The following is a 71040-nucleotide window of genomic DNA, read 5'->3' on the forward strand; positions in this document are numbered from 1 at the left end:
GGTGCCATGCAGAGAGAAGGGCTCGGGTGAGCTGTGGCTGCAGTGGTCCTTAGCACTGCAGTAGTCAGAAGACTAAAAAAATTTTGAACTTTCCAGCTGCATTTGGAAGATATTTTTGATTTATCAATGTAAGTGATACGCAGATGTTCCTCAAATCCAAAACATACGCAATAGCTTAATTATAATGTCACAATAAAATATGTAACGTCACAATAAAATAGTCTTCAAATATATCTGCTGCTTAGAGACAGACACACACACATATGCTTTAAATCTATGGATGTAAAGACAAAATAGCTGAAAGCAACAAGATAGAACCAGATATATTTCAGAAGCTTATTTGGAAAGAGACACTCAGAGGTCGTAGGAAGAGTGGTCATAGGAACCTATAGCATTTGCTGATATTGTTCATTGCTAGTTAAGTTGCCATGACAGGAATATAACTGTTTTTAAAGGAGAGGAAAAGGATTTTCAAATCAGGGTCCAAAAAAAATATTCCAAGACCAAAAAGACAACCTGATCTGTTTTTCTATTGCTAAAATACCTGCCTTATTCACGCTTCTAAATCTCAATGCAGCCAACCACCTTCTCACTCCTGCCGTTTGAGAACACCCTGCAGTAGGAGGTATGGGGGCTCAGCACTGCTCAGGGCACACAAACCAAGCCTCGGGAGGAGATACGCCCCGCAAGTCACAAACGAGATCCATGCCAATCCCCTCTGTATGATGACAGGCCCAAGCAAGCTCTTTAGCTCACTTGCCTATGTTTGACAGTTGCATGGAGAAGGGGACTCAGATCACAGACATTTGGGCTGGAACCAGCATACAGCGCTTTTTTCTTCACACATTTAAGGTCTGTTATCTTTTTTCCCTTATCTCTATAGGAACTCTCTTTCAGAATCTGATCTCCTGTCTTGATATTTAAAGGGAACCTTTCCTGAATTATCACAACTGTGTATTTGACAGAATATATCCACCTAGGTAACAAACTTATTTATACTGGGTAGTGCCTGACTGGCCACTAATCACGCTGTACTACATGCTATACAAAGGCTTAACTGAGACTCTTCCCATCCTAGAAAGCTTTCAACCCAAAGATCAAATCCTAAAGATAGCACAGGCTTAGTTACAGTCCTGAGATTCAGGAACTTGGAAATCTGCTTTACTCCCAGAGCTGTATTTAAGCACCTGTACATGCGAGTGCAATTATATACAGGTAGGTTGTACTCACCAGTTTTATCGCTGAAGGAGTGACTATAACCTGTGAGTACACACACTCTCTGTGATTTAGACCCTGGCCTGGTCAGTGCTTCCACACATCTGCTCACTCTCATACGGCCTGAATTCAACTGTTATTCAGAAAAACCAGCAGCATTCTAGCTAGAATTAGAATTTAGCGTTGGCCTAAAGGAAGGCTTTGATGCAAATAAACCACTGAGGCAGGCAGAAAGAGGACATTTCAGCTCAGGACACTGCTTTATCATGCAACCCTTTCTGTTTAGCACACAGGGCTGCTCCTTAGTCCTAAGGTTACCTGCAACATCTCAGCTCCTCGCATTGCCCCAGCAGACTTTATTAGCAGCAGGTGCCAAGAACCAAGTACTCTGCTAGAGTTCCCATACCAACAGTAATGATCCATCAGAGAACTCAACACCATTTCCCTTGAGAAAGTTCCAAGTATTATTACATAGCATCCTTCCTCAAGGTTGCTCATTAGCCCTTTTCTTCTCAAAGACCTGTTCACCCATGGTTATTAACTTGAGCTTTTTCCTTTGAGTATAAACAAGAAAGTGTTTTGCTTCTTATGATACCAACTTTAGGAAGCTGGAAGACTAGAAAGCTGTTATCTGGTGCAGAGCATGGACCAGTGCCATAGTTTGGGGTACAGAGCGCAAGGTGTGGAAGCACCAGAAAGCAGAATTCCCAGTATTTCATTTCCACCTGGTGGTACCAATAAGGGTTCCTTTGTGAGGGGTAGATGTGGTTTTGGCCTCTTAATCTGTCTAGAGGTAAGCATGGGCTGATACTCGCAGCACAGTTGGGAGAATAAGCTAGCCTAGCAGCACTATCTATTCTATACATTTAGTGAGTGTGCATTTTTTCATGTCTGCACATTCAAGCTTACATATAGAATTCAATCCTCACAGTTTAGACAGAGCTGCAATTTGATCACTGCATCTAGCAAAGGGGACTTCTGTGCAAGACTGAGCAGATTTCTCTCATCAGAATTCATCCTACAGACATTTGCTCCTGTTAGTTACAAGACTCTTTAGTAGTAAACTACAGGATAAAATTTGAACTCCTAGCTGCAGTTCTTCAGGTTGTGAAATATAACTTCAAATGAGGAAAAAAAAATAAGACTAGGCAAACACCTTTTCTTGTCTAACACAGTATCACTTACCAATGGCATTTGGATAAAATCGGTAATATTCATCAGTACACTAGCACCACTATAAACTTTTGGCGAGCTGTTATTAAGCGGGCTTGTCTCAATGAAGGCAAAAGCAACACACACTTGCAGATGGGGTGGGGAGTCTGTATTAGCTAGTGTTTCACTGCTTTCTATTTCTTTGCAGGACCCTTTCACTGGCATGACTACTACAGGTAGAAAGTGGAATTCTTAATCAGTAAAAACAGAATCAGACACATGAAAATGATAAATATTGCTTTATTAAATTACTTTTATACTCCTACAAAGAAATTTTCTGATTTCTGTTACAGAATTAAATGAAGGAAATTCATTGCTGTCTCTGCAGTTATCTAAATTTAGATACAAAAAGGTTGTAAAAAGACCAGCCTATTCAAGTTACATAAAAAAGGGCAGAGAATAGACAAGTTCCCTTAGGAATCTTGAGGCTCAGAAATATAAAGTCCTATAATACAATGAAATTAAGAATTCAGCAATGTGGTGAACAATTGTAAACTGTAACTGCATTAGTGGACCACATTATTCAGCAGTTTCCTTAAAGTTACGAACTGTGAACTGAACAAAAAGTGTAGCTGACACAGCAGACCTCATTTAGTTGTTCTCCCTTTCACTCCCTCAAGTAAAAGTTGCGAGATCAGCATTCAGCATTTAAATGATAGGAAGGAAACTTGCCTCCATAAATATCAGGAATTTCTCCATTCCATAACTATTTATATAAAGTAACTAGCTGGTACAAATCAGTTTCAAGTAAAACAGGTGGCTGAGGCAAAAATAATCAAAATCAGATCATACACAATTTTACTGTAAATACAGTAATTTGCAAGATAAACACATAACCATAGCACTGACAGTATATCAATGCTGCTGTATTATAGACATGATGTGTCAGTAGAAAATTAGGATGTCTATTATCAAAATCGAGGACATTCATTCCAGTCTCTGGTAATCTAATCTTAGTGCAAAACAGATGCTAAGACATATTTAGCAAAAAAGGTGATACATTTAAGGCCAAAAATTTGTTCAGTCATCACTATCGCTTCCAGATTCACTCAGCTGCAAGTCATTTCCTAGAAGAGAGAGAGTCATCATATTAGTCATTTTCAAGGAAATACTTTTCTTCTTTCAAGATATTCCCTTCCCCAATTAAAGGCTTACAAAAACTAATACTAAACAGGGGGGCTGGACTAGATGATCTTTAAGGGTCCCTTCTAAGCTGAACTATTCTATGATAAGAGAATAAATAGGTGTAGAACCAAACTCCCCAGTGACAGAACCTTAGAGAGATCACTTCTCTACAATTTTAAAATCTTGTCAAGGAAGCCATTAGCTTATTAGCCTCAAGTGCATTTATTTGATATCACCAGATCACAAAAGACAGCACCTAGCTATCTTTGCCACCCACATTTTCATGCTTCATAAATGGGAAAACTGCTGGTGAATGCAGTTTTGTGAAAAATGAATTGGTTTTCTTTGAAACACATGTGAATGCTACTCAGCTGTGCTTGAAAACAAAGTGGTGTCTCAATCAAGAAGAGAGCTCTTTGATGTACCATTTAAAGATGTATCAGTGACCTGCTATTTCAAACAGGTTTTGGAACAAGTGAACAAACAAAACATCAAAAGAAATTGTACACAGCACTTTAATTTGGTGGCTATATATATTTCAAAATGGGGAAGTAAGAAGAAAGACTACATTGTGCTTGCAATGGATGTCCATAAGCTTAGGGGGTGGGAGGGAAAGAATCTTTCTAGGATGACAGGTAACTAACAAAAAATACAGCAGCATGCTATACAGAATCTACATCATATCTAGCAACTTCCCACATATTTTTAAGAATTTGTTCCAACTAGTATGCTTTTATTCACACTTCCCTTGCCAAACAGCCATTAAAAAAAAGGGGGGGGGGAAGAGGGAATACATCTAAGGCTGTGCAGAAATTGCCAAAAAGCAAAGGAAGGGGAAAAAAAAAAAAAAATCACTGAAACTGAGTAGGCACACTCTTTTCACATGTCCTTTCCTCAGCTGCAGCACCCTTCACAGATCACTTGCAGATAGGTAAAAAAGTAACCTCAAGAGGATAAACCCAACAAGACACTCAGATTGGATTTTTTGTTATCAGGCACATCGCTTCTGCTAGAACATTGAAGTCTAACATGGCTGCATTTAGCCTTCCTTTGTTTTCCACTATGTCATCACTAAAGCTTAGAAAGTGGTACATGATTCTCTGCAACAAAACCGAAAATACTTTATATAAGACAATAGTGAAGATGACTGTTTCCAGCAATCTGTAAAGTACTACTGTAGACAAATTTTTTCCAATCCTCTACATAGAGACAACATTTACAGCCATATTATTTTAATATAAATTAAAAAAGCCATTTTGAAAGAACAAAATCAAGTAATTTGTCAATAATTATTCAGGACAACATATTATCCTGAGAAATAATATTTCAAGGCAGAGAATGGCATTAGGAAATTAAACTAATGCATTTATCACTCAAAGGAAAACTTACAGTGAATTCTTAGAAGTCCCAGCCCTGTTATGCACTACCTACTTTAGGAGAGGACTGGGAGTACGAACAAGAAGATAACCTTCCAAATAGTGATTCTGTAGCCTTCAAAAGTTATTTCAACATACTTAATAGAAATTACACAAACCCTGTAACACCAGCCAAAAATACCAGTGCTTGTGAAAACCAGCAGATGGGAAAAGCAAGAACTCCAAGTTCCAGAATCAGAAATAATGCATTAGGTTTTACTTCAGGGAAAGCTTTCTGTCCCTTTTTTACAACTCTACCTCCAAAAAACACCTTCGGAGTGAGGGTGAAACAACACAGACTAGAGTTGGTAGTTTTCAGATGGGTTTGGTGCAAGAAAGGAAAGTTCATTTAACTAGGACTCTGAAAAAACATCTAGACTCTACTGTACTTAGGAGGCAGCAATAAAGTGGGGAAACTGTTGATTTCAGTTTTCACAGTGCCAATTGCTTATTAGCAATATTAACTGGGGAAATAGATTGCACTGCAAGTTATGACATTTCCTAAACTTTTAAATCAGTGACTATAATACATTCAACTGAATTCTTGCAAGCTACAGGGGACAGGGAAACTCGCAGGAGTGACCTGTGTTTCTCACATCTTAGTGGTCACACCAAACTAATACAAGGGCAAATTATTTCATGACTAGCTGCTTGTACCAGCACCAAGTATCAAAAGAAGTGAAATTGTGCTGAATACTGTGTACATAACACAAGGGCCCAGAATAGCCAATCTATGCTGGATTTTCTTTGGAAAGTTACTTTATTTAACATAACTCTTGTTTAAACAAGAAGTAGACATAAAGCAACATATGATCAAATATTTATGAAGAACAGATTCATTAGTGCCACCATTTAAAAACTTTGTTTTAAGGCAAGTTGTGAGCCTATATAATCAGCTTCTGAAGGCAGAAAGGGGAAGAAGCAGTACTTTGGGAGTGAGGGGCAGTCTTGAGCCCCAGATTCCTGAAGAGGTAGTTCATGTGTATCTGACAGAAGTATTTGGTTACCATGCTCTAGACACCACCTCCTGTGATTTCCAAGTTCCACAAAACCTCAGCTGTATGATTTCTACATGCAAGATGAAACTCTGCCCTCTAAGCCTTCCCCCAGCCTTCTGCCTGCACACAGCAAGCCAAAAGAAAACTTCACTAATTACCCAGTATGGCCCTGATTTTACAGAGGTGCATAAAACTAGTCACGCATATAAGTGGTCAAACCTCAAAACAGGATTAGACAAGCAAACAGCTTGTGCTGACATTTGTTGATTCAATTATTTTATTTTTGTAGAACATTGAGATGGAAGAAATGACTGTACAGGACCCCGACTGAGAACTCTTGCTATTCAAGCTAGAACCATGTGCTATCCATTTAGTTTCTCCAGGTTTCATTCTCCTGCCAAATTCCCTCAGCGAGGGAGCTAGAGAAACACATTCTCCTTGAAAGTAACTTTTTTGATCTTTGTCTAGTTGAAGTGTATTTTAAGTGTTAACCGTACTGGAAGTTGGGGACAGAATCATTTTAAGCAGTAAATAGATCTGTAACCAGAACAGAAGTCACTGAGATTAAGCTAAAGACCTAGGCGAGCTCAGCTAGTCAAGCCTAAGGCTTGGTGTTACAGACAGGCGTTCTACCTGTCAATGTGGTTCTCAAGCACCACCAAGCCACCAACTTCCCCGTAATAGTTTTGATGTTGTCATGTTTTAAGCAGCGTTTTCTCACTATGACTGTTGGAACTGGTGGACTTGGCCACCTGTATTTGTAAGGGTATTTCTCTGTGGAAGCTTTGTCAGCTGGGATTCTGTCACTGGGGATAGAGCTTAATCACATTTGCCTAACAGTTGTATTTAACGCGTGAAGAATGGGAAATCCCATTTGTGAATAAGGGCTGAAATAAATGGCACACTCTAAAGTTACGCAAATTATAAACACGAAGACATTGTTCTTTACAGCAACAGTAAAATGAAAGCAGCATCTAGTCCTTTGCGCACAAAGTCACAGGACTTTTCAGTCTGATCTTATCTGTTAATGCAGTACATAATTAAATATCTGTGCTGGTTATTTAAGTATTCAAATACTAGCTACAAAAAAACCCTGTTCATGTTATCCACTGAGTACTGAAATAAAAGTAGATCTGCCAGAGTCTAAAATTTCAGTATAACAAGTTTACATATAAATGATAAACCTTAAAGATCTTAGGCTGCAAACCAGGGTTGATGGGAATTTCTTCAAACTGTGAGCCTGCACCTAATTACAAATGTAATAATTTTCAAAGAATCACCATAGCTGAATACTCACTTCTATATCTGAATACTCCTGCTATTTAGGTAGCAAACTTAAGATTCTCTACCTAGCGGGGTTTTTTTTCTCTGTCCAAACTCTCCTTTTTTGAATACACTGAGCATTCAATTCCAGGCTGTGCAGCAACCACTTCTTGAAGATGATCACAGCTACTCTTCAAGTTACATTTTTAGTTGCCTGAATGGGTGGAATAAGATAGTATCACCTGAATGCAAGTCGCCTCCTTCTTTATACACAAAGGACAGTTTTGCCGTGCTGTCCAGTCGAACAGTGCCATGAAAAATAGTAACTGAAGTAGCTAAGAATACACCATCTCTTCTGTAATTCGGAGTATTGCCAGTATCGTATCTTTCCCATAGTTCTACCCAAGAAATTATAAGCATATGTTTTGGGAGTGCTCTGTTAGTTCAAGTATTTTCAATACAAAATTACTGTTCTCCAGTCCCAATGTATATAACTGGGAGGAAGCCAGAAGAACTTAGGAAATATTTTCAACTGCATCAGCTTGAATTTAATATATCTGGGAACCTTCTAGCCCAGTGTCTAATTCAGACCACTGCTGAACAATCAAACCCTAGCATCACTTCCCACAGTTTTAATTATAACAGAGACATACTTAAAAACAATATGGTTTCCTTTCAGAATCTTGATGTCTGGAATTGTGCACTAAGAAAAGAACAGCCTTTGTACTTACGTAGTGTATTCATCATATGACCACTGCTCTCTTGGGATCTGTTATGACTGGCATCTTTGTCAGGGACAGCCTGTTGTGGTATGGCAGACACAGTAGGCTGTGCCTGCAAATACGGCATTGATAGAGGAAGAGAGGGCTTCGTTTCCTCGTCTTCAGAATCACTAGAACTGTTTTCGCTACTTGATGAGGAGGATGAAGAACTTTTAGAGTCAGATGAGCTGTCAGAGCTACTCAGCTGGTCCATGATACTGGCTTCTGCTTTTAGCTCTGCAAACAATACGATTTGTTTCTTAGTTAACATTCATCATAATTGAAATGTAAGGAGGAAGAAAAATAATAAAAAAGAAAAAGCAACGACAGAAGTCAGGTACATGCATTATAGCAACTAAAAAAACCCAAACAAAACCAAACCCACCAAAACTCTCCAGAACAAAGAAAAGGGCACAAGCAAGCATCCAGCTTGTCATGTGGTTTTCTTCTCTCGTAGCTTAGGCACTTTCTCCCTTTCAAGCCAAGCGTTAGAACAAGGGTGACTGTGAACCCAAAATGCTAGCCCCACATTCCACAGGGTAGCGCATCTCACGTAGACTTTAATTTCTGCAACTAGCAAGTCTTCTGTGTTTTCCTTAGCACCCCTGAAGATGCCTTTCACTGACTAAAAAACTGTAGTTACAAATCGCACAGATAAGTTAGCTGTAAGATGTCTGCAGCTGCACACAAAATGCCTCCCAGCAGTTCAGCATTGCAATCAATACATTTGTTTGGCCTACGTGACATTTTGCTCAAAACCAGGTTAAGCATGAAGAATATCCAAAGGAACCATCCACAGTTTACTATTAGGAAGATTTCACCAAATCCTTGTTCTCTTTATAGATTTGGGGGTGGGGAAAAAAGCTAGAATGACACAAGGTAGACAAGAAATACTGGAAATTAACAGATCAAACTGACTCAACCAACTTGCATTCTTGATGAAATAACTCACCTGACTACAATAATATTTAGGAGAGTATGACTGGATAGATCATGCTGCACAGTATGCATTTTTGATATATACTAGCCAAAGTCCAACACACAGAAGAAGTTAAGTTTTGCAAAAACAGGGGTCCTGCTGAAGCGAGAAGTCTGAAACAGACCACTGAATCGTGGTGGATGGAGATTTTGTAGTGACTTGAGGAGTTACCCAGAATGCAGAAGTTAATCATTATACAAGATTATAACTACCCAGACATTTGTTAAGATGGTCTTACAAGCACTTGGAATACTTCAGGAACAGCTTTGATATAGCAGACATAAAAAGCAGGTAGGAGAGTGGCTCATCTCACTTCAAATTTACCCAATACAGAAGAACGGGTTGAAGATGAAAGTCACCAAGATGCAAGATGGCTCAGAGCTTAATCAAGAGAAGAAGGGAGAACAAAAGAATAAGCTTCAACACAAACTTCCATGAAGCCTTCTGATTCTGAGTGGCCTTTGATAACTCTGAAGGAAAGGTACTTAGGCCAGTCAGCCTTATCAAAGGCCAGTGTAAAGGAAAATGATGTTCAGGAAAAAAAATCGCACCTGAAATAGTGTGGCTATGACTACAAGGACAAACTAACCCAGTGCCAGGGAAGAACAGAAAGTACAATAAAAGACCATACTGGCTGACTCAAACATAAGGAAAGGGGCTGGAGGGGGGAGGGAAATGGAAGCATCCTGCTGTTACTAAGAACATGTATAAGAGAAAGCTTAAGGACAGAAAAGAACACAGAAAAGTTCAGGCAAAAATTAGGATGCAGCTAGCAGAACGATGAAGAAGTAATTTAAAAATTAATTCTAAAGAAAGGCCAAAGAAACAACGGATCTGCCACACATCTGGAGCTGTAAGCTAACTGAAAGATACCACTGAAGTCCTATGCACTTAATTCCACTTCCTCCATGCTCTCATCAACATCTAATAAGAGAAAAACTTTAAGTGAAAGGCTAACAGTTAATACCAAAACCTGAGGAATATGATCTCTGCCTTGAATTTTGATGTAACTGAATCTGACAGAATTTAAATTAAGTATTTTCAAACAGTGAAGGAAGGGCTGTGCATATACTAGAGGACAAAGGTAGAGCGATCTTCCCCCCACCCAAGAAAACAAAGTTAGTAACAAGTTCAAGGTAGTGTACTTAAGCAGAAATAGTCGGTTACACAACCATGGGATGAAGAACGATTAAGTAGGCAACACTTCTGAAGAGTCTGTGAGTTACAGTGGATCACGACGCACAGTTCTACCACAACGTGCTGTTACGGAAATGACAAGCATTACAGTGGGACATGATACTATTTGGTCTTTGCGTATAAAGGTGAATAGTGCCTGTAAGACAGTCTTCTTGCTCAACTCAGCACTGCTAAAACCTTAGCTGAAACAGTAAATGTATTTAGGCACTATATTTCAGGAAGTTTTTGGACTCGTCGTAAGATAGCTAAAGGAGTGACAATGAGTCAGGGATCTAGAAAACTTAACTTCTAAGGAAAGATTGAACCAGCTGGCATTGTTTTGCATAAAGAATGGGAAAGACATAGCAGCTTCTGAGTACATGAAGGGCTGCTCAAAAGTAGCAATCTGGTCTATACTTGCATGATAAATATGAAAGTCGTAATGGGCTTACTGTCAGATTATTTATTACGAAGAACCTGAACAGTAAGGAGAGCAAAGCCCTGGAATGGATTGCCAGAGAGAACACAGGATCTGTCACTGGAAGGCTGTAAGAACAGGTTAAAAAATTATGTCAGAAATCTGACCTTAGGACAGAAGCATGGACTAGATGACTTTAAAAGGTCCCTACCATCCCTATTTGTCAATTATTCTGCATTCTTTAGTAGTACTCAAAATTGGACTGGTACTACACAAGAGTTTGATACATGTGGTGGTTTGGTGGTGTTGGGTTGATGATTGGACAGATGATCTTAGAGGTCCTTTCCAATCTTAATGATTCCTAGTTTTTACTTTCATTAAAATAATCCAGCCACCAAGCCAGAAAACATGAAATTGCTACTCTATCCTTAATTGGTTTAGTGGTGGACTTGGTAATGTTATGTTAATGGTTGGACTGGATGATCTTAAAGGTCTTTTCCAACCTAAACGATTCTATGATTCTATGTTGGCAGCCACTTTGGTGACTTGCAATGTTTGACACCACCGCTCCCCCCAAAACAGCAGACCACCAAGAAAAAGCATCGTTTTATTCCATGTGTTCAAGTACTCCTTCCTCTTTGCAAGCTTAGATGTATTCTAGTACTGTTCTGTAGTATAGATTTCTGGTCAGAGTTGAAAACCAAAACGGGGAAAAAACAAACAAAAAAAACAAAACACCCACCCTTCATAATGACACATCTGAAAAAAAAAAAAAAAATCTGTTTAAAGGAATTCAGAACATCTTGGGAGACAGATGTCAATTCCAGTCAATGAAACTGCCACCTGCCAGCATTTCTGTAGCAAGTAATTACCACCTGCCATCTTCCTTGTCCTCCAAAAGGAAATAAGGCCTCTTAAGTGAAATATGAGTGTTGCACCAAACCAGAGTCTCTCAAAAATGCAGTACATAGCCCTGTTCAAGGGTTGATTTATGCAGGTTTTTAAGCCGTCTTTTTCATTGGAACCTCATCTTTCACAGGTCTTATCTGGTAATTTAAAATGTGTTTTAAGTTGTAAAGCACTGTGACCTATAGGTTTGCTGAGTGCAGAGAAAGAATGAGGAGCAGTGTCAAAACAGAAGTGACTCAGTTGGTTCCAGTACAACCAACTAGATACTTGAGTGGAAGACAGAATCGAGGAGAGAGAGCAGCGAGACCCATGGCATTATTAAGCCTAATGGTTCATCTGATTTATTTTTTTTTTTTAACCTTAGCAAGTTTCAAATATTGCTTTGTTACCACTTGAACCAGAGCAGTCATTTCCATATAAGGGTAAAGTGCTTACATAATCAGCTCCTAGCATGAATCTCAAACTAAAAAAAACCCAAAAAACCCAACAAAACAAAACATACCACACCCCACACAAATAAAAAACACCTTGGCTCTTAAAAACTAGCTGCTAATGAAGAGCAAAGTTTCTGAAACTTATGTGACAGTGGAGCTTACCTCGTTCAATATCATCCATAGGAGAAGATGGAAACATCTTTTCTTTTGGTGGAGAATTTTTAACATTGTTTGGAACCTTAGTTGCATTTCGCATTTGCTGCTGTTGCTGCTCTATGCGAGATTGAACTTTACTGCTTCCTTCAGCTCTGTGTGTAAAAGCAAAAGATTTTTAATTACTCTAGAAGACAAGATGCAAGGAAGAAGGCAAGAATACAGGGGATACAGTACCTTAAGTTATAGAATTATTTGTCATGCCTTTCTAAAAAGCATCATTAGATTTCAAGGTATGTTATTATACTGGCATATAATTGTACATAGATATATTAAAATTGTTTTTTAATACAGTGCCAATAACTTTTTAACCCTTTGCTGGTTGATTTGTTTTTATACCTGGCTACCCAGGATCACTCAGTAATAATTCTGCTGGAAATTACTTATATGGACTCAGCAGCAGAAAAAAAAAAAAAAAAAAAAAAAGAGAAAAACATTAATGAAACATGTCTCAGAATTTATCTTTTTTAATTTTCTCATTTAGAAGTCAGAAGACAGTAGCAAGCTACTTCCCAAACAGATTTTTTTTTCCCCGTCTAAGCTCATCAGAAAATAGTTACCATCTCTTTCAACAATGTGACAGTTTTTAGTTAAAAAAACCGACCAAACATTCCTATTTCTTCTGCCAGTCAAGACTTGAAAGCTATGAAGTCAGTGTGCTGAGAAGCAGGCTTTTCACTCTACTGAACAAGGCCAGGTACTTTCTAAAAATAATGTGTTGCTAAAAATAGTAATGGGTAGTTAGGTATCTCAATTTAGAGTCATTAACAAATCGATTTTCACAATGACTAAAGCACAGTTGTTTCTCCTGTAAATCACCCACCTGGTTTTTTTCACAGTGATGTTGCTACTCAGTTTCTCTAGGCGACATTCTCCAGTGTCATGGTTGATGATTAAGATACATTCTTTTAGGTAAGGCTTCTTTGAGCCCTTGAACACAGTCACTGGTGGAGTTGAGCCCTATTAAATCAGAAATCCAGTAAGTGTTACTACTGTAGTCTTTTTTTTTTTTCTTCTTAGAAACAGCAATCCATCACAGTGATGACAAGTTCACTATAAGTGATCATTTCTAGCTTTTAAAAATGTTATCGGTTAATTCAAATTAGATTCACAGTAGTCATGACCAAAAGCAGCTGGTGGCTGACTGGAATGGGATTTCACCCAGCTTAGCTTAGTTTGAAACTGATTAAATGCTTATTTCCCAATGAGCACATGCTCACTGTAGGACTCCTTTTACCAAAAGGGGTTTCAGTTACTGTATCAGGAGAGCAGTAAAGCATGGCAGGTAGTAAATTTTCCCTTTCCAGTCTTTCCTGCTTTAGAACTGCACTAGAGCTGTAAATACCAAGAGGCAACTTGCACTGCCAACATCGACATGTAACTTTTCTGTGTACGCAACACTTCTGGGTCATCCTACAGCATACTTCCAAGGCAGTGAATACACTTAAAGTTACAGTGCAGCTGTTTAACCTTCAGGTCTTCTGTAATTTTATGTTCTTAGAGCAATTGTTTTTCTATGCTAAAAATGACACAAGCAGCTCTGAAAGAGCACTGAAACTTCATATCCTTCTAAACTCAGTATATACTTAGGACAGCAAAATAAATCATTCCCTTCGGTCCGCCACTCTTCAGCCACCCCACTCACCTCAATATTTGGCAGTGTTATTGTCACCTGTTCACCTTTGCCAACTTCAAGGTCTCCTTCACAGGACATATCAATAGATGCAGGCTTAAAGTCATCTAAATACAAAACCAAACTGGATTATTTACAGGCTTTTCAGGAATCTTATAAATGTAGACACCTTTTAATTGCAGTTGAAGGCTATTAAGTTAAAGCCTTTTTTGCTAGTCTGTCATCTACCATTCCCCTGAGCAGATCATCTGTGAGTCACTAGAATTCAGACTCAAGATGGTTGTCTCAAGATTCAGTGTAAGCATTAACACCTTCCAGTTAAAATTAGAAAAATGCTTTTAGGTTTTAGTGGTTCAAGAGGCTGAACGAGCTGTGTTATATTTCAAAAGATAAATCCTCACATAATTACTTTCAAAAAAAAAATCAACAAATAGTTCTCAAGAATGTCATTCCCAAACATGGGAGATGTAGACAAGTCACTGAAAATGCAGATAACAGCATCAATCCTCAAATCCATTTCTGATTTTACTATGACATGCATGTTAGAAGCTGACCAAAACTTGTGGTTTGGTATATTTATTTTTGTCAAAAGTGAAATTAGTTTGCAATTAAATATTTATTTCCTTTTTGTCTTTTTCAACATCTAAAGTATGGATTAAAATAAGTTTTAAACAAAAGAGGATATTGATTTCTGGTCCTTTTCAAAAATCCGAGACACTGAAAATGAGCACGTGTTCAGGCATCAGCACTACTGCTATGTAACATACCATCATATATAAAGTATTATTTCCACCACAAATGACTTGGGAAGGGCTACAGCTAAAAGGCCTGCCTGCACAGATCTAGAGAGACAGGATGGCATCAAGAGGCTCTGCAAGGCACGTGGTAACAGATGCGGGTTTGAACCCGTGGTTCCAGCAAACTCAGGCGCAGGGCCAGTCTCGCACCCCGGGGACGTCCGGTGCCCTGCCTCGCACGCCGGGGAGAGGCACCCTCTCGCACCTGGAGAGGGGCACGGAGGGACCAGGTGCGTAAAGGGGACCCACTGGACGGCACGCTCCCTGGCCACAGCGTGGCACGCACTCCTTGCCTCGCAACCTGTCACGTCACCCACTGCTGCTCACAGGCGGCAGCGCTCTGTTACAGCTGGGGAGCTTCCCAGTTCAACAACACAGCCTGTAACCCACTGGCTAGGCGGCACAGACCACAGCTGGAAACCCTGGCTCCAGCTTGCACACCAACCGGGCAAGAAAACCGAGCTTCAAGAGCTGGTGGGCAGGACTATGCACACAGCAGAAGGCTTTGAGCTAAGATGCGAGTAACAGCCCCTGCTAACCTTGTTTACGGCAAAAACCCCACACGTCATCTTACAGGGATAAGCGTAAAAGAAGTCCAAAGTTTCTCATCGAATCAGAGAATGTTTGCTTTAATATATGGCCACTGGGTGGTTAATACTTTAGAAAATTAAGACACCGATTCTACTGTCCGTAAATGGACTTCTGATCTTAACTTTTAACCAGCAGAAGTCTTCCCCTTTACTTGTTTGTTAACAAAGACTTCAGGTGTCAGAGAAGGATATTTTTGCATGTGCGTTTGACAGAACTGATGAACATGCCAGGTTCTATGTCTCATTTGTTGGAAAGGGAGAGAGATTTCAAAACAGATTTCAGAATAAATCATCAAATTACAGGAGTCAGCAAGAAATCGTAAGAGGAGGAGGTACCATACGTGGGTTTTAGTTAGCTTTAAAATTAGGGTAAACTTCAAGTTATAGCATTTGTTTAAATCCATTTATAGCTTTTGCCCGCTCCCTCCTCTCCTCCCACAGTTGCAGACAAAACTACTAAGTGCTATTCCATTTGCTCACGGAAAGCACATTACCCATCTCACTGCACTGCGTGAAAGCATACGACGCATTCTCCAGACAACATACGCGAGACTGAATCTTGGGGATCGGTCTATAAATAATGAGACATCGAAACCAGAAGCAGCAGTCCTAAATTACCAGAACTCTAATCCTGAGAGCATTTGTTTCCTAGCTACCCTCAGAATCTTTGAGCACACAGCTCTCTAGATAGCAATTATGTACTCAGGGAGGGTATACCAGCTTTGTGATTAATACTGCCTTTAACCTTTGATTACTGAATTGTACTTCTAAAAACTAAGCGCAAGGAAAGAGGGCGAAGCCAGAGCTTCACCCCAATTCAGTTTTCAGCAGAACTGCATCGAGACACCGTTCTGGATGCAAAAAGGTGCAAAAAGTGAAGTTAGCGCGCAGAAAGCAGCGAGAGGCAGCGCTGGGGCGCAAGGGCTGTACGCCTCACCAGCGACCGGCTCTCGGGAGCGACAGAACCCCGGTCTGCACCGCATGGCTCCCCAAATCCCGGAGCAGCACCCCAGCCGTAGGGACTGCGTTCCCAGGTTGTGCCCCCAGGATCCCGGGAGGAAGGCAGGCAACTCATGTCGGCTTCCCGGGCCTTGCCTGCGCAGCTGACCGATACTCCGGCCGCCGGTACGACCTGCCTTACTCACCAGATAAAGCTCCTCCAGAAGGCAGCGCTTCGCTGCCTGCCCAAGCGGGGAGGCGGGGTGCGGGTGGAGGGGACCGAGCCCGGCCGCAGCGCAAAGAAACCCGGCGGTAATTTTGCCACGCTGCCCTTCTCCTCTCCTCACACCGACTCCCGCCCGGGCCTGCACCGACCCACCCTCCGCTCCCGCCCGCCGGGCCTGCGAGCGAGGCCAAGCCGCAGCCAGCGCTCCCGCCCCTCAGGGGACCGGTGGGCCCGGGGCGGGGTTCCTCCGCCCCGGGCCCACCGGTCCCCTGAGGGGCTGCCCCACATCCCCACGCTCACAGCGGACGGTGTGGAAGGCGCAGCGCGGTTGCTTCTCGAAGCTCTCGCCCAGCTTTAACACTCGCTCCTTGGGGTCGAAAAGCGACGGGACCGCTCCGTTCATCGCGCCGCCTCAGACCATGGCGAGCCCCGGCGGCCCCCGCCGCTGCTGCTGCCGCCGCCACCGCCGCCGCCGAACATCCCTCGCACCGCCCGGACACGCCCCCGCGCCCCCCCACAGGCGGCGGACACGCCCCCGCGCCGGGGTAGGCCCTGCCCACCCGGGCTCCCACTGGCCGTCGCCGTCGTCGCCCCGCCCCTTCAAGCTGCACGTCACGGGCAGCGTGAGCTTGGATTGGGCGGCGCAGGGGGCCCTCGGTAGATTTCCACGAGTGGGACAGGCGGAGGCGCCAGGCCGCACGCGGATATGCAAATGACACCCTCCTCCTTCAGGGGAGAGCTCTGGTTGGTGGAGAGCGGCCGCGACCACACAGCTTGGGGGGGGGGGGCGTGGGGGAGCGGTCGGGTTAGAGCCGGCGGGTTCGGTGTCCAGCTCCCCCCCCTCCCCCCCCCGCTCCGAAGTGGCGGAGCCCCTGCGCAGCGGTGAGAGGGGTCGGGCGGGGGGGGTGGAGGGGGCTTCCCTCACAGCGTCCCTGAGCGCCCCGATCGTGGGGTTCCCGGTCCCGGGGGGCTCCGTGGCATCGGGCCCGCCGCTAGCGGAGGCCGTGGGAGCACTGAGGTGACTCCGGTGGGAGAGGGCACCTGTCCCTCGCCGCCCTGCCGGCGGGCAGCGCCCTTCCGCGGCCCCTTCCTCCCCCCGCCCGCGGCTGAGGCGATGCTGGCGGCCCCCAGGGAGGCCCCTCACGCCGCCCGCCCCGTGGGGCCTCTCTCGGGCTGCCCTGCTGGAGCCCTGCGCTGCCGGCAGAGCCAGTCACGCTGCCCGCGGCCTCGAGAGGCGACGTGAGGGAGCGTGGGTGTGGGCTTCCTCCATGTTTGTTTCCTTCCTCAGGGGGAGACCTGCAGCCCGAGGCGCAGAGCGGAGCGTCAGCTTCCAGCTGATGGTGCGGGAGCTGGAGATTTGATGGAAGTAGTGGCTTAAGGACCCCACGCCTGCACCGAAACAGTTAAAAAGGGAAAGAGGCTTGAATCGATGGTATTGCGGGCCTGCCTCTGTTTCCTATGGCCAACGCGCCCAGCGCAGGGCTGGAAGCTGCGGACCCCCGGGTGCTGGCCTTAGCTGCTCAGGTCACTGAGAGCAGAGAAAAGGACATCCCCCCGCTACTTCTGAAGTTAAAGGGTAATTAATACCGTTTCTAAAATAAAAGGATGAGGTAGCGAAGTATTGGCAGCCCTTCTTCCTTCTGCCTCCTTAAATACAGAAGGTTTTTCTGGGTATTTCTGGCAGGGCTGGAAACTCTGTAAGGTTGATAATACGGCTTTTCCTGAGAGTGGTATTGAGTGGCATTTGGCTTGGCAACAATAAGGAGGAGGAGCTGGGGAGGAAACGGAGAGGAAGTCTTTTTCTCCCTCTCAGCTGTCACCGTGTCTGTAGGACCCCTGCTGATGTGGGCAAGGATCGTACACTTCGTCAAATCATTTCTCCCAGTGCTTTTGTGTAGAGAGCCGGAGTGGTCGTCAGTATTCAATTTTTAAGTCTTAAAATAAAAATGCAATTGCGAGCTCCTGTGTGACTCCCCCTGTCTTTCCTTTTGCCACATAGCCACCGCTCATAGAGGCGGTAGAAACAAGTTAGGTCCTGTTCTAAATTGAGATGTAATTATAAGGAAGCTATATGCTTCACAGTGGTTGTGGTTTTATCTGGCCTAGGAAATTCATACAAATGGGCTATATCCCAGGTAATGTATGTTTTACTACTAAATGTGTAATGAGAAAATGGAAACCTAAGTTTAGCTATCGTTCCCAATTGTCATGTAATCTAACAAATGGATTGTAACTGTAGGAGTAAAAAACGCTGACAAAATGTTTTATGCTGTTGTTAGCACTCTTAGAATTACCTTAATCCTGGCTCTGTGTACACATATTCCTCTTACATTTTGGAAAAAGGAAAAAAAAATTCTTGCACATCAGAATCTTATGCTCTTTCTTTGTCTCTCTCCTGCTTTCTTCCCACAGGAATTTTAAATAGTCCTTCCTTGGGATGTGAAGAATCCAAAAAAATTAAGCAAGACATATACGATTATGATCTTACTCGATACTGCATGCTGGTCCTTAGACAAGACCACTCTCGGCTGCGTGGAGGCTGGGCTACTGCTGCCCAGCTAGCAGAGATATTGAGGTAAAAAAAAAGTCACTAAGAAGTTTTCATCTTGTTTTCGTTCTGGCCTTTCATCTTGCTCTTTTTCTTTTCAAGCTGTAATACATTGGCTCCCATCCAGAACAAGGCTTGTTCAGGAAAGGCCAGGGTTAAAGTGCAGGGAGCAGTCAAGAGCAGAGGGGTCAGGCATAGCCTAATTGGTCCTGTTTAATTCATTCGCATTGTGTTTCATTGAGCTGGGTACACTGTTTGGTGGGAACAGTTTTTGTGTTGGCTTTACTTTTTCTGTGAACAGTGCTCATCAGTGTCACAGTTCTTACCCAGTAATTGCTAATTTTGAACTGCAGTTATTTTTAAAAGTTTGTTTACTTAGATTTCATCTTACAAAAATCTTCAGCCTGATTGACTCACAGCTTGGCTTGACTGTATTTAAATATCTATTTACATTTTAAACATAATAGAGGACACAGTTCATACAGACTAGATAGCTTGATGCAGTGATGTCGTGCGAATGGCATAATTAAGTTTGATTCATAGCTAGTAAAGAAGACAACTTTAAACTCAAATCCCCAGTGATCCAATCTCAATCTTCGTCGTCAGGAAAAATAATAAGTTTTAAATTTTCCCCAAGTTGTACTTGATTTTGGCTTAACTAGGGAGCAGAATTCTAAGGCATGAAGCAATTAGGCAACCATCTCTTATTTATGCCATATCTGCAGTATGAATTTTTAATGCCAGGAATTTCACTAAGAGATGCAAAATTTATCACCAAGAGTTGTGTGACACTTAAATCATCCCCTATAAGCTATTTCATTTTGCAAAGAAAACTGAAATTTATTTTAGCTATAAAAATGTCCTTTTGTAACTACATGAATCTCAGCTTCATGCCTAGAATTTACTTTCCAAGGGCTTTGGTAAACAAAGCTTTATGCGTGTGCATTCACAAAAAGCTAGCAAAGCCTAGATAAGATGTCAGAAAGCATAATTCATAAAAAGTTAGGAAGACTCTTTTGTTGCACCAGTATCAGTGCGGAGTACAGAGTTGAAAAGCTTCCCAGTTGTAAAATGTGCAGTTTCTTGTAAAAAGTCTTCCAGAAATGACCGACATGTTTGCGGTGAGTAAAGTAACAAAACTAAGATCTGAAGAACTGATTTCTAGCCCACATGTGTTCCTCAGTTAGAGGAAAGTTGTAGACAGACTCGCTGAAGATTTTGTGGTAAGTAGTATTTTTTTATACATATTTTCGTTGCCTGATCTGCACCCCCTTCATCAGGTTTCCTGTGTCACGTTTTTGTCTACCTTTCTATTTTGCCTTTTTTTTTTTTCCTTTATGACCATCAGAGCCCTTCCCTAGCATGTGGAATGGGCCTGAATAGATCCTACGAAGCTAAAGGAGAAAGTGCCTTGGATATATTTTAAACTGAGACATGCCATAAGTACCATAAGTAGTAGTATACTTGCTGTCTCCAGCCTGCCAGTGATTCCTTTTCCTTTTGAGGCAGCTACCTTGGAGCCAGTCACAGCAGTTAACTGTTGTTCAGTGTTGAATTGTCCTATGCCAGTGAAGCATTTCTTCTCTGATGACGTGACATTCATTCAAAGCTGTTCAAACAGGCCCTCGACTATTCAGCTTGATTTTTTTTTCCCCATTTCAGTCATTGTTGTGTAGGACTAGAGGTGAAAGAAGATCCTGAGGAATTTTACAAGAAGTTTCTTCCTTCAGCTATAGACAACCTACTGTTTTTGGGAAGACGCTTGCAAGCACGATTTATCCGAGCAATCAAGGTATTTACATTTCATAGTTAAAAGAGCAGAGAACCTCTGTAAGCTTTCCAAGGTTACATATTGTATAAGAAGGATATTATTCCAGGGACACTGTATTATGAAAATTAATTTTCCAGAAATGACAGTAGTTTTCTTACGCCTTGGAGCTTTGAAACAGAACTCTGTCATTGTGGAGCATTTGATCCATTATGTGTGCAAAGCTAGTTTGTTACCATAGGTTTGTTTAGAGAGTTTGGCACTACTTTTTGCAAGTTTTAAAGGCAGGGGGAAGGAACGCAATTATAAGTAGGATAGAAGAATTGGAGCAGTATGATAGAAAAAAATGCCTTACAAAAGGCAGCATCCCAGTCACGGTAGTGTCTTTTTAACTTTGCCTATAATTAGTTCAGTCTTTGTAACGGCTCTGTTCCCACTGCTTTATTCAGCTTTACAGAAAAGGTTTAGGAAGTCTTAAGACTTTAAATCAGATTTGTTGACAGTTGTTTTGCCATAGAATTTCTGCCGCGAAATTGGCAAAAAATTCCCAAAATGTTCACTGTTTCTGAACCTGCATGTTGGGAACCCCAAAGACAGACTTCGTAGAATCTGTAGATTTGGACACTTTCTCACATTTCTCTCCCTCTTTACAGAGAAGAAGGGTTTTGCCCAGCTAGGTTCTCTCATGCTTTTGAAGCATTCTGAGTTCCAGAATCAAAAGAAAAAAAACCAACAAATGAAACCCACGAATAATTTAAATAACCAACCTCATGGATTCTGATAGTTTCTTTTAATATCCCCATTTCCCCTTAATGTCTCATTTCTTGTCTCACTGGCTTCTTGCTCTTAGTCAAAGTTTCCCTATGGAGTATTGTGCTGGACACCACAAACACAATCAATTCTCAGAAAGTTATCAGTAGAGTAACATATTTTCTGTTAGTTCACTACTTTAGAAGCACATTTAGTGCTTAAGAAGGAAGCTTCCTGAATGACATCCCAGGAGACTCGAGTCTTATCCGCAATATGTAATTTCCCCCACACTTTCTTATTATGTCTCAGCCTACATGCTATTTGAATCATGCTTGTGGGCAAAGATTTCTTTTGAATGCAAATGCAGTCTACATTATAATTAGTACTTTGGCTTTTAAACCTTGTGGTCTCAGAGGTGACTGGGCACCCAGACTTGGTGCTTGCTCAGTGGAACTTTGGAAATCCCACTCTACCAGTGGAGATTAGTAGTTTATTCTGCCCTCATTTGCTTTTTGCACAAGTCTTTGAAGTCAAGGGAAGCACTGAAATAGCTTTCAGAAACTGACGTGTTGCCAAAACACAGAACAGATAATATTACAGCTTAATTTACTGCTGTGATTTTGTATCTCTCATTGTCAGTAAGAACCAAATACGAAGTGAAACCATGACTGATGGCTGGGACTTACAGCACAGATCTAGGAGTAAGACTTTCCAGAGTTTCATTTCTGGAGGCTCAATTAATGTGGCAGGTACCAGGCAAAGTGCTTCATAACAACATTTGTCAGCAGTGTAGTACTATCAAAAGCCCCTTTGCTGTCCACACACCGAGATTTTAGATTTCCAGTCGCCTGTGGCTCACACCTGGAATACAGACTCTAGGCTGTGCGTGTGTATATGCATTCACATATTAAAACCTGGGTTCTTCCTGGTCGTTTTTTCCCCTCCGGTGTTATCACTGGCAAGCACATAGCATGGTCTGTTTGGCAAACTGATCAGCTTAATAGTGGTTTGGTGTTTGCTCCCAGACCTCCAACTAGGAGGTGCTTCTGAAGCCTCACCATGCCAGTTTTTAGAAACCTTTTCCATTTTAACTGTGTCCTTGGCCACTTTGTACCCTTTTTTCCTGTGCTTTAATCTTATATAATGTATTTCCCACTTTGTGGATTAAATCTACGATGCGTTTGTACTGAGCTATTACTTGTCTTCTTAGCCCTCCTATGCTATCAAATATTTTTTAAGGAGTAAACAAGACTTCTCTCTCACTGTTATGATGTTTTCAGGAACTGATGCTTTTTTTAGTATGTTTAGATTTTCTTGATTGATCTCTGGCCTCGAAGGACTCGCAAGTTGTTTTTTTGACTGGTTTCTACAGTTTCGCCAACCTCATTTGGGAATTTGATGGGGTTTTGGTCTCCAAATCCTTGAAGCATACAAACCTTCCCACTACATGAAGGTGAAGTCCTCAGTGAAGATACATACACATATTTTTACCTACTTCTCTTTCGTTTAGGATGAAGAAAAACAAAATTTTTTACGCTGGTTCCAAACAGTAACTGATGCCATCTGCTGGCTGTTCGGTGGGCATATTCAACTAGCAGCATGTGGTAAGGGAAAAGTAAACCCCCCAAAACACTTGAAAATTTATTTATGGCAACTACAGGTATCAAGAACCACTCTTAAGCTAATCTCCACCTAGTTTTCTAAATTGGAGTAGATGTTAAATCAATCTCTTAAAGTAGTCCACCCAACAGAAACAGCAATATATAAAATGGAAAAGATCCACTAAAGGGAAATACTAAAGAGTTCCCCTTCTAGTCTTTCAGAGACAGACATTAAAAGTGTTTTCCTGTAATTTCCCTGTGTAATTCTATACCTTAAAAAAATATTTTTCTTTCTGATAAGATACAGTTGATCTTTTTACTGATGTTTGATTAACATATGCAGAGATTTGACCAGAGTACATTGCCGGTCCTGAAAAGTGGATAGACTTGAAAACAGATTTCGGAAGTTGTTGCCATCCCAGGAAGTATTACAAATATGTAACAAACTTCACTATACGTTTCTGACCAAAATAAGCTTTCAATTAAACCAATGTCAATCATGCCGATTTTAAAAAGCAGAATTTGGTTTTGTTTCTAATATAGCAAAAAACCTAAGGATCGTAAGATGTGTAACTAAAACCACGCACACGGCCAGAAAAATTACTAAATATGTAGACAGTGATACACTGGAATAAAAATGATGGTGCTTTAGTGACATCAGTGGACTTGCATTAAATAAACCTGGTGTAACAAACTGTCAAGGTTGAAGTCCTTATCTTTTCCGGATATTGTTGCCCCAGTGATAATCCCACTGTTGTAATAAGAAACTGGTACCGGTGTAACATAAAAGGGTTTAAAGCTTTTATTCCATTGCAACACCAGTGCCTGAGGGATATCCAAAGGCAGAAAAACAGGTCTCAACATGTTTTTTGGGTGTTGAAGTAGTTTACTTATTCCAGTAAGTTTCAGTGTAAAAAATTATAAAAGAGAGTTTGTTCCAGAAATAGTATCTGGTCTTACTTGCTGTGGCTTGTGTTCCATAATGAAGTTTATTTGTTTTGTGGTATTTTCAAGTCTGGTTCTGACTGTGTGATTTCTTGTTTGCTTGTTTTTGGTTTTTTTGCAGTACTGCAAAATGATCACTTCCTGCAGTTGTTAATAACAGATGATGTTGAAACAGCAATTATAATGATGTCTGTTTTGCACAATATTTTGAGGGTCAATAGGTTAGTTGTTTTTCTATCACTGATTTTTCTAAATTTTAAATTTAAAACTCAGTTCATTACTGCTTGATAAAATAGAACTTTTTCATATACAAGAATTGTTGTGGGTTTTTTTTTTCCCCTAGTCTTTTTTGTAGAAATAGAAAAAATAGCTATTTTCTTTATCTGGTTGTTAAATTGAGGGGATGGGAATCAGTTGATTGAAACAGTAGTACTGCCTGGATCAGATTGCTGGTCCAGCTAGCTGGGTATGTTAGCTTGCTGAATGCCTGACATATCTAAAAATAAGTCACTGTTAAAAAGCTCATAGTTTGTAATTAACACTTCAATTCTGTCCACCACCCCGCCTTCCCTCCCTCCCCCCCCCCCCCCCCCCCCCTTCTTTTTAAAGTTCTGTCTTGCTTCAGGTTGATGAAGAGACCCTTCACTCTGTTTTGGATGAACTTGTTTATAAGCTTTCATCCACCACCAATCCTGTCATAGGAAATGCTGCTACAAAACTGCTGTTGCTGGTGGCAAAGTTTTGCAAGCAGCTTGTGAAGTTACTCACAGCTCGCTACAAAGGTTTGTAAACATGCATGGGACCAATCACTCAGCCTCCTCTTATATTCACTGTAAAAATACAAAGATGGAGGTTTCCCATCTCGGTTCGGTAACTATCCAATACAGATGGAAACTGCAGTGCTGTGTTGGGGTTTTTTTTTCCTTCTCTTCTGTTCATTTTCATTATAGTTTAAGGTGCCGCACCTCTTTCTGTTTCCTAGATTTATTTTCTTCTGTGAATTGAGGACTCTGCATGTGGCAGCTTGACTCTTAAAGCTGCTGTTTGTCACTTCCCATCTGATGGGCTTTACTTCTTTCTATGTGATATTCTACATCTTTTTTCCTGTGCAGGTTGTATATTGAGAGATCCTAGTAGCAGGGTGCCTGTACTGCCATAGTAAGAGCCGCGTGTCAGGCATCTGCCAGTGTGCTAAGGCTCACTAATCCAGAAGCATGAAAGTTTTACTTAAAGCCAACTTCTGACCCTGGCTGTTACAGGTCTGCTTATCTGATAGGGGCTGTTCTGCTTCTGAGGAGCCGACTGTTGTTTGATATCCAAGTGATTGGAATGAACTCTTTCCAAGAATTCATGAAATGAGTTTATCATTTTGTCTTGACGCCTTTAGATGAGGAGGCTGAGTATGCATATAATTTGCTCTATGTTATTCATTATTTAATGTGGTGTCCCATTTAATGTTTCTCTCTCTAGCCTAGCAGGGAGCTCCAGGAAACCCCTTTGACCTCTGTCATGCCCACGGAGACTAAGAAAGAGGCTTTGATATTTGCCAGGTCTTTTATATTCTGGATGTTACTGATGGTCAAAACTACTTGTGAGCAGCCTCAGTCCTTTGGGAACAAGGACAGTAAGAAGTGGGTGTGCTAGACAAAAAGGTCCAATTCCCTTTTTTTTACGCTTGTGCTGACTACTTATTAGGCAGTACCAGCCAGATAAATTTCTGGACCAGATGGGCGCTTTGCCACCATTTCGCCTACAGAACTGAGAGAGGAGGGCTTCCTTTTGGTATGAAATTAAGTATAACATGCCTAAGGCTTGTATCACATTGCAGATTCTTTTGAAGCTGCTGTGATGGTCTGAACATCCCAGCTGTAGAATGCTGGCTTGTCTGAAGAGGTGCAAGTCTCCATCAAAGGACTATGCTTTATATTGCTCTAGAATCACAATACGCCACAGTCATTTAGAGACTCTTCATCTCTCTTCTGAACACATTTCCTGTTTCTGCTAAGAAAAAAAACATTGCTTCTTTCCACTATTTTTTTTTTTTAAGTTTGAGTCCTTATGTTAGTTTTCACTCAGGCTTTGGAATCCTTTAGATAGTTTGAGGAACAGCAGCAACAAAGAAAGCATTACAGCATTTCCACCACCTGGCCATCTCATTGAAGTAACTTGGCTTCACAGTGGCTCAGAGCTGTTGCCAGTATGAGGTACTTCAGAGTAAGCTTTCTGTCGGTAAAGGCAGCCTGCCGGAGGTGAGGACATCACCTGAACCTCGCGTCTCCAAGACTAGCACAGTCTTTACATCAGGAGTTTCCAGGAGGGCCTGGTCTTCTTGTCTGCATGGGTTGACACATCTGAGAGGCACACTTGAGGTACTCCCTGTCAGTAGCTGAGAGGTGCTTATGGCTGTGTACTCTGTACAGAAACTGGCAAATGGTTGCATCAGATCCACAGGACTTCTGTGAGGGAACTGCCTTGTGTAGCCAGGCTACATGCTTTTGCAGAGCTCAGGCAGCCTTAGGGCACCCACTGACTCCCATTTAGAGTCTCACCTGTCTGTCTCCTGAAGCATTTAACCGTCATCATCTTTCCAAAATGGTGCATGTGTGATAGAACAGAGGTGCCATTTCTGTTTGCATGGACTTTGTGCTCCATATCCAGATCCTGTAAGTATATATGAGTGTTGGAGTTGCCCAGTGTATGCGTATGCTTATGGACAGTGATTTGAAGATGGAAACCTTGGTTGAATCTGCAGTTCTTCAGGAGGCTATCTAAACACGTGTCTACTTCTTGCCCTCCTTCCTTTTTCCTCCAACTCCCTGCAGAACCCTCAAGCTCTGGGATTTGTCTGATACAGAACTAAAAAGCATGTGTTACTGTCTGCTTGTGTCCTGTGTGCAGCACAGGGAGCGTGTGTGTGTTGTGGGGGGAGCGCAAGTGTGTTTTTTAGCTACTGCAAACCTAAAAAGCTATTTTTGCTCAGGGATTGGATGCACATGTACTCAAAGTTAGACTATGCTATACAGATAAGACATCAAAGAATTCCAGTTATAAATAAATAAGTTGTATTACAAAAAGTATGAAAGTAGTGCTAATAAAACCTAGCACTTGCGTGGTGCTTTACGTCCTTTTAGTACCTTACAACAACTTACTAATAAGACACTGGAAGTACATTGATAATTTAACTGCCAGTTATGTAGATGCAATAGGATAGTGACTTGGACATACAAAATTACAGTCACCGTATAATACTTCTCTGTGATGGCTGGAGCACCAGATACTCATTGATAATATTCTGCATTGAAACTCAAAAGATGACTGATGGTGTTCAGCTCTAGTGTTCCTTTGCACATAGAATCAGATTTGATTTTTGACTTGAAAATTGTTAGTTTGAAGTCCTGAAAAGAAAAACTCACCTAGCGGTATCACATGCTTCTTCTCTGTCTCTTAGGATTAAGAGGGCTTTTAAGTAAACAGTGGACTGGCAAAGGATTTGACAGGGATCTCAATCAACTCTTGGACCTGCTGTACTTGGAACAATCCAATGGAAAAGGAGAAATGCAGGTGCTGAAGTTTAATGAGACTTTTTTATGTGAAATCCTGGTTACATGCGATTTACATATGTTTAGAATGGATTTACTCTATCACTTTGATGCTTTTCAAAGCATGTGTTATTTTTTCACTAGATTAATGGATTTTTAGGTTTCCTATTTATTAAATTTTTTCCCCCCATCATTTTTGAAGGCATCAAGAAATTGTCCAGTGATTAAGGTATGGGACTGTGACTCAAGAGATTGACTTTCTGTTGCAGATTCACCATAGATTTCTATACAACTGTAGGGGAAAAAAAAAATTAGTTTTGCTAACCACAAAACAAAAATAACTGTATTTGCTTCTCTCACATCAGTGTTACAAATTTAGATCTCTGAATTCTAGGTGGCATTCACATAGAATTAAGTCATATAGTTTAGAAAATGTTTAGTAAGAACACCTTCTGGGCTGTGTTCCCAATAAAAGAGACAATGTGTGTTTTATGAACTTCTTACCAAAATTTTACGTGCAAGTTTCTCAGAGACAATACTTTAAAGGAAATCAGTGTTATGTTTGTAGAGACCTGGTTTCATCTTCAACAGAGCAGGGCGTTTTGTGGTTTGGGGGGGGGGGGGTTAATTCCATTTAAGAATAGAATTGATTTTTTTTTAATGTTTGTTGCATTTCAGTGACTTCTGATGATAATGCAAATGTAACATTTTTCCTGCTGCTAATTGTCCAAACTTGTCTGTCTGTCCCCTCTAGTGTAGCTATTTTGATTGAATCACCATTTGAAATATCAAGTGCTTTAGGTGTTTTAAATACAAATTTCTAATGTTGATTAATGCAGCTAATATATATTTTATATTTGTGCTGTAGATTCATTTGTTTACCAGAGAGAGCATTGATCCAGATTATCAGATTAGCTGCCTTTGGAGCAAGTACAGGTGTCATGATAATAGCCATCTTATAGGACCTTAAATTCCCCAAGCTGTTACAAATACTGAATTTTTGTGCATCTGGAAACTGATGGTTTTTGGCCAAATGTTGAGATTGTTCCAAATATGCAAGCAGTAATAAAGTGGTTTTATATGCAGGGAAAATATTCTACCAACTGCTTTATTAATTTCAGAGGCAGCATGAAGCAGCTTGTATAATCCAGGCTATGTGGAGGGGATTTCAGACAAGGAAAAGGCTGAAAAAACTACCCCAAGCAGTGACCACTTTACAGAGAAGCTTCAGGTAAACAGTATGGCATTGTAAAAAGCACTAGAGAGAAGACTCTAGTGAGAAGGTTTGTTTGGTTTGTGTTTGGTTTTTCTCAGGTCACAGAGTCACAGGAAAAATTTAGGTCATCTAATCCAATCTCCTGCTTGACTAGGGCCAGCCTCAAAATGGGATCTGGTTGCTTGGGGCTGTTTCCAGTTTTGGAGGTCTTCAAGGATGGAGATCCCATATCTCACTTGGTCCCTGTCCTGGTGCTGCATGGCTTACCTTGTGAAGAATTCCTTCATTACAGCCAGTGGGAATTCCCTTGTTGCAGCTCTTTACCGCTGCCTCTTGTCCTTTTTCTGTACATCTCTTAAGACTCTGGCTTTGTCTTCCCTTCCTTTAGGTAGTGGAAGACAGAACTTAGTTTTCCCTTCCTTTAGCCTTGACAAACCCATCTCTTCACCTGTCTTTGTATATCATACATTCCATAGCACTAATTGTCCCCGTCTGAACAGTCTCTATTCCTTCAGTTTGTCAATATCTGTCTTCTACTGGGGGGCCCAGTAGACTGTGGCCAATATTCCATGTGTGTCCTCAAGAGTGCCAAGTAAAGCAAAATAATAATCTTCTTTGACCTGCTGCCTCTGCTCTTGCTAGTGCAGCCCGCAATGCAACTAGCCTTTGTTACTGCAAGGGCACGCTACTGGCTCGTGTTCAACTTGTCACCCACCAGGAACCCCAGGTCCTTTTCATTAGAGCTGCTGTCCAGGTGGTCAGTGCCCAACCTGTCCTGGCTGATGAGGTTATTTTGTACCAGGTGTAGAACTGCCCATTTGAACTTCATGTGGTTTCTGTTGACCCGTTTTCTATGTTTGTGGAGGTTCCTCTGAGTGTCAGCCCTGCCCTGCATGGGAGACTGTGGTGGCAGCCTTGATAAAGTCAAGGAGAATGACATCTGCTGCTCTCCCCTCATCCACAGAACCAGTCATCTCATCACAGAAGGCAACCAGGCAGGTCAAACATGATTTGCCTGTGATAAATCTATGCTGGCTATTCCTATTCGCTTCCTGTCCTTCCTGGAAACAGCTTCCCTGAGGATTTGTTCCCATGTCCCAGGGCATAAGTTTGGGCTGACCAAGAGCTGCTTCATCTTGAAGATGCCTTTTTCCAGTCAGCAGTTATTTCTGAAACGTAAAGGTAATGTAATGCCAATATGAGCTGTTTCACTACAGATTCTTTCAGCAGAAACATCCAAACAATGTGCTTTTCCAGCAGTAACAAACTGCCACTTCTGGTGCCAAAAGCTCCAACTGTCCCTTTCCCAGCTGCCAAACTTCTCCATGAAAAAACTTCCTTCTTGATGCTTTTCTGTGTTTTCAGTGTAAAAAATTTATGGCATATGGAAACCAAAAAGTGTGGCACACTGTAGCATGGAATCGCACTAAATAGCGCTACAAGATGACGTACTGGTGGTGGAACAGTTAACTGGTTCATGGTTAACTTGACACAAAATTCCACCATAAATTAAATGTGGAGCTGTCCTGGAGTTTCCAACCTGCCATGCCAGAGTGCTACAGAAACCAAGGACCAGAGTGTTTGCTCAGTAGAGTGCTTGCAAGACCTTGTTCTTCGTTAATATTTTAAATCTTTGACTCTCAGAAGCAGAGTCACTTCAATGACTTAGAAATAGTATCCTCTGCCTTGGAGTGCCACAGAAGAAAGAATGAAGTTATGTAAATAATGCTTGTCTTGCTTGAAGTAGGATTTCAGCAGTAATGTTAGCACATGTTAGGCTAACTCTTTTGAGAAATTTAGTGTGAATTTAACATAGGTTAAGGGATCTAAATCAAATTCAGGCTCCACAGCAGTTTTTTTCAACCTTTTTTTTGCACATGTTGAGCACTACTGTGTTAAAACTAGATCTTAAAAATCAGTTAGCCAAATCACATTGCATTATGATCAAGGCGTTAGAAAGCAGATGGTTATGATTTGTCATCTAGACTGGCATTAAGAAGATATCGGACTGTCTAGGCTGTAATCTTTAAATTAAATTCTGGAAGATTTGCAGGGGGAAGCAGTGCATCTATTGAGGGCCAACTTGGCTGAAACACCAAGAATGATGTCCTTGTCACTGCTTTTTGCTCCACCATACCCTTGGAGCCAATATTCCTGCCCTCATCAGGCACCTTGCAAGCCTTCAAGCCAAAATCATAGCCCAGAAAACCTGGATGATAGGCTAAGACATAACATAGTAAAGCAGAAGGGAAAGGGTGGCAAGGCTATCATCAATCCACAAGCGACCTGACTTTCTTGCATCATATTTTCAGTACTGTAAGCATTAGTGCGTGCCTCTTAAATAGTTCTTAAGTCATTTAGATGGAGTTTTGAACGTGTTTAATATTGAGAGGAATGGAAATGTATTAATCTTAATATTCTTACAGTTGTGTGTTCATGGCTCTGTCAGTCCTAATGTACTGAGTACAATATAGTAACTGTACAGCTCCAGTGTTGGTTTTCTTCTGTGTAGGTCAAATCTGCAGTTAGTGTTTTCTGCTGAAAAATAGTGTTTGGAATACTGTAAGCATGACTTTAGAAAAACTTTCAAGAGGACTTTTGGATTTCTAACAGTCAGGGTTTGGTTATATTCACAGATCTATTTTAGAACAAGTGTGGTTGAATACGGCTGAGGTTGAAACTCCAAACTTGGCTCACCTGCAGCTGCAGTGGAAGATCTTAAACCCTGCAAGTTATAAACTTCTGAAACTGTGTGGTTTCAGAAATGTCTCCTCAGTGAATATTAAAGCCTGTAATCTCTCCTTGAAGTTAGTTCACTGTTATGTAGCTAATTATAGAACTGTTAAAATGGCAATAATTTGTATTAATCATGTGTCAAAAATCAAACCTTTTTTTTTATATATATATATAAAGAGATGATCAGAGGGAGGCTGATCTCTGCCATGAACTGCTGAAGGAAGCTTGGGTCTTACTCCGTGTGTATTTTGCTTCTGTTCAGAGGCATTTCCCTGTCACAGTGGGTCTCGTGCAGACAAATATGTCATCATTAGGAGGAATAGCGAATGAAGAAGAACATGCATTTTGCAGACTACATGGGAAAGAATCAGTATCAAAGAAACAGTTAAATACCTGACAGGCACTATTGGTCATTTCACAGATGCACATCTGAGAAGTTCATTAAACATTCTTGTAGTTTTCCACCTACTGGAGCTGATAAAAATTTCTAGGGAAAATTATTAATAGTTTTATCAAGAAAATGTCATCAAAAGTTTTGTTTGATCCTGTGACATCATTCCACTTAGAAGTATAATATGTGCCTGCCTGGATTAAAAATGCAGAGATTTACAGCTCTAATTTGCAGAAATGTGTGGGCTGAAAACCTCTAGTTTCCTTGAGACCATTCTATGTAATCACATATATCATGATCTGTCTCTGTAGGTAGATGTGTGGGCATGCTTCAGGTCTGCATTACTGTCATAAAAGGATTATGGTCTTTCAGATCGTGGTGGAGGCTGTTTTATCAGTTAGGGCCAGATCTTTAAATCCAGAGCATCTCTTTTACACAATAGCTTCCATCCCATGGTTCCCCACCCTGTTACGGAGACTGAGGAGAAAGTATGGTTGGTAGAAAAAATACAACTCAACTTATACTAGCAATGGGAAACACACAAATAACTTAATATTACTTTGAGTCTAAAGGTATGTGGCATGCAGCAATACCAAGATTGCTGGACATTAGTTGTAGTCTGCAGCCTTTTTTTCTCCTTCCTGGCACCCCTTATGCCTGTGCTCTGTTTGTTCTCTTTCCTGGTCATTAAGGTGCTCCTTTTATTGTCCCTGGAAAAATGGTAAAGGAGAGCCAAACTCCTGGCTGTGCGCCCAGTGGGGGTACTCAGGTCCTGAGTGGGCAAGTGATTTTGCTGCAATAGGAGATGAGGAGTCACATCATTACCTCATTGTGGGGTAAACTTGTAAAGTCTCAAGCATTAAGCTGCTAATGAGGTCAGGTCCATTGGGACGAGAAGAGGTAGTGAAGGGAGGGGGAGTCCTAGCTCACAGCTCCTCGTGCTTCACTGAGACCACATTGAAGTGGTCTCAGTAATTATTAGTATCAATACATCAGTATATTTGGTATTAATATATTAGTCTCTAATTAATATGTTAGTGTATATATAATTGATTACAGGCTATTATTAGCTTAAACACTCCAGGGCCAGTTACAGAGTTTTCAGTTGTCTTATCTGTGAAACATCTGCCGGGGCTTTTCTGATGCCAAGCACAGCGGGGCAACATCCTAACATCAAATTACACCAACTAGTACAGATCAGGAAGAATTTGCAAGAAAATTCTTTCCTAGTGTTCTGTTAACAAAGTTCATGGAGGAAAATGTGTCAGTCTGTATTTACTGGAAGAAAAAAAAACCCCTCCAAGTTTAAGAAGTGAGCCTTAACGGCCAACATTCTGATCTACTCTTGCAGTTGGTACAAAAATAATAGTATATATTATGTAAAGCAGGTGCCATGCATGCTGATGGATGCACTCTGGAAAAGGTGCATACTGGAGCAGATGGCTAATGTTGTTTTACTTCTTCCCCAGATAATGGATCAAAAATGTTGTTCTAGTTCATGCTGGCTGTGAATGTCCCACGTGGAGCATCGTTCCCTTCAGGGCCCTTAGAACTTTATCCTAACTAAAAATGTATTCTTTGATTTGATACCAGATTGAGTGACTGGCTCAGAATTTTTCGTGGCTGTAGATAGTGTGGTAGTTTGTTAGCTTGCAGGTGATTCTCATTGCTTGGTGTGGTCCTGCAGCCAACAGCTGGGATGGCAGATTATTTTGTGGATTTATTCCCTCTATGCTGGACCATTTAACACAAAGAGAAAGAAAAATGCTTTTAAGAAATGTACAACTTAAGCTAATTGTTAAGGTATTTGTGTATTGCAGAGCTAAACGGGAACAGGAGCTGCAGCATTTAAAAAAACAGAAGGAAGATGAGGCTCTAAAACTGCAAATGCAACTTCAGAGACAGAGGGCCATAAGACTCTTCCATGAACGACAGCTGGCCTTACTGGAAGTCATCCATGCCAGTATGATTTATATTAAACTATATCAGAAGGTCAAACAGAACAGTTTCCCCAAATATATTTCCTAATATTGCATGTCTGTTTGCACTGTAGTCTTACTGTCTCTTCTCCTGACCCAATTATCTGACAGAGAACATGCTAATTCTACCAGGGCTCAGTAACTACTGATCAAGATCTGCTGCCTTCAAAATGGTGCAGGAGAAAGGGAGACCCAGTTTTCTTGTGTTCCACTGCAGCTACATCTTGTAGCTCCATTGCAGCTACAAGTGTGGCCCGCAGCTAGTGGACCTTTGATGAAGAGGGGTGTTTAACTGATAGCACCCAAGCTTTTTTTTGGGACTATCTAATTTGGGGATTAAAAATGCAAATTGTTAAAGAGATCCCAACCCACAGTCTTTTAGCTGGATTTTTGTTACATTTGTAGGTCAGGTAAATAAGTACATGGAGGAAATGGAGGGGAAATCAGCATTAACTATCCAGAGATTCTGGCGAGGGTATAGAGCAAGAAGAAATTTTCATCGACAGAGGCAATCTCTTAAGGAGCATAAAGCAGCTGTCGTCATTCAGAGAGCAGTAAGTACATATACTTTGTTCTAATGTTCGATAGAACTGAGTGGATTATTGCGATGCCTCAAAAAGCTCTGTTGATTCTCTTACTGTTGATGTAGTCATAATTTATTAAAAAATTATTCAGAGGATGATAGTCTAGAGCCACAAGTTGCTTAGATGGGTTAAACCTTGCATAGGTTACAAAGCCTGATACGGTCTTGTAACTAAAATATAAGAGCTGCCACTTTGAAACCTAAGGTTGGAATTTCACCACACTACAGATGAGTCACTAATTTATTGTGAATGTTCTTACTTACTATTTAGTATTCATGCTGACCGTTGTATGTTGTCTTTTTAGCATCATAGCTAAATTTATGCTTTAACAGATGCAGTACTGAAACATTTTTCTTTCACTGATTGATTACAAACAAAGCGAGAAGACAAACTTCCTGTCTGTGATTGTCATATTCTCATATGTTCTTTACAAAGGCTTGTAAATTCTTGGAAAAACGAAGAAGGAGGAGACTCTCTCCTTGGAAAAATCCCAAGGGACTGACTGATGAGCAGAGACTAGCTTTGCAGCAGAAGGTGGATGACTACATCAAATTGCATCCGGTCTGTTTCTTAGTCATTTCATAATTCGCATTAATGATGCAACATGAAATATTGTAGGGATGAAATATATTCAGCTTCATAAATTCTGATCAAGATAATCCATGTGAGGTATGCGTATATTAACCCTGCTTATTAGAGAGTAAGATACTAGGATATTGGGGATTTTAACCATTAATCTAATAAAAAGGGTCAAAGCAAACTGTAATTGGAAAATTTATATACTTGATGATGGATAGTTTTGGAGAGAGCTGCAGAGGAAGCAAAATTATTAAGTTAATGATTAAGAACAGCATTTGCATTCCTTGTTTAGGCATTATTCTGCCCCCAAAAGATTTAAAATAACCAGCTCCTAATGGTAATAAACTGTTATTTTCCTCCAGGCTTCCCAAATGTCAGAAGAAATGAGTAAAGAATTACATATGCAGGCCCAGGAAAAGCTGGCACAGTTCCTGTTGAGGAGCAGACTGGAGCAGAGAGCAGCGCAGCGGAGAGAGACATTACTGGCTCAGGTCAACACCGATGTGGAGCTGCTAATGAGTATGTGACTGCTCTGGTCATAGTTTTGATTACCATTTGGATTAAACTAATTTAGAGAGAAAATTAGAGGGAACAGTTGTAAAGCCTCATTTCAGAACTGAAATATCTTTCTTCCTTTGCCATATGCCTTATTGTGAGATTCAGGCTTCGTTGGAGATTACCTAGGTGTTGCTATAGGTGAAGTATATACACCTGCTTTTCAAGGAGCAGCTTATTCTTCTGCTAGAAGTCTCTCTCTGATATGTTCACAAGAAAAGCAGTGGCCCAGTAAAAGGCATTAAAATTTCTAAGAAGGGGATCTCACAGAACCTCTTCCTCTACATTTGTTTTGCTTTGTTCCGTTTTCTTGTGTTGTAAGTAAGCTGCGGGTTGAAGCGCTCTCACCTCTGCCAGATAAAGAAGGAAATCTTTGAGCTATGAATTCCGAGTCATATTTTCATTTTCCCTGGCCTGGCTTTATTTGAAACAGAATTCGCTATTGTGCCATCTTAATTCCAGACAAGTAGCCTGGAGTGAAAGAGTGAGAATAGCAAACTGCAGCCACCAGAGAGCACCCAAGCAGGACAGAATTCAGCAAGTTACTGAATTCCATTACTTAGTTTGTCACGTGCTGTGTCACTGCAGCGCGTTGCTCCCTGACCAGGCAAATCAGCAACACACTCTTACGCTGAGCTGGGTCCCCCAGGCAGGGAATACGCAGCACTGCTGCGCCAGAGCGGTGGAAACACTACACTGATGTCACCCTGCGCCAGGAGCGCTGATCCGGCAGTAGCGACCAGGAGATTCTCTGTTAGGTCGTAGTTTCACAAGAACTCATTTTGGTGGATGCCACCACTGCACCTGAATGAAGTAGTCCTGCTTTTCGCCCGTTCTTCTCCCTCCCCATTATGTATTTATTTTTTCAGGTTAGCTTTGGATTTTTGGATCGCTTCTCCAATCAGGTTTATCATGCATCCATAAAATTGTAATGCCAGCATGGGGAAAGGAGTGACCTAGGACAGTGGAAGTGGAAGGGTAGTGCTCTTTCTTTTTTTGTTTGAAATACTCATAATACCACAGCATAAAAAACAAAATACAGAAAACTGTTCTCCTTGTTCTTACAGATGCTCCAGGGTTAGCAGAGACCACAGAAAAAGATCTTGATGTCTTCATGAGTCGATCAGTCCCTGTAGCTACCAAGGCAAGACAATCCCACAACACTATGCTGAAATACACTCGCTGGCCATGGTGGAAGAAGCTTGGAGATGAGTTTGTGGAGGATGACGTCATTCCTGATGATGCCCTAAACGCAGAACTGGGAACTCTATTTGTTGGTGGAAGGAAATCCTTTTAGGTAACAGGCAGAAGAATTTCTTACTCAGCCAGACTCATACCTTGCACTATGCATTCACTTACGTGTGTTTTTAAAAAAGGAAAACACTTGAATTGTAAGACAAAGCACTGAAAAAGACCAAAGCCTTATTTTAGTGCATTTTACTTATTAAGAGTCTTTTCCTGTATGTCAACAGTTAGATCCTATTAATTGTGCTGATGCAAATAGGATTTAAATACTGTAGTTGTAAATGATGATATTTTGTAATTTGTATCACTTTAAAAGTAAATTTGTAACCTTTGGCTTTTCAGTTCTTATTCATACTTGGATGCGTAAAGAATCACACCATTGTAAAAGCCTGGGCTTTTATAGCAAAACATTTTATCAGGTGATGTGCTCTGAGATAAAGATGGGTTCAGAACAAACCAAGACACCAGTAAGAAGCCAAGTAAGCGCTAGGCAGGCTGGGTGCGTACAGCGGAGTAGAATGGGTAACTCCAGTCAGCACAGGCAAGGCTCCACCAGCCTCGTGATAGCAACAAGGCAAAGAGGAAAGGGGAGGAACAAAATGCCAATATTCTTGGATTATATGTGTTTTCCTTTAAAAGCATGCCATTCTTTCCACAATCAGTGCAGTGCATTGTAACATGGGCTCAGTCCCAGCAGTTATATGGGATTGTAGCCTCAGTGTGACCATCTGGACCACCAGCTCTGTCTTCTTAAACCACACAGATGCTTTTTAATCCAGAAAGGTCTCCAGCACCGGGCCTCTGCAGTCACTGTGACCCCGTACACAGTAAAAACCAACAGTTGAGGGCCAAAGGCTGCTGCTTACCCATGTGCCCACAAAGCAAGGAGAACTCAAGGCTGCAGGTAGTGCTGTAGGTGCCTGCACTATTTTTTAGGTGAGAGGCCCAGACAGTCTTAAGAATTAGATCTTAACCTCACTGCAGAGGAGGAAAAAGTGCAGTGATTTTGGCCAATTGTATGTGGGCAGCAATACTGTTTCAGCATGTTTGTTTTCCATTCTCTCTAGGTTTTCAGTTTTAATTTTAGTGGAGATGAATGGAAAACAAATAAATAGAAATAGTGGGATGAAGCCCAAGCCCATTCAGATGCAGCTGATACATTGAAATTAATAACTGGACAGCTGCCAAGAGGAAGAGCTGTGCTCTATTTTAATTTTTTTAACAGAGCTGTGATTTGGAAGGCACTGAATTGGCTCTCAGTTCCTTTCTTGGAGAGTTAACTGGTGGAACAATCCATTAAGTATCTGCCAGGGCACTTGCATGTGTCTGTTGAGTTATATGTTGTTCTGCACAGCCCTGCTTTTAGTATTAGGCCATGGCCATAATGAGACAGGTGCCCTACAACCCCCAGAGCAGAGGGGCTGGGGGTCAGTCACCGAGCGCTCCAGGGGATGGAAGCTACCCCTAGCAGCTGCCAAGCTCTGGAACTGGAAGAGGCCCAGCATCTCTGGATGGACTGCAGCAAGCCAGCTGTTCCCTCACAAATACGCAAGTCCTCAGTGCCCTGAGGTCCCCTCTGCCCTGCGGCCACTGACCCACACTATTTTGAGACAGCAGCCTCTGCTGTTATGTTTATTCCTAATCACCCTCATTATAACAGCTCTTTAGCGCAGGGGGATGTTCACAAAGGTGCTTTGCTTAATGTATTTGATGTAAAGAGATGACCCCCCCCCCCCGCCATGTTAAATATGTGAATTATAGAGCCATCTTAACCAAAAAGCCATTTATTGTAATGGTAATGGCCTCTGCCACTCACTGCCATTGGAGTGGATAATGAACTCCCCCTTTGGAATATGCAATTTGCTGCATAATGGATTTTTTAAGTGAACAGAGAGGCTGGTGGAAGGTGCAGTCTTGCTGGAGGAGTTCAAGTTGCTGGGTCATTTATTACCAGCCCAGCAGTGCAAATTCCCCCACCCCACCACTGCCCTGATAAATAAAAATGCCTCTTTTTACTTGGTGCTTGTTACCAGATCATCTCAGTCATCTCTGTTTTACAGACCAGGGAAACTGAGGCAAGAGAGCCTTGAGGGAACATGGCTATGGCCATATATAACTGTAGAACCTGTCACTTGTTCCCGTTGCTGCCCCAGGCAGAACAAGCCAGAAAGGAGCCACTGCAGCATGCCAGGGCAGAGCTGGGAGATGCACTCGGATGCCCATCGCTGTGGCCAGCTTGGAGCCTGGGCCCAGCAAAAGAGATCCCCAACCTCCCCTGCTGCCTTGCTTTGCTCACGGGTGGGAAGGATTTGGCATAGCTTGGCTCATCCTCTTTTCAGGTCCTCCTGCACCATGTGCAGGACATGTTGCTGGCAATTTATTTCACTGCAGCTCCTTCTGGGATAAAATACTCCTGCCTGAATCATGGGAACAGATGTAGACAGCTGAACAGAAGCCACCTCCAGCCTGCTACCAGGTGAACAGTACTGTCTGGGTTACACGATCACCCAAAAAAAGACTGTAGGAGAGGCCGTGAGCTGAGATGGGTCCAGTCCTGCTCCCGCTTGTCTGCTTGCCACAGGCATGCCCAGAAAGCTGGGAGCTGTTACTCGGGCATAAACGTGCAGCGCAGGTGGTCCAGCCAGGTAGGAAAAGGGGCAGAATTTGGTCGTGCCCAGCAGGTCTGGGCTGTGCCGCTTTGGAGAGCAAGCAGCCCTGCCCCGGCAGCCTGAAGATGGACCCTGCTCACCCCAGAGGATGCGCGGGGGCGCCCTGCCCGCCGGCGGAGCGATGCCCCGCGGGGGGCACGCTGTGACGTGAGAGGGGCAGGGGTGCAGCCGGAGCCGCGAAGGCAGCGACGCTCAGGTCATTAAATATTGACGTCGTCTAAGCTGGCCTGTGGGGGCGATTTAGCTGAATTGCAGGTTTCTGTTGCTGTGATAAATTGGACCAATTTGTCATGTGGTTTTGTTTCTTCCCTCCCTTAAGTAAAGCTATATAGGAGTGTTATTGCTACACAGCTTCAGCAGCAGCAAACAATCTGGAAACCAAAATCCTCTGATGGATATGGATAAAAAAGAAGGGACAGCGACTGTTCTCCTGCTGAGGGTGCCACCAGAGTCATGGAGCAGGAAGAAGGCAGCAAAAGGAACAAAAAAATAAAATCACTCAGCCCTTTCAGAGCCTCAGACAAAGCAGTGTCCTCTGCTGGCTCCTGCAACTGAGGAAAATTCCTGTTTATGCAGACAGTTATGGGGTTTTTTTTCCAGCTTTAGCTGTAACTGGACTCTGGAAACAACAGGATGCTCACCTCCAGCAGAGCCACAGGCATGCGCTTGAGACTACGCTGCTAAGTCCAAGGGCGTCTCCTGGCCTTTCAGACTGGCTGTAACAGGAGCTCCAAGCTGAGGACCGGAGGTAACCCCCGTGCTATTTCACCTCTCGCCTCCGAGTCTTCTACTGCTGATTTCCGTGGGAGTGGAATCTGGTACAAACATCTGCTCTCCACTGCAGAGTGTCACATACGTCAAGTACAAGGAGAAATGAAAGCTTTCTCCAAGTAGCGGAGCCGGGCCTATTTATAAATTAACATGCATCAGAAAAGAAGGCAGCTCTTTGCAGGGGGAGCTGTAAAGATCATCGCAATTGGTCTCCAAGTTCTCCTTATCATCCTTCTTTATAGCACAGTAACACCGGGTCATCCTCCAGGCGTCCTTGTACAGTGAAAAACTCTTTTAATAAAGAGATTGTTTACTAAATGAGCGACATATGGGCCCAGATATACCAAGAGGAAGGAAAGGACAGGTGCCTGCCCTCTCCCCTGCCCTCCCTGAAGGCAGGGCTGGCTTCGCTCCGGCTGCCACCTTGGGACAGAAGGGCAAGGCCGGGCAGGTGAGGACCGAGGCCAGGACACCGCGGCTCTGGCGGTTTTTCCCAGCTGTGCCAGAGAACTCCTCTGTGACCTTGAGCACGTCCTGTCTCTGCCTCTGTCTTTTCCTCTCTCAGATGAGGCTCACTGAGGAGTTTCATGTGTTGCATTTGTAATTTGTGTTAAGAGCCTTCAGTGGAGGATGCTGTGTGAGCCCAGTGCCACTGAAATGCCTTCTGCTAAGGTGAAATGGGAGTTTGACAGGCCCCAGAAAGAAGAAACATTTGTATAATCAGATGTTGAACAGACAGAAAGAGCTCAGGGCTGCCATGCTGTTCATTTCTCTCTGAATTCAGCTTTTCCCTGCAGAATTTAGTTCTCTATTTAATTATATCCTCAAACAGAAACAATGTCTTTACCTATACTTGATCACTTAATAAAACCCATGAAAGCGAGCAATTCTGATCAGGGAAACTTCATTGAACGCATCTCGCCAATCCAGAACCGGCCTGTTTGGAACAAGATGAACATGCACGCATACAAGATGGACAAGACGACCCAGCCCAATCTCGCATTACACGACAGAGCCGCTGAGCCGCGACACTCCATCCTCGAAACAGTCAAAGCAACCACTAAGTTTGCCAAGCCCTTGCTGTCTGAAAGGGAAGAGGCGTTCAAGCTGGCACTGCTACCCCTAAAATGAATGGTGGATTAAGAGTTGCAAATGCAGGATACAACTCGGTTCTGTGCTCGGGAACAGGGAAAAGCGGAGGCATTGCCATTGCCTTGGCTTTATTCTCTGAGCAGCTCCACTGGTTCGAGCGAGGCTGCCCATCGTGTCTAAAAGCTGTGAAGGCTGGTACAGCAAGATAGTCGCAGAAGTCACCAGAGCCGTGCTTGCTTCAGGAGAGAAGAACGTGCAGCCTGTGACCAGATATTAGGGACTTCCGAGGCGGTCAATCTAAAGGAAATACACTGCATATGGAAAATGAGGGACCCCAAGCACCGCAAGAGGAAGCCGAGAGGTAACCCAAAACCCCGGCTTCCTCGCTGGTGTCTTTCCGAGACCGCCCGGCACGCTGGGCAAGGCGGGGAGCAGGGCTGGGGAGGGGGGCGGGCGGCTGCCGAGGCGAGGCCAGCCGCGCCGCCCCCTCCCGCTCTCCGTCCTGGCCGCGGCGGGTCGGCCGGCTTCGCCCGCAGGAGCCCGCCGGCTCCGGCGAGGGGCTGGCAGGGCGCCCACCCTCTCCCCCCGCCGCGGCGCAGGCGCTCGCCCAGCCCTCCCCAGCGCCAGGTGCCCGGACGGCCGAGGCCGGGGGGCGGCCCCTCTCCGGCCGGTGGGGCCGCCCGCCCGCGCCCCCTCCGCCGCCTCCCGCCTCCCCTCACCGCCCCCCGGGCGCGCGGCGGGCGGGGCCCCGCGGCCGTTGCGCGGCGGCCGTTGCCCCACCCGCGCCGCCGCGCGCCCGCCGTTGCCGTGGCGACGGGCTAAGCCGGGGCCTGGCTGCGGCTCGGCGGGCGCGGAGGGGCGGGCGGGCGGCGGGCCGGCGCCGCCGGGGCAGGCACAACAAAGGCGGGAGGCCGGGCGTCCCGGGCGGGCTCCGCAGGTAGGTAGGTGCGGGCGGCGGGCGGGCAGGACCCTGTGGGCAGCCGCTCCCGCGGGACGTCTCCCCTCCGCCGCGCTGCGAGGGCCGTTCTCCTCAGGGGAGAGCGACCGGGGGCTCCGGCCCCGGCCCGGCGCCGCACCTTGCGGGCGCGGGGCTGCAACAAAGGCAAATGGCTGCGCGCCGGGGAGGGCTGCGGTGCTGGCGGCGGCCTCCCTGCCTCTGGCCGGCTTCTGCCCCTCTCTCGGGGCGGCACACGGAGCGGAACCGGGCGCAGCCTTTTATGTATTTATTGGTCGGTCGGGTCTCGCTCCCCGGGTCCTTCTGCCTGCCCCGGCCGGGGCCCTTCGGGTAGGACCGCTAGCTCCGCGCCCAGCCCGGGAGCGCTGCGGGAGCGGGGGCCACACACACGCTTCCCAGACCCTTCCACACCTTTCCCGGCTGACACCTGCTCGTTGCTGGGGACCCGCATGCCCCCCACCCGCTGCGTTTGCTAGCTGCTCACTCGCAGCGCTCAGCGACGGCTCCCGTGGGCGCAGAAGAGCGGGCTGGAGCGCTCTGCTCTGGGCAAATTGTTCGCCCGGGCTCCGGGCTGCTGCCCTCGCTGCGCAGGGCTTCACATGAGCCCCCCGGCTTTTCCCCTCCGGGCCCTAAAACAGCAGCCGCAGAGACAACTTTGTAAATTGGCAGGTTAGAGCCTTTTAGATGCCTAGGGGCTTTTGTCCTGGAATATTGTGTGTTTGCAGGGCATTAGCCTGAGTTTAATTGTTGTAAGGGGTGGCTGAGCGGCACCCAGCTCTTTAAATCTGTGGGGTGCAAGCGAGTCATTTCTTAATTCGTTTCCATGTGATTCATAACGTTTTCAACTCCAGGATGCATTTTCCCAGATTCATAATAGGTTTTGATACCTGAGGTATTAGCAAGGGCATCTGTTTGAATTCATAGAGTTTTACTGCATTATTGAAAATAGCAGCTACGGCAGAATTCCCCAGAGGGAAATCTATCAAACCTGCTCCTACCATTTTTTATTTACACTGCAGCAAAGCAGCGCTGGGTGCATCTACACTTTTGCCTTCCTCCGTCATTTCCTAGTCATTGTGGCACTGAAAAGCAATATAAATAACTCTGCATTGTTTGTTGGTATTATAGTAAGGCCTAAGGGCTTGGTAATGGTTTCTTTCATTCATGGCTCTCAAAATGCTTCACAGACATCAATTAAGACTGGGAGCCCTGCTGCAAGTCGGGGAGGTTTTATTGATCCCATTTTACAGATGGAGGAACAGATCAGAGACCTAGAAGGATTTAAGTCAAATCCAGAACCTAAGCCATCATCTCACAGATCCTAAATCCTCTGTTTAGGGTGCTCTTCCCCACCCCCTCTAATGAAATTCTCTCTTAATTTCGCTGGCTGCTCCAGGAGCTGTTTGGGGCACTGAGGGGCCACGTATGCTTTGGGATTTTGAGATACTGCTCTTGCATATTGCCAAAAATTATATGCCTTTAATGCCATACTGTTGAGAATGGTTTCTGATTAAAACAAGTCTCTGATTGTTCTTTGGTTTGTACTGGGGTAGAACCCAAATGCTCCATCATGGATGAGGGTGCATTAGCTAAGGCATTGTACAGCCAGACAGCAAAGCATGCACAGAGCTGATGAACCAAATACAGAAAGGCTAGATATCTGCTATGACTTCTTTGACAGCCTCCCTCACAAAGAGAGAGGGTCTCTACTCACTAAGACTTTCTTTGAAGGGCCTATTTCCAAAAGCAGAATAAGTGGTTCCTATTGTGACTGTAACCCAGAAGACTCCTGATCCTAGCCTGTTTTTGAGTCTGTCCACTTGCTTTCATGGCCCAGACAGGAGAAGGTTTCCCATCCTTGGGAATTGCTTATGTTGGTCTCCTTTAAGGCCTTTAACCAAAGAACCCCAGCTGCAGGCTCAGATTTAGGTCTTGCTGCGCTGTCTGTAGAGCACTGCACAAGACAACAACGGTAGCTCCAAAGCATTTACAAAGTTTTAAGCTTCTTAAGCTTCATCTGTGTAAGAAAAGCCTGCTGCACACTACGTGATGATGTACAGCTCCCAGTAGTCACAAAGGGAAGAGAAAGGAGCAGACTGAATGCTTTAATGGCTTTTCTGGGTTTAATATGCATTGGGTGCTTGCTGAGTCTGATCTAGTCTTACAAGGTGTTCTGGAAATCCTGATTTCTTAATATTTAAGTTTGTAGGAGATCAAGGGCCACAAAAATGTTCAGAGGGTTGGAGCACCTCTCCTGTGAAGAAAGGCTCAGAGTTGGGGTTTTCAGCCTGGAGAAAAGAAGGCTCTGGGGAGACCTTATTGCAGCCTTTCAGTACTTAAAGGGGGCTTATAAGAAAGATGGGGACAGACCTTTTAGCAGGGCCTGTTGTGATAGGACAAAGAGTAATGGTTTTAAACTAAAAGAAGGTAGATTCAGATTAGATGTAAGAAAGAAATTTTTTACGATGAGTATGGTGAAACACTGGAGCGGGTTGTCCAGAGAGGTGGTAGGTGCCCCATCCGTGGAAACATTCGAGGTCAGGTTGGATGGGGCTCTGAGCAACCTGATCTAGCTGAAGATGTCCCTGCTCACTGCAGGGGGGTTGGGCTAGATGACCTTTAAAGGTCCCTTCCAACCCCAACTATTCTATGATTCTATAAGCTCCACTTTAAATACACTCCCCCCGAAAACAAACCCTCCCCCCCCCCCCCCCCCCCAAAACCTCAAACATCTTGGTGCTGCACTTGCAAGAAGCGTCGTTCACTGCTGGCAGGCAAGATATGGTATCACAATTTGTTTCCTTTCCAGTGTTTCAGAGGACAGTTCTTTCAGAGAAGAGAGAGCAAGCGTAGCTCCAGGGCCTCCACGGCTGGGCATCAGCCAATTACTGTCATATCAGATTAGCTCTATGGCACATTAGCACTCGTTTATGTTAATACAAATGCAGCATGACTGTTCCATAGTATTGATGGAATTATTGTATTTACAACCCTATAATATGACTAATTGAAAGGGAGGTTCTGATTACAAAACCATGGACTTCCAAGGTGATTCCTTCTGCGGCTTCTGTGTGGGCCAGTTTTGAACCATGAAGAAGAAATTAACTACTAGAAGACATAATCCAGTTTTTATTTACGATTGATGCAGTTACCCCTTTGGCAAATTCTAGGGAAAAAAAAAATCCTGTATCACAAAAGAAACAGGAAGAACTTACGGGTTTTTTCCACCTTGCCATGATCCTGACTCAATAGCCTGTGCTACTGTAACTACTTCCTGGCCTCTGAGAAAAGCTCTTACGTGCCTATGCTCTGCAGGAATCTAGCCCTTGAAACCAGAATGAAGATTTCCTCAGCTGCCACTGCAGCGTGTGAGCGTGCTCTCCTTGTCCAGAGCAGCTTGGCAGCAGCAGTCGTGGGTGTTTGTGAGATGAGGAGGCATCACATGCAGCACTTGGTAGGATTGTAAAGCTGTCCACAGCTTGGTGACTTTCCTGCTCACATGTCACCTGCTGACATTCAAAGGATGCACCCATTTGTCTCTGAGAATAAACTAGGTACTTCTGGCCAGAATGTCCACAAGTTTTGCAGTCCGTGCTTCAGAATTAGTTCAGCCTCAGCTTCCAGCTGCTTTGCAGTTCACAGCAGCCCTAACAGCTGGCTCCTGGCAGCCATTATCACCTTCCAGCACAGGAACAGCTTTAGCTCTGAGTCTTGGGAGGATGAACAGGGCTGGCAGGATCAGTGATGTTAGGAAAAATAATGCAGGAGCAGAAAACAGGTGCAGGGGCACAGGGAAGGAAGGTCGACTGAGAACATACGTGATGAGGAGGGGAAAATGAAGCGACAGGTGGGAGGCACTGCAAATCCCTAGACTTCGTGGGATTTGCAGATGAGGTAGGATGTGGAAGGATGCAGGGAGCTCTGTGGCTTGTAGGAACAGGGTGAGGGATCTCCTCTGCTGCCAGGGATGGATTGCGTTACTGCTGCCAGCCTGCTGCCCGGGCTTTAGAGCTGTTCAGCCAGCCCTGAGCCACTGCAGAGTGCCATGCAGCATTTGTTATTTTCAGAACACCCTGCTGTAAGTTACAGCAACAAAGGATGTAGCTCCAGGAACTTCACGGGAGTGCTGGGGTCAGTAGCCTTGTCCACAGTGCCATCCCTGCTCAGGGAGGGCCCTGGGAAAACCTGTGTCACCACAGCAGACACCAGCATCAGTTATATGAGGAGCAGCGATTTGCTGCTCAAGGACAACAAGGACAGTGGAAAGTCTGTGGTTTCAGGAATTAGTTATGGAAAGCTGGGACCCTCAGGCTGAGGTAATAAGAATAGCTGGAGAATTAGGCAATTCCCATATTCATGAGATGACAGACTGCAGTCCCTTTGCCAAGGCTGTATTAAATACACTGAGGGGCAGAGGAGTTTTCTGGCTTTGCTAACAGCTGCTTCAAGGTGAAGTACAAGGGGAAAAAGAAAAAAAAAAAATCTCCACTGTCTGCTGATACTCATTGTGCTATGTAACAACTCAGGGCCTGGAACAACTCGGGGCCCTCTGCAGACCTTTTGGAGCCTGGGCTTGAGACAGTCCCTTCACCTTCTAGAAATAAGCTGATAGAGAATTAAACAGTACCTGTCCTAAAGACTTCTTGCCAGGAAGGAACTAAGGGAACTAAAGCTTTTGAAATCCTTCTCCATCTCCTGTCCTAGACAGGAAGTCAAGGAGCAGTTGTGAATTTTTTCCTGTAAAGAAAAAACATGGCTTTGTGTTTTTAGCTAGAGAGAGAGTGTCTACGCCCTTGCCTTCTCTGCTGCTGAAATGCTTAAATATACATGTAAGCAAAAATCCATTTTTCCTTTGGGATACGAAGCTTCAGCAGATGCTAGTGGGAGTTCACAGGCTTGGTTCTTTGTCAGTGCTTGCAGAAGCAGCCAGACACTGCCCTAACTGGGGATGCAGTGCTAGACCTGCTCCAGTCAGACACTGGGCAGCCCATCTTGTGGCTTCCCCGGCGTCTGGGAGCAGTGCTGGCAGTGTCCTGTCAAAACTCATTTGTTTGCAACACAGCAATCTGACTGTTTCTGCAGGCATCTTTAGGAAGCCAGTTAGTGACTGAAAGATGACAGTGGCTTTGACCACAAGTGAGTGATTCACAAGACTCGGAGTACACACAGCTGAACTTTTCATGCAAGGTTCTTCCCCCAGGAAAAAGGGAATTAAAGACCCTCAGACACTGAGGAGAGACGGCTCCATTCAGACCTAGCACAGAAGGGACACACATCAGTTCCTAGTGTCACAGCCAGTCAGAGCTGTTGTGGGAGATTTATCTGCGGGCTTTGTAGCTTGTCGCAAGGACAACTTGCCTACCGTTTCCTCTAATCAAGTCCTTGCTCATCTTAAGGATCTTTGCATCTCAGACACCTTGCTCAATAAACCCACCCTGGAGAGAGGTCTAGAGGCAAAGCAGTGGTTCAGAGTTTGACTGGAGCAGAATTAGCACCAGCCATGGCTGGTACTGGATTGAAGCCAAGCCCTCTGGACTAACAGGACATTGGTGCCTGGGGAGATTGATCAGCTCTGTGCTGAAGTACTCCTGTCACTCTTGGTGGTGGGGCTGATCCTTCCAGCCTGTTTCTAGGAGCAGACGGAAGCAACCCCTTTCAAGAGGAGGTCCCTCTTGAAAGACCCCTTTCAAGAAAGTGCCTTTCAAGAGCCAGGGAGGTAACTGCTTCTTATAAAGGATCAACAGAGTTTCACTGCTAATCCGTGCTGTGGTAGTTTAACCTGGAAAAACCTCAGGCCTGCACTGAATTGAGACCTCTCAATTACAAGATGATCTGAGAGCACTCCCTCAGGAGTCCTGGTTTGCGGTACTTAACTGTTTTGCACTGATGTGCCCCATTTTTACCACAGCTGTTGCAACAGCTCTGTTCTCTGTGGACAGTCAGGGTTTGGGTTTCCACAACACAAGATAACCTGTCTGTGAGCCCCAATGCAGCAGTCCTCTTCCTAGTTCAAGGGCTAGACAAGGTTTTGGTAAGTGGTGCTTTATGCTAGCAGAAGCCATACCTGCAGTGGGGAGGCCTCACAAGTCATTAGTTCAGCTTCTCTGAAAGCTCAGTATCATTGAGAAAAAACATCAGCCAAAGTCACAGGAGAAAAAAAGAAAGAAAAAGAAAATCTGTTTTTGAAAGAGGAAGAAGTAGGCCATGGAAGCCTTACTTACGGATAAGCAGCCCCTGAGCTGATCAGCTTTTTAAGATTAAATTGCATAGCTTGCTTGTTTGATCTGTCACTTGTGTCTCAGGACACCTTCCAGCAGGTGTGGGAAGGGCTCACATCCCATTCCTGGCTCTGAGAACCAGGTGTGCTAATACACAGCCAGTCGTGTCTTTCAGGGAGGATCTTTGGTCCTTTATTCCAGGTTCTGTCCTACCCGGTTGCCATATAGCCACATCCCCAAGGGACACAGTCGTTGCTTGTCTACACAGCACTGTGTTATTTCTGGTCACATGCAAACAGTAGAGCAGTAACTCTGCAACACTTTTTATTTTGGTTCTCAGCACACTCCTCAGGCTTTTCTTCATTACAGCAGTAGCATGAAGTAAATCCCTAAAACAGAGCTAGCCCAGTCCAGAAGCAAAGGTAGGCACTAGCATAGCCCCCAGTCACATCAGCCATCCCCTCCATGCTTACGACAGTGCATAGCTTGGATTTTTTTGTACAGGATGGCTTTTGAGCTCCATGGAAAGAAGCCTCTTACTCCCTCTGGCCTGTCCAGAGGGATCAGAGTCAGCAACTTTATTTCCTCATTGCATTAGGAGCCATGCTTTTACCTGTGTCTCACCTTGTATAAAGACTGTGTCAAAACACAGTCCTTTTTTACTAAAGTCATATTCAGTCAAATTCCAGTTATGCCTCAAGCTAACACTACCATAAAGAGTAATCCCTTTGAGAATGTCTAAATGTTATACAAATCAACTCAAAGTTGTTGTAATAGGAAAGACAGATGATATATTTATGCAAAGTAGTACATCATTAAAAATAATGTTCCTAGGCCACCATAAAGAGAAAAATTTAGACATACTTTCCGTTCTTAGGATCTGTGGAAGAAACACTTCCCCTTACCTGGTCATGCCTTCTGCTTTCCTCCCAGAACAAGACCCAGCCTTTCCCTCCCACAGTAGCCAAGGTGAATGCACCTGCTTGCATGACACAGCAGAAGCTCATGCTGCTCGTTTTCAGTGGGCTAGCTAAAAAGATGTCCTAGCAGAGAAGTCCTAGCTTTCTGGACCAGGAGAGATGGTCTGCTATTTTCAGATGGAAGTTAGAGAAATGAGGGAGGTTGGCTCCTAGATAGGCCCTTATTTAAGGGGCAGATTTCCACAGTGTCTCTGCAGTCCCTGCTGAATTGTTTTGAAAGACGCAAACACTTATTTTTGGTGAAATGCTGTAGCACATTCTATGATAATATGGCTGTGAATATAGGTGCTGAACACTTTGAAGAATGAGGATCTTGTGCTGTTTGTTGGTGGATCTGACTGTGGTTAGAGAGGTGGATATGTGGTAGCAGAGTGACTGAACTTTTGAAACACATACTGAGGCAAAGCTAGGTCAAGTGAGATGTCCACCTTTCCAGACAGTGAACAAGATTGTGGTATGTCTGGACATACATCTCTCAGTCCATGGTTCTACCTGCAGGACCACACTACATCAATTTGTAAAATAGCATTAACAATCCACTTTGGATTATGTCTGTAGATTATCATAAGTATTGCACAGTGAAAGTCCTCAGCAGTAACATATGTGTGCAGACTGGAGTTTGCCACACATGGTATTTAGCAGCTGCATAATCCTGCTCACGTCAGCATAGCTTCCGTAGGGGTGGTAACAGGAGATAAGAGGTTCATAAACTTGAAGGCTGGACAAGGATGCTGAGATGCAATCTTTCGCTAGGCATGGGCTATAGGACTTCCCCAAACTGATTTCTTCTGTTCAGTGCCTCTCTCCTTTAATGGCTGTTTCCAACCTCTGAGCACTGTGAACTAAACTTTGGCATTCACATCCCCAGTCTTGCTGGCTGTGAGCAGCCGGTGTCGCCATCAGCTGCCCTTCTGGGTGCCTGTGCGGTGGCTGTGCTCTCACCTCGTGCTGCAGTGCCGATTAGTTTGACACAGTGCTGTATGGTAACAAGGGATGTGCTTTCTGTGCATCACGAGTTCTCCTTCCACTCAATGGGAGTCAGTTGCTGGCCTGAGTGGAGACAGAGCCACGTGGAGCAGTGGGGCCTCACAGAGGGGCAGGGTGCCAGGGTGTGGGCAACGGATGCTGCTTCAAGTTGAATCCCTGCTTTGTAGCACAGCTTCAGCTCAAAATTCATGCAGGGCTGGACCAAAGCTGTAATGGGAGTGCACATGCTAATGGCTTTGGGGGCAGGTGATAGTCCTCCTTCAGCTGCTTCTTCAGGGATGTGGGAGGGCCAAAGGACAAGGAGTTTATAGCAAAGCACAGAAAGATGGGTTGAGAGCCTCGTCAGGCAGCAGGATAGCAGAGGGTGCTTCTGTGGTAGGAAAAAGGAGTTTCTGTAGCAAGGAAGAGAGGGTGTAGCAGGGGTGGCTGTGCTGAGGAGAGAGGGGCTCAGAAGGAGCAGGGTGAGGCAGTGGAGCAGGGAAGAGGCAGGACAGGGGTGTTAGCCAGGGCTGATGAATAGCAATTGTGTATTGGCTTGCGAGGGCCTTGTAATCGGGGTAGGAGTCCTGGAGCTTTTGAAATTCAGCCCCATCGAGCACCAAAGCAGCAGGCAGGCAGCATGACTCCAGGTGAGGAAGAGCAAGAAGCAGAATACCTGGCTCCTAAGTAGGTTCCCCTCGTACCCTGCCCTGTTGTCTCTGCCCATTTTGCCATTCCTGCTGCTGTTTGAAACACACAGCATCTGGAAAAAGCAATGCCCTTGTACAGTGCCTCTGGCTTCAGGAGAGTTCTTCCAGCAATGGATTTGGCCCATGGATTTTAATTACTCTCCACTGCGATAGTAATGAATGTAATGGAATTGTAGTGATTTTATTTCCTTTTAATTTGTTATGATGCTCTGGATGCAGATTAACTTTCCCAGCTCGATACATATTATTGATTCATCTTGCCTCGTGATGTGGTAAATGGCTCGAAGAGGTGGCTGATTTCACTGTAGCTTCCCTTGGTAGCTCTGTACCACATGCACTGTCCTCCTCACTCCAGCAGTAGCCAAAATCAGGTACCTTTGCTCACATCTGATCAGGTTATTTACATCCATGTAACTGAGGATAAACTTGGGCCTATGGTAGTGCCTCGTTACATGCAATAGTCCAGGTCTCCCAGCTTCCTTTGTGTTTGACATACCGTGAGGACAGGTTTGTGGTCATTTGATGGAGATGAACCTGCTGCTAGGCCCAGTATACAGGGGTGGTCCTTGCTGAGGGGAATCACCTTGCAAGGAGGGAGGAGACCTGTGGTCAGAGGTGTCTTCCAGCAGCACTCCTCCAAGCACACACCTGTACAGGAAGCCCCTTCGCAAGGCAGTGGTCAGCCTCTTGCCCCTGTCCCCATGTGCCGGGTTTGGCTGATGGGCACGTGGTAGATTGTGCCACTGCCCAACTGTCCATGGGGTCGTGGAGCAGCAGGGAGACTCTTAGCCTTGGGGCCTCCCTTCCAGTGACGGAACCTGACAGCAAAGCTTGGGGTATGAGACTACACCATACTGATGGATCCTCCCCCACTTTCTTTAGAGAAAGACCCTGCAGTCCTTAATGCAGAGTAATTCATGGCTGTCTTCCTCCACTTTTACGTCATTGAAGCTGTAATGGGGGTAGGGACAGAGCCTGAGTTCTCTCAATACAAAGCCCTACCAGAGGTTGAGATAAGGAGGCTGAGACAATGTCTTGCTGGTTGTAACAGGGGTGACTGCAAGGTAACCTGCATTACCAGGAATTTGCTCCGTAGGCTCAGAGACACCCCAGTGGAGCCAGGCTGGGTGTGTCAGTATGTTGGTGCAAGTGCATAGCCAGCCCTGGCCTGGAACCACATGCTGGCCCTGCACCACGCAGCCTGCTGCTCCTGGCTGCTGGTAGCTTGCTGGGCCTGGCTGCAGACCTGGTGCTCCACCTAATCAAATTAGCTCACGGGGCAGTGCAGTGCTCAGAAGCAGTGGGGGTGTTTTCTGTCCCCCATGGAGTTCCTATCCTACGTCATCTTGGATAGCAAAGAGCCAAAGGAGGAAGGGAGGAGAAAGGCAGAAGTTGGACTCAGCAGCCCTGCGTCCCGCCGCACGCCAGGCCCTCGGCACGGACTGCAGAAGGAAGTCCGGTGTGCCAAGACCCATCTTAGAATGCTACCTTGTCCTCAGCCGTGCTCATAACCTCCCAGCTCTAAACACTGCTTTGTGGTAACTGATATAACGTGTGTCATTACAGGCTGAGACCACTGTGTCCCTCAGCAAGTCCAGAGGGACACTGACTGCATTGCATGAGTGATGCAAGTGTCACATCATCAGAGGCCAGCGGGTATCCAAGTGCAGTCATTGCACTGCTGATAAGCAGCCCTGCAGCTCTGCGATTATTATCTGGTTACTGATGATGGTTATTGGTGCCTGGGAGACATTCCCTGGAGCAGAAACTGAACTCAGGCCAGAGCAGCTTTGCCCCAACTCAGAGTCTGAACAATCACTTCAGGTATAAAATGTTACTTGCTCCTCTTGCAAAAAAATCCATCAGCTTGTGGACAATTCTAATGCATGGGAACTTATATACTGACCATGCAGCACTGGGCAAGCCAAGATAAAGAAGATCAGAGGTAGATATCAGTTTGTCTTCTTACACAGCTGACTTTAGGACTCAGAAGCCTATATCCAATTAAAGCAGCCAGACGATTAACATCAAAACAGTTGAGCCTGGTCTTCATCTAGTGCATGTTAACATGGCTGCTGTAGCTGCAAGGAAGCCTCAGATTTATCTGAGTGGGTTTGCCCCTGCCCCCCTTACCTCCATCTCGCAGAATTTTGTTTCCAAACCTTGCTGTGTGACTTGTCCGTAGCATCGTGGTGGCAGCAATCTTCTATCCATCTCTGTCTTCCTTCACCTCCAAAGCTATCCTGTGCACCTACCTGCCAACATCCTGCTCATGCTGGCCCCTGAACAGTGAGGAATTTCTGTCACCAGCTTCCTGAGAGATACTGGGCAACAAGTTGGGAAAACGGTTTTTGGAAGATTGGAAAATAGCACTAGGCAGAAAAACTGAGGTAAATGGGGGCACAGTGAAAAGTCAGATACTGGGGATTAGATCCCAAACGTCATCATCCTAGGGAGCTTGGGGCAGAATCCTGCAGACCCTCAGCCATGGACGCCTATCATGCATTAGCCCAGCAGTGTCACAGTGTCCTTGTACCTGGCAGCATTTCCCCAGGATACTTGGCATTCATTTAGGAGGAGCAAAAGCTTTGGGGACCTAGGGATTCACCAGAGAAAGTGCTTATGCTGCCTTAGGCAAAGCAGTACAAAATACACACTTTTGGCTTAGTTCCACCATATCCTTAGAGAAATAAAAAAGCATTTAACTCTCCCTGCCCCCCCCCCCCGACTAAGCCAAATTTAACACTTAGCTGGGCTCACCCATCAGCGGCACTGAGTGCGCCTTCAGCACAACACTGAGTGCAAAACTGGGAGAAACAGAAGGGCACTTCCGTTGCCTCACTGTTGTACCCTGGGGAAACAAGTGTATCTCTAAAAGCAACTTACAGACTGTTTTCTGATCCCAGCCCAGCCACACCAGTATCCCTGAAGTCCTAGCCAGCACAATTACATCCATTTTACATCTTTTAGTTTAAAAAAAAAACCCAACAAGCAAGCTTAACAGAAGCATCTAAATTGTGCTACTCTTGATTTACACCAGGTTTTCCTTCCTTTCTGCCTGGAATAAGAACTAGTCTGCTTTGTGCCCTTCTCTGACTTTTTTTCACTGTTTAGGCTTGGAAAGTGGAAACCAGCTGAATGTTTGAACAGGCTCCAGCCTCCACCCTTCCCCAAAATGGTTTGCATTGAAATTGACTTTTAATACCTTCCTGAAAAAAATGGGATTGTATTGGAACTGGTAAAACCTTGCTTGCCTACTTCTCTTACAGTCCATACCTCACAGAATCACTTGGAAGGAAACAGCATCTTCTCCAGGATTTCTTTGGGGTTTTGTGGGTTTTTTTGTGGTGTGGTGTTTTGGTTGTTTCTTTAATGATAAAATCCTTTACTCTCACCTCCCAGCTGGAAATCCCTGAAGCACTCTCACGTGAGCATATCTCAGGGATGATGCCCTGCTTAGAGAAAATGCTGGTGTCCTGAATGAACCAGCTGGAAGCCACATAGCAACTGCTGTTGTCTGGCAAGTCAGAGGGGCACCATGCCTCCTAAACCAGCTCACAGAGTGATTGTACATCATCACTAGTCAGGTGCCCTTTCCAGATGTTAATAGATGACTGTTAAAAAAAAAAAAAAAAGAGGGAGAAAGAAAGAGAAAGAAAAGGAGAAGAAAACAATGGTGAAGGCCAAAAGCATCTGCAAAGACACAACCATACACACCGTTACCCTCCCTGGTGGTGGGTAAAGAGAGGCATCTATGCTTCATGGACTGGTCCTTTGATACCACAGTCCTGTCCTTGCCCACATACCTGCACTTCCTTACAGCTTGAGAGGGGAAAGCACCTGTGTCCTTGGAGGTAGCTAGAGCCATGCCAGCTTGTGCTCAGACAGTGGCTTGGAGCTGTTACACTTGAACACAGGTCTCAAGAGTTCAGTTAGTTCCAAATAATTACACTTCAGTTTTAGGAAACCTTACCCGACTTTCCTTGGTGCTCAAAGACTGCAAGGAGAGGAAGGGTCTAGTTCTCACAGGTGCTGGAAGGTAGTTTTGTTATCTGCTTTTACAGATATCAGAGCTGAAACCCAGGAACTGGAGTGTCTTGTCTGGGGGGGAACCCAGGAGATCAGGGAACAGACATCAGTCTCACATGTTACCAGGTTACAAGCTGTTCACAGCATCTCTCACTCTGCAGCTGTGAGAGTTACAATATTTGCTTCATTCACACACTTCAGGGTGAGAAGTCACAATGTCACTTTGTGGCTTCTCCAAATGTTCTTAACCCATGTCCACAAAAAGCTCAGGAGTGTAAATCAATGTCCTGTGACCTCCCGCAGAGAGGCTATTAGAAGACAGCAAGAGGAGAAAGTGCTGCCTCCATTTCAAGGCAAGGGGAGTTGGCTTTATTTTTTAAAACACTCTCACAAGTGATTGATGAAGCAGTATTTTTGGAGAGGAGAGGAAACTGGCAGTCTCCTGGGGCTAGGTCAAATGTGTCATGATGCCAATTGCCTACATCAGAGTACTTCTACCAAAATAGAATCATAGAATCATAGAATGCTTTACTTCAGACACTGAGGCCTGGCCAAAATCATCTGCTCTGGCTGAAGCGGGAGTGGCATCTGGAAATAAAATCTGGCTTGAGGGAATCAACAAGGCATCAGGATCTCTCCCTGTTCATCAGGATCTTGAGTCAAAGGCTGTCTTGTCCAACTGTCTTAATATGATCCAGAGCTGCTGTACCATCGGGGCATCACAAATTCCTAGGTGCCTGGAGGGGGACAAAGGAAGGCAATGCAAACCAGAGCTGGAGCTGAGAACAGTACCGTCACAGGACACGGCACTGGCCTGTGGGGCCAGTTGCCATCATCACCAGTTGGAAAAAGAGAAAGTGATGGACTTCAGGGAGGGTCTTTAGCTGTGGCTAGTGGAGAGTTTCATGATTGCATTAGGAGACCCTGTACCAGCAGCTGGGACGCAGGAGGTGTTCATTGCATTTATATGTTTTTCCTCTTTCTTTATTAACTACAATTCCTCTGACCTCTGCAGAAGGAGGACATACAGGAAGAGGACTATCAGCCAGCCAATTACAGTGCCTGATTTTGCTGCTGCTTTTACACATTTATCAAACGTTTTACCATTGACTTAAGCAGAGTTGAAAAAGAGCCCTTGTTTCATCAAGTGGCACCAGATTAAGTTAGTGGGATTCTGTTCCAGGGCTTCTGACGTGCTTCCAAAATCCAGCCCTGACACTGCCCAGGCTGTGCGTAATTTGATTCTGTCGGTGCTGACGAAAACCCTGAGCAGCAGCAGAGATTGCACCTTAAGATCTGCATACTCAGATGGTAGTGCCTACTTCTTTGCATGTCCAGCTGATTTATTTTCATATATAATGATCAGAAAAGCAAGCCAACACCCACAGACGTCCCTAGCTTATGGTAAATGCTGAAATCTAAATTTGATTTCAGTAAGAAGCGTGAAAAACAGAGCCATTATATTCTGCAAAAGTTGATGGCTGAGGCAGAATGCTTCGTGCTCTGGCAAAAATTGGTGATGTTAGCCGGCTGGCTTCCATTTGCGAGACCTCGTTGATTTTCGCAGATGGCAGCTGGATGACCTCAGCGACAGGAATCAGGGCCTCCCACTTCACATGGAGAAAGCCCTTCAATCTTTAACTACCCAGTCTTTGACTTCATTTTATTTAAAGATCTTAGGCACTGTGCAGTGCTAAAGAGGATCTTGCTGAGCTCCTGTTACCTCAGCAGCAGCTGATATGTAATGAATTATTCAAGACTAGCCAGTTCCTTCATTAATTTTAATAAATCAAGTTTTCCACCATGTTCTAGGCAGTGCTGCCAGCTGGGATATGATGAGGTAAGCCCCTTATTTCCTGGGGTGTTTTTCATTTGGTCCAGGTTTACATACCTGAGGGACTTTATAGTTAACAAGAGATTAGTAGCAGACAGTGCTAATTTGGGGTAGATCTACAGTGGGCAGAAGAGGCAACAGAACTCCTCCATCTTTCAGGAGGTGGCAAAGCCCTGTCTTTACACAGGGAAGATGAATTCGCATGTACAGAAATGGACTCAGCTGCTACATGCTGACCTCCAGGGCAGAGCGTAACCCTTCAGACAGATGGCCTGGACACCACAGCAGCTGAGAGAGGCACCTCCCATCTTTCACACAGGCTCACTCTCATGAAGTTGTTCCTAGGTCCCTAGTATTTCTCCAGAGCAGGCAGATTGTAGTGTTTATGAACCAATTCCATTTAGTAAGCATCTACATGGCTCAATCTTATATGTAACATGTACTCATTGCCATGCACAACTGTTAATACTGCACAACTGTTAATACATATGCAAGCAGCATCTCTCGGTACACTGCATACATCCTGTCCAGGCTGCTGCTAAGCTTTTTCACAGGGCAATAACTGCCACAGCAAACACAAAGCAGCTTCTGCTCAAACTCAACAACAGAAAATACTTTCTGACACTGAAACACTATTAGCACTTTCTGGACATCTCTTGAGTAGGCAGGAACACACTTGTCTGTCTGTTCGCTATCAACCTCAAAATTGCTCAGTCTGTTCTTTGCTTCCACTCTCCTGGCCAAATAAGAACCAATCTCATAATGGAGTCAAAGGCAAAAAGATGCTGTATGTCCCCTATAGAATTTATTTTTACCATATTATACTGTGTTGCATAAAGAAGTCAGACTGACCTACTCCCTCCTTTCTCTCCTCCTCTGTAAACTGCAGGTTACTCAGGGCAGGGGATTTCTCCAGCCCAGGTCTTGTAGAGGGTTTAGTGCTTATGGCCCTTATCCTTCCTGTGCACAGAACATGCAGTTTTTACTGGAGAGAAGCAGAGCGTTCAGCCCAAACCCATTTCTACTGTGGCTGCATCCAGCCCTGACTATTCCTGTCTTCAGAGAGCTTAAATTGTCACAAGGACATAATCAGATATAGCATAGCTGCACTTTACAGCACATGCAAAGAAGGCAGAGATCTCTGTGGCTGCTTTTGTTATCATGTATTTTAGGAGAAGGAAGATGAACTGCTGAGGCGAAGAGAGGCTGGACACCAGCAATGCTGAGCATGAATTGTTTACAGCTGTGGTGATAAATTCAGTGCGTGGGTTAGCCCATGAGTATCTAACCTGCCAGCATCTATGTGGTGCATACTGTCATGAATGTGCTGCTGGTAAGGCATCCAAGTACAGCAGCTTATCCACAGATCTGGCACCAAGGCTCAGTTTGATTGATAGATGAAAGACAGACCTTGCTAAAGGAAGGTCACAGTTATGGGAGATTTAATGATTTGATCTTTGGGGATGGAACCTGAAAGAATAGCACCTAATTGTCAGAAATAAGAGTGCGGCTCCTCACAGTGTATTAAATAGCAATATCCATGTATTTGTGTTTCAAGAAGTGGGAAGGACATTGGCAGTTTTCTGCAGCCATTGCACCTTCTGGCTCTTCTAGTCTGCCTCACACAGACATAGGGCTGTTTCCTGTGCCCAAGCCGTTCCCACTAAAATTGCCCCCAGAAAATTGTTCTAGAGGTTAAATATCTTCACTATGAAATCATGCACCTTTCTATAGTCTGATTTATTGTAGCTTCTGTTCCCAACCAACATGAATGTGCTGCTCTTATGAAATGTATTTTCCAAACTGACCTAAATCTAAGGCCACTCTTATCTCATGTTTTAGTATTTAAAAAAAAAAAAAAAAAAAAATCTCAGATTAATGCTGCAGAGCTCCCAAGACAGTTATTGCTGAGCAGCTGACAGAGGTAGCTTTCTACTTATTCTACATTCACGGCACTGCTACTGACTGTAGTTCCACTTCATTTTTGGAATGACACTATGCTGTTTTTAGGACCCAATGTATTTCAGCTCCTTCATGCCATCATTAATCCTGAAGCTCTTTAAATCTCCGTGTGTCTTTTTACCCTTATCAGTTTTGTGCAATTCTTAGCTTGCAATTTTTATTTACTACTTTCTATTTTCCCACTGTTTATACACATAACACATATTGCTTTCACTTTCCCAATAAACAAGAGTCCTGTTTTTTTCCAAATGAATATATTTACTTTGCTCAGCCACAGGATTGTGGCTATTTGAACATTTAGCAAAAAAAAGGCTCCCAATTATCACTTGTATTTTTCTACTCAAATTTCCTTTATTACCTAGCTCACAGTTGTTTTCAGCTCTCTGAAATTGACATTTTTAGCATCGTAATGATGGATAATTGGTTTGCACTGGGTTCTGTTTGCACACAGCAAATATAACCATGTAGTGATCATTGGTAACTAAGCAACCAGTTATGTTTTTAATTCTGTGATCAATTTCTTACTATCTGTCAAGATTAAGTCTAACACAGCGTGTGCCCACAAGGGATACAACAATTTTTGGAGTTAAGAACCTATCATCTATAAGATTTGGAGTAATAGCAGCATGAGGCTCCTGACTCTGACTACAGTCTCTTACAGGCATGTAGCCTTTTTCTCTTTCAGTGGATGTGAATATTTAATGGTCTTGTAGTCTTGATGGTTAAGATAAGTATTATCCAGAAGTAGTTAATTAGCTGCCACATTTTTTTGTCTGTGATTTAGGCAGTGACAGCAAAGACATTTTTGCCCTTTATCTGTTAAAGCAAATCCTTAACATTCAAAGGCTCTCATTTGGGTGGTTTGCCATTCAGGAGTCAGAAGGCCACTTGTGAAAGGCTTGAGTTGCTTTTCTCCTATGTCCTGGAAGGTTTCCTGGCAGTGGTTGCTTCATGGGATGTTTGAAAACTCTTGATTTTCTACTCTCTTGTTCTATGTGAGCAAGTCTTTCTTCTATTTAACCTGGGGAAGTAATACTTGCCAAACCCAAGGGCTCAGAAAACTTATGAGGGAGCAAGTAAGGGTCTCTGGAAAGGAAGGTGAGGTGGAAGCCAGGCAGCAGGGCAGGTTGAGACAGCAACCTTGGACAAGGGGTACAGTCTCAATGCACCCAAATGGGAAGAGCAGAGTGGGCCCCATGACTGTGTCTTTCTTCAGCCAACAGTCCAACAAGCACCAGAGAAAGCCATAGTCCCAGCACAGCTCTGATGTCACCCAAGAAGTCAAGTTGGCCAGGCCAGAATCAGTATACATACAGGCTAGCGAAGGCAAGGACCAGGACAAGGGCTTAAATGCAGCTCCCAGGCCAATGGGTGGCAGGAGCAAGGGTAGAGGTCCCAGATGAAGCTGGTCAAGGCCATTACAGGCTGTTGTACTAGCGGCTCTGACACTCCACAGCCTAGGCCTGGATCTGCTCTGCTACCCAACTTCTGTTCTAGAGGGATCACTAGTAGACATTTCATATAAAAGAAATCCCTTTTAGCTTCATGCAAAGAAGAAAATGTGGCCCATCTGGAGTAGGTTGTAACAACTCTTCCATCACTCCATCTGCAATGAATGTTACATGGTGCTTAGAAAGAAATCTTTACAAGCTCCATCTCCAGACTCTCTGCAACTTCCCCTTCTTGCTCTTGCTGCTTGCTGAAAGCCATATGGATTTTGTACTGAATGTTGCATAAATGCTAATATGTAAGTATACTTAGGGGTGGCATATGGGCAGTAGTAAATGGAAATGAGTGCTTTTTTGGTTCAGGTTACACAGGCAAGTTCAGTGAAGCCAGATGCTGCAGTGGGTTAGTCAGGAAGCTTCATTGACCTGGAGCCCCCGGTTTGGATCTTGATTGGGGTTATTTCTGCACTTGGCTGAGCTGGCTGACTTTGTCAACAGTACTGATGTTTGCTGGCAGATGCAGAAAATCCTGAAGACTTCATCCATTGCAAAAACAAACCCGCAATGTACAGTTTGATATCGGTGATATTGTAGACCAGTCAGAGACAGAAATCTTTGTCCTTCGGGGTACTATAGGTACAAATGTCCATGTTAGAGTTATTTGTGTCAGTTTAGAAAAGTCGTGTTGTAGTGTAATAGCCGACAGAACAGTCTGCTATAGCTAGTAGATGAAGGAAATTCTTTTAGCTTTGAGCCCTTGCTGAGCATCAGAAAGTCCTGGGGCATGTGGGAGTCCACGGGCTTCAGTGCCCTCTCTGCCGGGGAGGGTAACGTGATTCATTGTGGTGCAGTGCGTCACAGCTTCTGTTGTGCCTGCCCTGGTCAGGGAGCAGGAGTGGCCTCTCTGCTCAGGCAACAGGTATTTGAGCTGCGTCTGAAGGCTCTGGACCGAGTCCCATCTGGCAACCTCCAGGCAAGCTGATGTTTGTACAGTAACTGGCTGTGTTAAGAAATCTCCTACAAAATGGACTTTACTCTTTTCTATTTTTCAGTGTTTGGGGGATTTACTTGTAGAGCCCCAAGCAGACAAAAGAAAATCCAAGTTGAGCAGAGATGGAGATTTTTCATGAAACTGTAGACAGCATCCGCTTTGATGATAATACCATAATTTTATCTGCTCTGATTAAAAGGTTAATTAGATTTAGAGCATTTATACACAAAGGAAAAATGACAGCATCCTGACAGATTTTTACAACCTGCTCAGGGGTTGGCTTACAGCAAATCCACTGTGGTCACTACATTCCCACTTCTGTCACAGCCTGATGTCTCTTGTTTACAGCCTCGCCTGCAACATTAAATAGCAGCCATAAAGCATTTTGCCACTGGTCCTGCCAGCTGATGAGTCCATTTTAAAGCCTGCTCATTGCGTTGCGTGCATTTCTTTTTGCATAGGGAAGTAGTTTTGAATGTCACCCAGTCCTACGGAGGCAAGTAGGAAGATGGATTATGCTGGCAGCAATCCATCCATCTGTTCATCTGCCAACACTAATGTTTAGCTTTTCAGGCTCCCAGTTGTCTTAAATAATGCTGACCTACAGAATCTGGGGTGGGAAAGGTCACATAGCTCATTTTGTCGTCCATTTCTTAAGTGGTAATTAGACTTTGTGAGGTGTTATAGCTACATGCAGGAATTGTTGATGGGCAGTATTTATGAAGTTGAGGTTAAATCCTTTCCTGAGATGCTGTGTTGCATGAGACTCTTACCATCACATTGGCTGCAGCATCCCCACTGTATCTTCTCAGAATACTCCTTAAAAAAGGTGTTTACAAAGGATTCCTATGTGTTTCCCATGAGTGATTTGGTGTCTGCATAGACGGTATTTTCTCTCTTTTGATTGATATTACCAAGTTGTATGTATAGAGTGGTTTTGTCTCTCCTTGCTGTAGAGCGTTCAGCTTTGGGTAGGTGTGGGTACTTCAAGACAACCACAAAGGCTGCAGACTTTGAGTGCTGTGCAGGAGCCAAGTTATTAGAAGAAAGCTGGTGGTTTGCCTGCAGCTCAGCAATGTTGTTTGCCTGCAGCTCAGCCGTGATGCTCTTGGTTCAGCTCTCTGGTGGTTTGACACTGGCTGGATGCCAAGCGCCCACCAAAGCTGCTCTATCACTCCCCTTCTCAACTGGACAGGGGAGAGAAAATACAACAAAAAAGCTTGTGGGTCAAGATAAGGACCGGGACATCACTCAGCAATTACCATCATGGGCAAAACAGACTTGACTTGGGGAAAATCAGTTTAATTTATTACCAATCAAAACTGAGGAGGAGAGAGGAGTGAGAACATGGTGTAGGGTAATGAGAAATAAAACCAAATCTTAAAACACCTTTCCCCTACCCCTCCCTTCTTCCCAGGCTCAGCTTCACTCCCGATTTTCTCTACCTCCTCCCCCCAAACAGTGCATGGGGATGGGGAATGGGGGTTGCGGTCAGTTCATCATGCGTTGTCTCTGCTGCTCCTTCCTCCTCAGGGGAGGACTCCTCACACTCTTCCCCTGCTCCAGCGTGGGGTCCCACCCACGGGAGACAGTCCTCCATGAACTTCTCCAATGTGGGTCCTTCCCACAGGCTACAGTTCTTCACAAATTGCTCCAGCGTGGGTCCCTCCCACGGGGCTCAGTCCTGCAGCAAGTTAGTGGCCTAGGAAGGGGCATAGGGTATCTTGTGACTGGATCCAGGATGGGTCTTCATCACACTTAATGTCATGGGGACTATGTGATGTAGCTAATATCTGAGATCCACAGGGAGCGGGGATCTGGTTTACGGTCCTTCTCCCTCACTTACTTAGAGCTGCAGAACTGCTGCATTTATTCTTACTTTTCTTTACAATCTTGCATGTGCAATGGCTAACCTGCACTGCAAGAAGATGCAGCTTATTTGCACAAAGTATCCAGCGCATCTGAGCAAACAAAACCATTTTCTTACAGCTGGCTCTAAACAAAGGGGCATATCCTGCCTTCTCCTCCATTACCTTTCACTATAGAGTAGGAACTGGTGGAGCACCAAAAAGAAAGAGTCCCTTGGCAATACTGTTAAGTTAAAATATATAGGTGTGGTTAGGAGCATCCCAAGAGCATATGCATTGGTATTAATCAGTCTTAGAATTTGTTTCTTAATGGCGACTTTAAAAACATTTCCGGTAAACCACTTTTGTGGTTTAGCCCCAGTTGGCAACCAAGCACCACACAGCCGCTCACTCACCCTCCCCCGCAGTGGGATGGGGGAGAGAATCAGAAGAGCAAAAGTAAGAAAACTTGTGGGTTGACTAAGAACAGTTTAATAATTGAAATAAAATAAAAATAAATCGTAGTGAAAAGGAAAACGACGAGAGAGAGAAGCAAACCTAGGAAAAACAAGTGATGCAACCACTCACCACCCACCGACGCCTAGCCCATCTCCAAGCAACTCCCCCCAGTTTCTATACTGAGCATGACGTCATATGGTATGGAATAGCCCTTTGGCCACTTTGGATCAGCTGTCTTGGCTGTGCCCCCTCCCAGCTTCTTGTGCACCTGGAAGCTGAAAAAAGTCTTTGAGTAGTGTAAGCACTACTTAACAACCACTAAAACATCAGTGTGTTATCAGCATTATTCTCATACTAAGTCCAAAACACAGCACTATGCCAGCTGCTAGGAAGAAAATTAACTCTATGCCAGCTGAAACCTGGACGACCATGCATGATGTGATGCGTGTGGGGGCAGGTGAGGCCAGGTTTGGGCGTGGTGAGAAATCCCATGGATCTGTATTGCCTCCATTCTGATCTCTCTAAATGCCATTCTTGTGGGGTCACCTGGGACTTAATGCCCAGCTGGGGTCAAAGACAGCCCAGAGAAATTCTCCTATCTTGAATGCATCTGATACTGTTTTAACTTAAATATCTTGATATAAGGGATCTACTCTGAGAAACCTTTGGTGACCAGCTGTTTAGGGCTCACCACACTTGGAAAGTTGCCCTCTGGAATATGTGCTCTTCCCAGTGTGCTGGGATTTGTACCTAAAGGCATTTACCCTGCTGTCTCCGAGTGGAGGAACCCAGAGCTCCTGCCCAGTCCAAACTGGCCACGTCTGCTCAGCCCTGAGCTGCTCTGGGCAGTTCACCAGCTGCCATGTCTTTGCAGTCACAAAGTCATTAGCAGAAAAATAATAGCTGCATACGCAGTAGAAGAACAGTTCCCCACAGGCAGAGATCCAGTTTCAAGAAGCTATTATGTTCCTATAGCCTCCTCTGTCTCCCAGTGCAACAAACCAGTTCCTGCCCCTGTCTGGCCCCACCTGTTTGTGGTGATGCCTCCTTTCTTCCACCCATAGCCCTCACAGCCCCCACATCCCCTTGCTCCTAACTGGGGGAAAGGCCGGATGCTGCAGCTGGTTCTGCGCTCTCCGCCCTGGCCAGCAGCAGGTCAAGCAGAGCAATTAAGTTTGCTAATTGCAAGCCACAACCTTTCCTACAGGGAAGACACCAATTGGAGTCTTCTCCAGCCATTGGTACGCCTAAAGCTTCTAATACAGACAGGCAGGCAAAAGGAGCTAGGAAAAAAAATAAAAAATAATTTCCATAGCTAATTGAAATGGAGAGGAAGTGGTGCAAATCCAACTTGAAAGAGCAGCCTTTGCCTCTGAAAGTCAACTGGGAAAAATAATGTACTGGAGCATTCAAGAATATGAAACACAAGAAAATAAATGATGCTGACAGTCTGATCAAAGGGTTGCTATACAAGAGAAAGCCTCTTGTCAATGCTGGTCTGGCCTTCATGTGCTTAGGAACCTTGCCCAGTATGACGAACAACTACATGTAATGTAGGAGAAGCTAACTGAATTTTGCTCTTGGGATCTGTTCCTGATGTAAAGTGCTTTCAGACTCCACAGTCCATTAAAACTACATTTATCAAAAGATGCAAAAGAGAGGGGCAGGGTAATTTTGTCTCCAGTTCCTGAGTTCACATGGAGGCAAAGGATCTGAACACACAAGTAGATGGAAAAGCTGACACGTCAGCTGGATCTGATCTACACCAGGGCATTTACTGGCAAAACTGTCTGAGTAATGATACTGCTATAGGTACTGCTCCTATGTGGATATACTTATTCCGTAATAACAGATCCAAACCATTAACAACTTTCTGGAGTAAGAGTGCCCATCAGGTGATGGAGTGTTACATGCCTGGAGTGGTACCACTGTTTGGAGTAAAAACTTCTCTAGTAAGTTTGTATGTGTGTAGGGCAACTCCTAGACATAAAACATGGTGGAAAAGATAAGAGTCTTTGCTAGGACAAAAAGCATACTCTGAAATTTACTAATCATGCTAAAATCCCTCCCATCTTGCAGTTTGCACACCCCTTGGTGGGCTCAGGTAAATAGCATGTGCAGAGGAAGAGGGAGTTCCACTGGGGCTTTATGACTTCTTCATTAATATGTCACCAACCTGAATTAGGAATGTTTTTCCCAGAGAAAGCAAGGCCAAAGAGAGAACTGGTATTTCAGGAAGATGGTTCCTGTGCCGCAAATCCCTAGAACACTTGTGCAAGGTGAGAGGGCCCAACTGTCCCTGGAGCGCAGCCTGTCCTTGCCAGTGGTCATTACTCAGCTAGGATGAAGGGTAGAAGATTGCTCTAAACTGTGTATTGCAGAGTAGGAAGCTGTGAGAAAGCCCACGATGCCACCTTTGGAGAGTGCACAGTGGCTGAGCCTCAGGAAAATAGAGCAAAAAACTCTATGCAACAGCAGCTTTTCCATGCTTGAAATGGCTCTGGAGAGGCAGGGGGTTCCCAGTGGCTATCATGGCAGCTGAATGAAATTGTCATTTGTGATAAGGCATCCTGAGAGCTGGGGAGAATCCTGGCTCTGTGCCCACTGGCAGAGGTCCAAGTGATTTCACTGGAGCCAAGATTTTTATTCTGTATGTGAAATGAATTGCCAGGGTGAAGCTGCAAAAATAACGCCTGGTAATGAAATCGGCTTGCAGCAGTGCGCCTATGCGCCAGAGCCCTGCTGCGAGCAGGAGTGTTTGCACTGGCTCTGAAGAACACCATGTTGTTCTTGTAAGAGGGAGGATGAGTCAGGAAGTGCGAAGTGCCACTGAGGTCATCTAGGATGTCACATAACTGCCCATTTGTAGGCAAACTCACATTTTCCTGGGGGATTTTTTTGACCCACTTTTTTTGCTGTTTGTTTGCTAGCTTTCCCTGAATTCCCACCAACCTTGGGGACTATCCATCAATATCACCATAGCAACAAGAAGTCATTAATGGTATCCTGCCTATGGACAGAGTCTACACAGTGCTGAGCTGGGTGGTGAGCCATCGCCATCAGCTTCAAGGAGAAAGGCTCAGTGTCTCCGTGGGATCAGTCCTCTCATTCTCCCACTCCTACGTCTCCCCAGAGAGGTCCTGCATTGCGTGGTGCCAATAAGGGACATGTTTCTTCCCTTAGCAAGTTATGTGCAGTGTGTGCTGTAGGGAACTGCTGCCAGGAAAAGATGGGGCTGGGTTTGCTGCACAAGTAAGGATAAATGTGCCTCTCTGGGGTTTGTTTGCATGGGGCTATGGCACTGAGAGACACTTTACATTGCAAATAAGCAACTTATCCTGCAAACCTACGGGGAGTTCAGAGCAAAGCAGGATGCTCAGGGGCCAGGAAAGGGGAACGGCAGGCTAAACTGTGAGGAGAGTTAAAAGACATGTCATATAATTCTGCTAAATGGTGAAGAAAGGGAAATTCTCAGTGGGTGTAAATTAGCATTGACAAGCTATACTGATTTACACCCAGCTTATGGTCTGCCCTACAGTCTAATCAGCTGAAAAGCATCAGCATCTGAAAGGGAGGGGGTTGTTTAGAGAGGCCCGTGGGAGGAGTTGGGGATTGAGGAATTGAAAATGTGCAAAAAAGAAGAAAAGAAATTCTCCTAGGTAGGTAGGAAAAAGCTTGTTATGTTCCCCAGCACTGACACAGAGCCTGGCGAGCTGCACCAGTTCCCTGTCAGGACTCTCACTGCCTGGTAGCAGGCAACATGCAGCGCTGGATCTTCTGAGGACAAATCCCTGAACTGAGACAGCTGATGGGTGCAGTCCTCCTAGATTTTCTGTGGAAGCATTGCTAAGTACCTCCACACTTGGAGGAGTGGGAAGTGTGACTGCCCGTGGCCATCCACGCCCTGGCCAGGACTGCTGACACTACTGCCATCCACATTTCCTCATGCCGAACCTGCCTCCGCCAGCAATATGCCGAAGTGCCCGAGAGCTTTGGGATGTGGCCAAACAAGGCATAGGATGAGATCATCCACCTCCCTTACCCTCCTGAACACCTCCTTCCTCCCCCAGGCCCTCTCTCTGAGCTCACTGATGAGGCGTGTGTTGCTGACTTGGAAGGACTCTGCTCCTCCACCTTCCATTGGCTTTGGGGGGTGCCGGACTAGGTCCCAGTGCAAAGTTAATGAACTGAGATCAGTAGAGTTAGGTTGGGGGACTTTTTCCCCACTAGTGAGATGACAGTCAGGGTTCATATTGCCTTGTTGGAAAGACTAACGCAGTAGGCCACTAGTGCACTCGAAGTTTGAGGTTTATGGCTGTGCTGCAAAATACAGCTTCCTGGTGAAAGGAAGGGAGCAGAAACTTTAGAAGTACACCTTATTCTTGGAATTAATATGTGATTTCTTTCCTCTGCCCTATGCATTTTAAGGATTGGGCTGCGACTCTTGGGGCAATGTCAGAACAAGGAATTAAGAATCCCTTCAGCAACCCTGGTGGATCCAACTGTGTAGGACTGGTTTTCTGTTGTCTTCCTGGGACAGGTGGAAGCAATGTGACAGGACATGGGAAGAGCTGTTTCTGCGTTCCCTGTTGGTCATGTATTGGTAGTCCAGCCAGGAGTATTTCCACCTTGAAAACGCACAGTGCCATGACTCAGGCCCTGCACATCATGAAATTAAATCATGCTTTAAATGATGATATTAAAAAAAAGCCTGGGTTTTTTTTTTTTTTTAATTTTATTTTATATGACTTGGCTTTTTACCTCTTTCTTGCCAGAGAGTGAAAACTGAGTTGAAAAGCCAGTCTTCAGCGCACGCTGGAAGAAAACATTCAGCTGAGTGCTTAGGTAAAGGCTCTGTTAATTCTCATCACATGCTGCAAGGGGAAGGGAGAGGCCAGCTCTTTCCTGCTACTGGCTTGATTTACTTCTCTCTCTCAGTTCTCATGTTCACGTAACTCAGCATGCCCTCTGATTTTTTTTGCACTGTCCCCTCTGTCTTCATAAAACACATGCAGAGGATCAAGATGGTTTTAGATGAGCTGCGATGTAGTTCCCCACCTCATCAGCTACCTGCTGCAGGCATGCTCTATCTGTGTCTGCTCTTTCCAAAATTATCTGCTGCTGATCACTGCTGGAGACAGGCCTCTAGGCTGGCGGTACTGGGCTGGCTCACAAAGGCATGTCTAGCTATAGACTGAGCATTGGTGGGGTTGTGCTGGGGGTGTATCTCTCATCAGCTGGAAGCCAGAGGAGAATGGTCTGGAGCTGGCACTGGGAGTTGTAATTGATGTTGGACCCTTTGCTGGGGCTGAGCTTCAAGTGAAAACCTTGACCTTTTCTGCCACCCTGCCCTGAGGAATAATAAATTCACTTGTAGCCATATTGTGACCATTTTCTGCAGTTAGTGCTGATGTTGTATCTATGCAGAATAGGAATTTAGAGGAGGTGTGGAAGTGTCAGGCTGTAAAGCGGGCTCACATATGGTTTTGTACTTCCCAGATCTCACGGTGGGGCTGGATAGGTTTTCCTGGCTCAGGTTTGCCTCCAACAACTGTGAGTGTCTGAGTCAGGGAGCTTGGATCCAGGTATGGAGCAGGGTTAGAGGCTATGCTCATGTCTGTTCCTTGCAAGGCTAATAGTGCTTGCTGTGTGTGTATGCCAGGACCAAGGTGGATGGTGGGCAAGATCTGCTCTGCATGACCCAAAGGCATGGGAATGCTTGGTTCATGGTGTGTACGTGGGGCAGGGGAAGCCACCTGGTCCCGAACATCAGCTAACTCAAGCTAAGCATTGGCTGTGCTTGGTTATAACCCCCATGGGCTCTTTCTCCAGCTGTAAGAGGGGAGCAGAGTGGCTCACGGTGTTACAGATAAGTGCAGGATCTATCGATCAGAAGCGCCCTGCAGGTTAATTGGTTCTGTGTGTGATCTGTCCCAGGAGAGGACTTTATTGCAAATAGGACTTTCTTCCTCCTGAGAAGGAGCCATCCAAAGGAGCTTTGTGGCCAGCCAGGGTGTTGACTCACTGAAAGCTTGGCAGATGATGGGTGATGCCATCTCCTGGGGTGCTTCACAGCTGATGCTGCCAAGCAGCTCCAGCTGGGGCACATGATGGAGGTGTCACTCTGGTGTCTCCAGGAATGTTTGTTACAGTAACTAATGTCTTCAGCCTTCCTTTGCCATGAGGTCAATGCTAGTCCTCTCAAGCTCCATTCCCTGTGCTGCATAGTCAGCAGGACTGTTGGAGCAATATTGTCTGAGAGGTCGAGTGGTGAATTGGTGAAACAAAAGGGGGTACCCTTTCCCAAAGCAAGGAATCAAGAAGGAATGCAGGTCACCTTGAAAGGATGCTGCACTGGAATGCCTGCCCTTAGAGGTAGGCTGTTAGTACCACATCATCACAGACTTTCTGAAGTAGGAACACAAGGAGAAAACCATGCTGTGACACAAGAAGGAGAAGCTGCTCAGACTTAGAAAGCAGGCAGAAAAATTAATCAAAAGCACTGCTGCCAAGCGCACAGATGTGTGGAGCAGCAGGGCTTTTCAGGTGAAACCTTTCATGTCAATAAAGCAAAGTTCCCAAACAGCTTAAAAACCCCACAGAAAGGGAGCCAAGAATGCTTAAGACCATCAAGTGATTCCATAAAATTTTGATACTAGCTTTTCCACTGTCTTGAGACTATTTAGGAGCCAATCTGACCAAAACAGAAGTTCACATGAAGTTATGGTGACTCCTACACTCTCCCTGGTGGAACTGTATGTACCATAGCGGGATGTTCCCATAATGATCAACAGATAATGTGGACAGATTCTTCTCTGGCACATCTGGCTGGCACATGTATACCTTTGGGCTGCTCTGATCAGCCAGCCCTGACCATGGCCAAAAGCAGTTATTTTTCTGGAGGCAATGGTAACAGTGGTGATGCTTCAGAAGTGGTACCTGTTAAGCAGCAGCCACAGATGGGCTGTGTGAACTTGTGTTGAATGCAGTGGGATGGAGGAAGAGTTGGGGAAGCAGGAAAAAAAAAAGAATGAGGAGAAGAGATGTGAAAGGAGGAAAATGGTTAGACAGTATCATGTGACAAGGCAAGCAGCTCATGGCACAGCAGAAATTTAATGCCATTGCCTGTGCTCTTGGCAGCCCCCTAAACCCTGGGCTGCACTGGATCTTCAGAGGTTCAAGAGAGACTGTTCCCCATGCCATGCTGTCTCTGAGACAACGTGGTCCATGCTTACGGTTAAGCTGAGAACACAAGGACTATAAATGAACAGACTATAGAGGTTATGGTTTTCTCTATATTACCTAGTTTTGAAACCAGAATGGCTGTTGCTCCTCTTGTTAGCAATCCTGATTTGTGCCATGGAGCAGAC

At 44.4% G+C, this 71040-nt stretch overlaps 2 protein-coding genes across 3 annotated transcripts; one reads left to right on the forward strand and one right to left on the reverse strand.

Annotated features, from left to right (window-relative positions):
• Positions 1-2670: 2670 nt before the first annotated feature.
• Positions 2671-16721, reverse strand: EAF2 (ELL associated factor 2). 2 transcript variants are annotated; one of them, XM_075710826.1, is made up of 6 exons: positions 16604-16721; positions 13764-13858; positions 12942-13078; positions 12068-12213; positions 7960-8226; positions 2671-3494 (listed from the first exon to the last, which is right to left on the reverse strand). In XM_075710826.1, the coding sequence occupies exons 1-6, from the start codon at positions 16704-16706 to the stop codon at positions 3448-3450; spliced, it is 795 nt and encodes a 264-aa protein (XP_075566941.1). In that variant the 5' UTR covers positions 16707-16721; the 3' UTR covers positions 2671-3447. The 2 variants fall into 2 exon arrangements, with proteins under 2 accessions (XP_075566941.1, XP_075566943.1); XM_075710828.1 differs by lacking the exon at positions 2671-3494 and adding an exon at positions 7403-7442.
• Positions 16722-17690: 969 nt separating this feature from the next.
• On the forward strand, positions 17691-36976 carry IQCB1 (IQ motif containing B1). The gene is made up of 13 exons (XM_075710681.1): positions 17691-17879; positions 18716-18878; positions 20514-20643; positions 22880-22973; positions 24037-24136; positions 24525-24697; positions 27364-27476; positions 28576-28685; positions 33618-33760; positions 34182-34330; positions 34796-34921; positions 35302-35458; positions 36562-36976. The coding sequence occupies exons 1-13, from the start codon at positions 17762-17764 to the stop codon at positions 36789-36791; spliced, it is 1806 nt and encodes a 601-aa protein (XP_075566796.1). The 5' UTR covers positions 17691-17761; the 3' UTR covers positions 36792-36976.
• Positions 36977-71040: the final 34064 nt, after the last annotated feature.

Source organism: Pelecanus crispus, chromosome 5, assembly GCF_030463565.1.
Source record: "Pelecanus crispus isolate bPelCri1 chromosome 5, bPelCri1.pri, whole genome shotgun sequence".
Taxonomy (NCBI): domain Eukaryota; kingdom Metazoa; phylum Chordata; class Aves; order Pelecaniformes; family Pelecanidae; genus Pelecanus; species Pelecanus crispus.

Excerpts from the sequence above, each read along its gene's own strand:
- EAF2 (XM_075710826.1), bottom strand. The coding sequence starts at position 16,706 with ATGAACGGAGCGGTCCCGTCGCTTTTCGACCCCAAGGAGCGAGTGTTA. Across the intron at positions 12,214-12,941 it reads ATCACTGTGAAAAAAACCAG|AGCTGAAGGAAGCAGTAAAG; the intron begins GTGGGTGATTTA and ends TTTTACACACAG. Across the intron at positions 3,495-7,959 it reads TCATATGATGAATACACTAC|GAAATGACTTGCAGCTGAGT; the intron begins GTAAGTACAAAG and ends TCTCTCTTCTAG.
- IQCB1 (XM_075710681.1), top strand. The coding sequence starts at position 17,762 with ATGGCCAACGCGCCCAGCGCAGGGCTGGAAGCTGCGGACCCCCGGGTG. Across the intron at positions 33,761-34,181 it reads ACTGGAAGTCATCCATGCCA|GTCAGGTAAATAAGTACATG; the intron begins GTATGATTTATA and ends TTACATTTGTAG. Across the intron at positions 35,459-36,561 it reads CGATGTGGAGCTGCTAATGA|ATGCTCCAGGGTTAGCAGAG; the intron begins GTATGTGACTGC and ends TTGTTCTTACAG.